Raw genomic sequence first — 72,089 nt, forward strand, 5'->3', positions numbered from 1 at the left:
CCCCTAAGCCTCCTTTTCTCCAGGGTATGGGGTGAGTAGAGAAACCCTGCCTGGGTGCATTTTAGAGCACAGGTGCTGGCAGTCCTTACCCAGAAGCTGGCATGCTTATATGTCCCACAGGATTAAGGAGACCCTGACATGAAACCATCCTGATAGTACCATCCACCAAAGAAAATCCATCAAAACAAATAAATTCCATAGGGGAATTGCAGAACACTTGTTGATGATTTTCCTACTCAGCTGACATAGAGACATTAGTTTGCCACTTACATTCTTAATGTATCACACATCTACCCTGTTATCAGAACTAAATTCCACATCCACCTCTGCACAGTCTGTTTTATGAGCATGAGTGCAAACAGCGTCTTGCATGATATAAGTCAGTTTATGTGGGAACACATGGGTTACTATTGGTTACCATGCATTAAAAATGAAGTTAAATCAGAAGCATTGTTTAAAAAAGAAACAACAAAAACCAGTTTAATTTTCACTATTTCCTTACTCTTATTTTGTGAATGAGTTAGCTACATCATGATGTAATTACAGACATGTGTATTGAGCAGCTATTTTCTGTTCATTCAGCTCTTTATTCAGATGCCTTTCTATCTAAAAACATTCCAGTAATGGTACTTCCATGATCTGAGAGAAGAAAGAATTATTAATACACTCAGAATAAACCTATACTAGTTTCACTTTTTTTTTGACTGGCTCCCTAAACGTTGAGGACTTACCTGGCCCACTTGCTTTACCAACAACATGGGCTTTAATGTGCTGGTAAGCACAATGCAAAGTCATTCCCTAAGGAATGGTTAGGGATTGTTTCCTCCTCCATCGTGAGATGGTTCAGCATCATATGCAGTCTCCATCAAACACACATAATAAGGGATATTTATGTGTTTATGAATGTTGAAAAAATGGTTTACACTCACATGCAGTGAAGATATCACTTGGCTTAGCACAGCAAGTAGGACACTGGTCCTTTAGCTGGGGTAAGCATTCCATGTTCCTGGCTCCCAGCCCAACACCAGGAACACTTCATTATAGAGCTCTTCTGAGTACTGAGATGGAGAAGATGAGAATGAAAACACTCCCTGATAGACTGAATTCTAATAAGGATTTATACTCAGCTTAACATGAATCTACGTTCAGCCTAAATTGAATTATAGCTCATGATAGTAGACCAATTTAAAAAAAAAGTATTTTAAATTTGAAAAAAATGTTCAGGACTGCTACTCAATAAGAAAAACTGTTGACATTTCTAGCACCTCACATGTTTGTTTTTAAACACTGACAGATAGTGATAATAAGATGACTACATCATGAGTGATTGATTCCAGAAGTGACTTCCTTCTGGGTGAAATTACCATGCAGACAAAATACAGAAAAAAATCATGCAAGAATTTTGAAAAAACACAGCTATGAGTGCCTCATAGGGTACTACAGAACAAGAACCTATTTTTTGATTTCTCAAGTCTAATTGAGCAATAGGATTGGGGGTTTTCAGTTAATGTTTTTTAAATAAATGGCTGGAGGGCCTTCATGTTTTCCTAATCTTACTCACTGAGAATTGAGCTTTTTAATTTATAGTGAGATTTTAGAGCAATCATTTATAAAAGCAACATACACCATTGGGGAAGAGATATCACAGGGAATACTAACAGATGACAATTATATACAATAAAACAGAGCCAGAAAAAATGAAGTGAACTCAAGCTAAAACCAACCTAGTCAAATCACATTTCAGTAGCGGTTGTTTACTCCTTCTCTTGAGATTTGTTAGGTATAGTGGCAATCTACAGGAGCTGAGTAACAGCAACAGGCAAAAATCATGCTCCAAGTTCCTTAGATTTCACATTGGGAGATGCATAGAATGGTTAAAATTTTGAAAAAGGAAGAAGGGGATGGGATGGGAGACAAGTGGCAAAAAATGAAAGTAAAACAAAAAAGAAACCTTCTGAGGTTCACATAAATCCAAGATTAAACCCTTTACACTTAGATATAGCTAGATACTTTCAAATAAAGCAGATCAACTCAAGTTAACCCTACAATTTATGCAGAAGAATAGCTGCAGCTATTTCTCCCTTTTCTGTTTGTTTCTAATGTTTTGCTCACTGCTAACACAAATATCCATTACCACAGTGAAAACAGATACAGAAGTAGATTATATAACCTCCAGTAAATAAAATATAAAGAAACATAGTCATATAAAATTCCAGCTCAAAAAAAAAAAAATTGAAATGATCATCTTAAGTTATGGAGGCTTATCTGAATCATCTGATCACATCTGAGACTCCTCCAGAGCTCTAGTAGCTATAAATGCTGCACTTCAAGCTCAGGCTGTTCAAAATGAATGATGTATGCTTGTTTCTATAATTATCTTTCTATTTCTTACTGGCCTAAAGTTTCCTTCATCTCTTTACACTTTGCTATCCTCCCTCGGGGTACAATACAATTCCTCTCTGTACCCACGAGTTTTATATTGTGGTGTAATTCAGCTTTGGTTAATAACACCAATCTGTTCTGATAGACCTGGTGATGTATAACCACTATCAATTTATTTAACAATATACCTCAATGGTCTGCTGCAGAAACAGATTCTAGACTGGGTGCTACACCAGCTTTTGGTTCTTTGCCAGAGCTGCTAACACTGCTCTCTGTTTCTGGTAATTTTTGTGACAACTGGCTGTGAGCCCATATTGTTGCAACTAGAAATATTTTAAAAGGGACAATAACCCTCATGGTCACTCACGACTTGAATCCAATCAGAATTGCACTACAATTTTTCAGCACAGTGAACTAGAAAACACTGTAAATACTGCAAACCAGAAGGTTTATTGTTAGCACTCTCAATAAATGCACTCCAAAGGGCTTTTTTAAAAAGTGTTTTCATGAATGGACAGGAATGAAACAAAACACAAACCAAGTTAATTTTTTCATTTTAAACCTGTCTTTATAAACACTTGCTGTAGCCAAATTCAGCTGAATGTGAAAATATGGAAAATAGATGTTTTAACAATAGTTACAAATAGCTAAAACTTATTACATCTTAAGTGCAGTAGTTAATGTGAGTGCATGTCTTGGGCAAGAGATTAAAGGACTGGAAGCTAAACCAGTCTGCTATGATTGACAGTTTTATAGACACTGATACAAAACCACCACTGCCATATAATATTTTAGAAGCCTGCGAAGAGGTTTCAGAACTGCACTGCTTTGCTCAAAATGACTGACAAGCAGCACTGAGGCTGCTGGGAGTTGCTGAATGACTACAGGAAAGCTTGTGAAATCCACAGCATGATCCATAGGTGCTGTGCTGCCAGGTGTCTTCTCTTCAGGGGAACAGAGTGTAAATGCTCACAGGAATCCAGACAGCCTTACATCTCAGGGCAGGCAAAGTTTTCATGAATGACTGATTGCTGGCAGTTTGGGGCCTTCTTGTTCAGTAAAGATGACTGAGAAGCCATTGTTGGGAGCATTAATTTGTGCTCTTCTAATAATTTCTAGCCCTTAAAAAAAAACATTTTGAGACTTGTGTGCTCAGTCCCATATTCTAAGCTTTTCAGCTGTACCTATTTCTTTATGAGAACGGTAATATTCTTTTAATAATTATTTTCATATGTGCTTCAGTCCCTCTGTGACTTAGGGATGACAGAAAAATGTACCTTTGCTTTGTTTTAAATAATCATTTCAGGCCAAGATTTTAACTACATTACATAATGTGAGTAGTACACGGAATGATAGCTGCAGCAGAAGCAGTGCCTAGGAAATAAACTGTCTTCTACAGGTGACCTATCTAAAATCCACCCCACCCAAACCACTGAATAGAGGTCAAAATGATTTTCTTTCCCCCTGTGAGCTTCCTCAGCCTCCCTTACTACATGACTACAACAAATGGCCGAAATACAGCTCATACACCCTTGTAGCCTTTGCTGAAAACTGAATCCAGGATTTCAGGGTCTTCTGGAACACTATAGCTTCATCCAGAATTAGAGTTGCAGAAGCACCACAAATCAAAATACAGCTCATACACCCTTGTATCCTTTGCTGAAAACTGTGAATCCAGGATTTCAGGCTCTTCTGGAACACTATAGCTTCATCCAGAATTGGAGTTGCAGAAGCACCACAAATCTAGGTGAAGGGAGTACAAGACAGTTTCTCAGCGGTTTCTTAGCCCAAATTTTTCAACTTCATTTTCTGTTATGTAACTTCTGATAACTGACTGGATCTTCTCCTCTCCAAGAAAAGCATCTGAGTTTCCATCTTTGATGTGGGAAATTATTTGGGAAGAGATTAATCTTTGCATTACATGATTTGCAGTCTTAATAACATTGCAGGTTGGGTATTTGGGAGGAGCATTTAATAGTAAAAGAGAAAATAGGTGCCACTTTTATGATAAGAACAGAAACTCATTCCTACACTTAGCCTTGGGATTTAAACAACACAAATGGACAGAACAGAAACACAAACAGGACAAGAGAATCCATGGCACAGCTTTGTGAAAACATTTTCTGCTTCAATCAAAAAATGAGAGTCAGCAAGGGAGAATTTAGACACGGTTAGATTTTCAGAGACACTGTATTCTCTTCCACATCTGCCATTTCCACATGCTAATGTCACATCTGCACACAGCACCTCTGTACCCACACGGGGAACCTGGAATAGATCTTTCCTTCCCACTGACCCTGTTACCACCATGAATAATGTATGACCTATATATTAAGGTAATTTTTTATGCACATCAGAGAATGAATTGAATTTGACTCTTCATTAAATTAAACAGTGCTAGTTAAACAGTTAGGTGAACTGGCAAGCCTTGTTTCAGTTCTTCCCTGAGATGCAGAAAACATTGGTGGTTTCAAAAGAAAACTCAGTTTATGTTGAAATAGTTTATTAAACCTTTGAAGCTTACTCTATAGCTTACTCTGTAGCTTACTTTGTATAAAGATGAAGTTGCCCAGATTTTTTGATAAATTTAAATTTTTAATTAGGTTTAAATTATTTAGGCATTAGCTATTCAATAGTGCTACAGGTCTTTTCCTTTAAGCACCTAGTAGCTACTCTGATTCTGCTTGTTAACAATGCAATATTAGCAATTAATTAGATGAAGTTTCACAATAAAATTCTCGGTTATAGTTAAAATTAATTTTGTTTACTCAGAAAAATTAGATTACAGAGCCACAGCAGGTACAAGCCAGCATAACTCATTTAAAGTCACTGGAACTACGGAGATTTTGAGGAGTTAATATATGACCTCATATCTGAAGGCTGACAGACTGACCAGTTGTGAAAGGTTTTTTTGCCAGAGAAGACTTCCTTTCTCTTCTACTCCTTGTAACAAGTTGTGAAAATCACATTTTTGTGGATTAGGAAATAATACCTTATTTCAAAGTGATACTGTTTGAGAGTTACTGCTCACTGCTTAAATAAGATGTGCTCAATCTATCCTCCAACTCAGATTATAAAATTATTGCTGCTGTGTTATTCTATAATGCATGGCCTATCTCTACCTCTGTAGATACCTAGTGTCTTTCCAAGAAGCATTACGTATGATTCTCCTGGAACTCACATTAGATTGTCTCTGACATAGAGATGACAGCAGAGATCATCCAAAATTATAGTGTTGACTTTATATTAGGAACTAACTAAAACACAGTAGTTTTGAAATGGGTAACCTACATTAATTTTTGAACTAAAGAATTTAAGCCAATAGGCTTGAAAATATAATAATGTAGGACAGTTATATACCATTAATATAATTATTTATTAAGTTTTACTAAAGTGAAGATTATGTTTACATAGGCATCAAACTAACTTCAAGGGAAATGAAAGCACAAAAGAAAAGAAATCATGCTGAATCTAATAAAAAATATATATATATATATATTCCCAAACTATAATGTGGACTTCTGTGGCTTTGGTCTGCTAAGAGAATGGTGAATCAGCACATTAATGAAACATTTAAGTAATGGGTTTGACCATGTCTTCTGAAGAAGGATCAATAAGGAAGATGGGAAAAAATTGTTTTCCTAATGTATCAGTGATTTCCCAGCAGAGACACCCTTTTCTACAATTTTAATGCATTTCCAGTATAGAAATAATGCCTTTAGTGCTAAGCGGCCCACAAAGAAAGCTCTAACAATGGAAGTGAGCATCATTTCATTAATTCTTTTTCCCTTGGTTGGTGACCCCAGCTCCACCTGCAGTGGGTACCTCTGCCCACAGGGATTACACTTGCACCAAAAATGATTAAATGTTGCCCAGAGAGTATTGCAAAGAAATGTACGGATCAAATGCACTGGCAAAGCTCTAAAGAATAAGTTCCTGAATACTTAGTTTGCATCAACCTCAGTTTGTGCTAAAGTTACTCCTCACCAATGAGCACTCAAAAGAGCTTTATAAATGTTACAAATTGAGCAACAACTTCAATGCAGGATTAGGATTACTATGTGTTTGTTTTAGGAAGGAAGTTAAAAAGCATTAGTTTAGCCCCTGACATGGTAAAAAACTCATTGGCAGAATGAGATTTTTTATATAATTCTAGAGTGAGATAGAATTTCATAGATCTTTGCATATATTATTTAGAAAATCAGATATAATTTAATAAATGCTTATTAGCAACAGTAATTTCTGCCCTCTTCCTGCTTTGTGAAGATATATTTCAAATAAATTAAGACATACAAATATCCCCCTGCATATTAAACACTTGTGGTTACACCCATATAGATATATATCTATATTTGTCAGTGATTACCATCAGAGCCACCACACACAGACTCAGATGGCAAACTGAGAAGGGATTGGACCAGATGACCTCCAAAAGTGCCTTCAACTTTAATTACTGTATGGCTTGAAGTTTCAAGCTTGGGTTCTGACCCTCTTAAATAATCTCTTTTCTAGCAAGGAAATGTATGGATTTATGTAAAGCAGTGTTGCAGACATCTTGCAGTGGCATTAATATCACAGCAGGACTATCTCAAATGGTGAGATTTTGTATCAGTATCAGAAAGATGAACCTTCAAAAAATTAAAGTTTAATTTTCAAATAGGTAAATATGTGTTTCTCTTCTTATCTATATTACTAGATTTGAAAATTTCTAGCAGTCAGAAAAACAAAAATAGTTTTCAATATGCATTTGGGTATAATCTAGGCTTTAACAAATTTGGGTTGGACATTAAAAGCACTAGAAAAATTTCAGCCATATAATCAGAAGGACTGATCTGAAAATCTTAAGGAGATGAAAAGGGCTTTGTCATTATAATTTTCATTGTATTAATGGCATTGCATTGCTAAAGTTCTGCTCATTTGGATAGAGAAGCACCTCTGATTTTTCTGGCTGGAATGCAGGTTTACACAGACAGACAATTGCATACCCATTCTCACTTATGATCCTTGTGGAATTCTCATAAAAGCTGGAATTCAGTAGCATTTTTCCCCAGGTACATTGGCTGTGTTTTCCCTCCATCTCCCACTGATTTCATACAGTATTTGCTGGTTTTGGAGATGTGGACTGCCAAAACGGCTTGAGGTGAGAGATGAGCAAACAAACAGTTGTTTCTGTCATGCAAGTAAGTTCCAAGAATGAATGGAAGTTTCAGTTACTGTGGACTGCTGTTCAGTTATGTTGTTCTAGATCTGAGAGAACTTCTAGACAAACACACTTCTAATCTTTCACTGTCTAGTGGACCAGACTCTACTACTCAGCTGGTTTGAGCTTTGAAGTTTTTTCATTGCACTGATATTCAGTAACATATTGCCTTTGTGAAAGAATGCATTTGATTTATTTTTCTTTTCTATTCAGAAAAACATATTCTTTTGAGAGAATGGTTGTTTAATTGGTTATAAAACAGGAATAAGGTTTCTTGTAAATAAAGTTATTTTTCTTCATTCACTTTGCTTAGTTTGAAAACATATCATCTAGTGCCTTCTGTTTGCAAAGACTTTATTTAGAAGTATTTCCTTTCCTCCAGGAGGGAGAATTTGGCTTCAATTATGTTTCTCTGAATTACAATTAGATCTTTGAACTCCAGACAACTGAATAAAAAAAAAAATTCTCCCAATGTAATTAAATTGGCCTGTTTGTGAGTACCAGCAGAATACTATGGACCATATTGCCAATTAAAACTTTGCTTTTGATTCCTAATAAAGCACTACAAGTCCAGGCTTGTGCAGCCAGAATGAAGAGGCTGCATTGCCAGTTCTTGACCTGGGAAGCTCCAGACCCCACGGCTGCTGCAGCGAGGGCGAGGCGGTGCCTGGAGGCTGCAGTCGGTGCCTGGTACCCAGCACACGTAACAAAGGTGTACATCAGATTCATCAGCAGCTTCCCAGCTCAACTCACAGCGAGACCAGCTCTCTCTCCGTGCTGCACATTGCTAGTTGCTACAGCCCTGTGCAATCTCAGGCTGCTTGAAAGGTCCCTGTGCCTTCAGCACCTCCTGGGAGGCAGCGTCCTACACTGGGGCAGAAAGGGCTACAGCCCCTCCCTGTCAGGCTGTGCCCAGGGGAAGAGAGAAACCAAAACCTCTTTCCTAGTGAGACTGTATTTGTGCAGTTGGCTTACAGCTCCCAAACATCAGTACTGGAAGGCCTTTGGGCCATGCACTGTGGGTGGTACAAGCTGGATGCAGCAGGAGAGCACTGCAGGGAAGGGAGGGCATGGCCTCAGCTGAGCGAAGATCGCTGTTAACAAAATGGTGCTCTCAGGCTCTGGGAGGAAAGGTCCCTTCCCTACTGCACCCATGGCCATGGCCAGCTGGGCCTCTTTCAGTCTTGTGTGGCACGCAGAAGATCCAACTCCCATGAAAATCTGCTACTCTGTGCTCTTTCCCACTCCAGATTCTAGTTGCAGCTGGAAAATAATTTATTTTTCTGCTTTTCACCCTATCACTCTATATGCTGGCTTAAGATATTTGCAGTATCATTAAGATATTCCATATCTAGCCAGCAGTGTTTAAACTTTGTCACAAAGAAGGGCACTGGCATATTATGCAAAAAAACCTACAGTTGCCTAGCACTGTTCAGCTGATTATCACCAACATTCTGAAATGAAAATATCTGATTATATCATATTCTAAAGCAGGTTTCAATGTTCTCCTCTAGAACTGGAAGCACTGTTTTTGGGAAAACAAAACATCCATTAAGACTAGTCTACACATACTGACTCTGAACTTGCTTTTTTTACTGTACTGAGCAGGTTAAAGTAGATCTGCTGTCATAGTTCTGAGGAGCAGAAAAACCCCAGCAGCCAGACTTTTTATCCTCTGTGGGTTGTGCTTAGCAAAAGGGAAAAGGAAAACCCTTGGCAAAAATTTGTGCTCAACTTTCTAAATGCACAATAAGCTCAAGTTCATCAGAGTGGAGAAAAGCTGCATGAGAAGTTTGTCTGAATAAATATAATTATTGCTCTTGTCAGTAATGTGTTTCATCAAATCATTCTCTGCAACAGAAGTAAAGCAATAACAATGTGTACATAATAAGTGATATTTTGGTGGAGAGCTGCATAAGCCAAGTGACAGATTTGTTTCATAACAGGTCCCACCTGAGTCAATGAGAGAAAAAATAGCCATGACAAAGGTGACAAGCACTGCTGTTCCTCTGAACAGACAGAATGTATCTCAACCATACTGAAAGGAAATGCTGATAAAGTGAACTGTAACCTCAACTGTTACTTGGCATCTTTACTGGGAGTCTAATTTTGAAAGTGGGAAATTCTAAAAATGTTTTTATAGTATTATTAAAATATAAAACGTGTGTGTGTTTTCTTCTGAAGAAGTTACCTTCAAATTTGTATTTTTCAAGGCTTTTCTTTTCTTCACTTTTGTTTCTTTAATAGCTCCACACAAAAGGGAGATGATGATTATGAAGATTACACTTCAAATAAGACTTGGGTTTTGACTCCCAAAGTCCATGAGAGTGATGTGACTCTTATTTTAAATGGTTTGCTGGAAGGATATGACAACAAATTGAGACCTGACATAGGAGGTACGTTTGTTTTAGTTTTAGATCACTATTGATTAAGCAGTGAAGAGAAGGAATTTTCATGTCATATTATGCTACTCAGGAAGCAGAATCCATTCAAAGTAGTTACAAGACTAAAATGCAATGCAGAAAAACATCAGAGGCATGTAAATTAGTAATGATTTTGGAAGCTGGCATAAATTAAGATGGCTGAATCTATCCTAAGACGTCTAATAAGAGTGTTATAATTTGCTGAATCAGGCAGCTTGTGCTGATTTACCTGCATAGGATGTTCAGAATTTAACTTCTGGGGAAAGAAAAAGCAAGTTTTTATCTTTTTTTTTTTTTTTGGTACCTAAGAGATTCTGTCAGAGAATCACAAATAATACAATTGAAAGAAAGGCCAAAGAGAGGCTAAAACAGCCTAATCCTTGTATGATATGATGGACACAGAGCCTCCAACAGCAGCAGGCTTGCACACACTGATGCAGCCTGGGCAGGAGGTGACAGAGTGGGGCACAGAGGAGGAGATTCACAAAAGATAACTGCAGTCAAGCAAAGCCAATCTGCCCAGATGATTCCCACAGCCAGTGTAGGTAAACAGAGCCAAGCCTGCACTCAGATGGAAGTCTTATTTGACCCAATCACCTTTTGGAGGGATCGTCCTCTGATTAATTTGAGTTACCTCAGTAATCAGTGATTACTGAGGTAACTCAAAAGAAAAAATCTCAGTCAGTTTGAGAAGCCCCGTGAGAGCACAGAGCAGGCAGACTATACCTCTGCTGAGGAGGATACAGCAGTAATAAGATTATAGAAAAAGGCACAGATTTCATGGATGAGGTAGACAGAGGAAAGCAGAGAGCAGCAAGGTTAATGAAGGAAGCTAACAAGTTTATAGTGGCTTATAAACTAAGGATTTTTTCACAGGGAAGGATAACATGAGTCTTTAACCTTCAGTGTATGTATACAGTGTAATTTAGCAGAGGAATTTGTCTTCACTTAAACCAAGACTTTAGAAACAGAAAAGAAGTAAAGCATTCCTAAAATCATCTGGGATAAAAGCAAACATGCTGTAGCCAAGGTATATAAGAAGAATAAAGCTGAAATGGAGTGATTTCAAAATAATTTAACATAACAACTATTCTTCATTTCTGCCTTAGAGCCTTAAGTATTTTGGCTTTGGGCTCACAAAACTGTTACTTATCTACAGCCACCTATGCAGGCCACAGCAATCACGTGGCATTGCATTTGGCATTACAATGTAAAAAAAGTGATGCAAGGCATCATAAGAGAAATAAGTTTGCTTTTGTTGATAGTGTTTTGTTTTGATGCTCTACTGTGACCTGAGACAAAATGCAGATCCTCTCAGTCAGACGAGCCTCTCTAGGCTATGAACACTTGTTTCAGTATTTGTTCTCACAGCATAAGGGAATTTGTTTTGATAGAATAAATGATACAATAATTTGTGCAGTGTCTCGAACTAATTTTGAACTGAAGACATTGCTGAAAATTTGTATTTATTTTATATGCACATTTAAATGTGACACAACCACAGAGGAGAGATGCCATAGTAACGTGCTCATGCTTGACTTTCACATAGTTGATTTTGACCTTCATTGGTTACTGATTCTTGTTGTTTCTCTTGCAGTTAAACCGACAATAATTCACACTGACATGTACGTAAATAGCATTGGCCCTGTGAATGCTATCAATATGGTAGGTAAAGGATTGCCCATTTGCCTTGTTACAAAGTCTCCATCATTTTGACATTAGAAAGCTTCCATTAGTTCTTAATATTGTGCCATACCTATATTACTTTTTAAATCTCATTTTAATTATGGATGGGAGGACTCTATGAGCTATAAATCTGTACGAGTTAGAAAGCAGCTATATGCTGAAAATGCAAAAATAATATTTTTAACATATCCTCACATTTTTGTGTGCTCTGCTCTCAAATGATTTACAACAGTTTAACTCAAATAAAACCAATCTTCCAGATTGCTACAAAACTGGGAAAACCATTCATGATGATATTACCACTTTTCCCACCATGAGATAATAAGTAAAAGGCCTAGAACTTCTCCAGAGACTTCGCCATTTCTGAGATCAACCAGGGGGCACAGGCAACTAGTCAGCTCAAGCTTTTCCTGTCCTAGATCCAAGGAAATAATAATTGCTCTCTGACCTGAGCAGGTGTGGGCTGAGATGTGGGGACACAGAATTAGAAAGGTGCATATAAGACTCACGTGCACCTTAGTTTTACCCTCAATGGTAAAATAATAAATTGTTTTAAAACAGTAATCTTTGGTAAAACATGCTACAAAACTTCACCAAAAGAGATCAGTTTTATCAGTTCTAGTATCACCTTCTGTAGCTCCCAGTTTTTTCATGTGCAATTAAGGAAAGCATATCAGGAGTTTTGTGGAATGCTGAGTGCTGTGTTTTCATCAGTATTTCTGGTTAACACAACAGGAATATACAATTGATATATTTTTCGCCCAAACGTGGTATGACAGACGTCTGAAGTTCAACAGCACCATAAAAGTGCTCAGATTAAACAGCAACATGGTTGGGAAGATCTGGATACCAGACACATTTTTCCGAAATTCCAAGAAGGCTGATGCTCACTGGATAACAACTCCTAATAGGATGCTCAGGATCTGGAATGATGGCAGAGTCCTGTACACTTTGAGGTATTTATGCCTAACTTTAATTTCATTTTTTCCAAGGAAAGCCAAAGAGAAAAATCTTGTGAATTTACGTAATTTGACATTCTTCCCTTAACCTGAAGGGAAAAAATATTGAGTTTTCCTATGTATTTACACAAACAACCCTGATAAAGGAAAGAATTTAGAAGATATGAACTGTATGGAATTTATTTTATATTGGCACAATAAGAAGTTTTATTTCTTCTTACATATTGTACTGTCTTGCTCCACAATAGTCACCTTCCTATATTAACATTAACATAGGCATTTTTATAGCAATTAGTCTTCATTTTCAGGTATCTTTTATTGTTTACCTTTGGTTTTGTCAATTCCACTTTTTAACTGTCTTAAACTGATAAATGTGAAATATCCTTGAATTAAGTAGATGGTATAAAAGGAGCTACTACATATATGAAAGGCCACTTATTCTGAATTGATTAATCTAATTAGATGAAACTCCCTCCTGAAAAAGCAATCTATTCCTCAGATATCTTAGGCAAATAAGATTATGCCATCCCAGCATTGAATATTTAACTCAAACCTATGGATATGCCCCATTCCACCAAAATTTTCATGGATCTGAACTTGATGTGCTCAACCTGACCAGGTTCCCCAGTCATGTATATAGTTTTTCTTTTAAGACAAATTACCTCTGCAATAATTATGTGTATGCCATAGGTAACAACTCAAATATCATATTCCAAATGATCATAGTATATGTCCTAAATGTGAAAATCCTGTGAGATTTTTTTATATACTTTTTCTTGCATGTGATATAATATTTGGGTTAATGTAAAATACAGATAAACATAGCACTTTTTCAAGAGAATTTAAAATTTAAAATGAGATTATAGAATCAAAGATGATAGACATAAGATTATCTGAGCTTTAGACTACATTTTGTCTAAGTTTTATTTTGCTTTTACTCTATTGGTTGCCAAAAAAAATGTTTTGAATAAAAGTACGCTCATAATTTTAATGAATAGATGTGAAGCTTTGGTTAAGACAACCTTTTAATGTTTTATAAGGTCTGAATTATAAAAAGGAGTTTTATTTTGTAGTTATTTTACATTTATTGCATATTGCATTTCCAGAAGACATAATAGAATAATAAGAATTGAAATCCAATGCAAATCAAAGTTAGACTGATAAAGATAAGCCCAGATCAACTTCTGTCCTCAAGAGGGATCCAGAAGGGCTGGTTGAGTTTTCTCAGTCATCTCCCCAGGATTAAGAACCATCCTGCCCAGCAGGAAATCAAGTATCTCTGGTACTGAAGATGATGAAAATTAGAAGAGGAAGGGAAACAGGGAAATTAGATTTCTTCCTAAATCCCCAGTACAGAAAAGTTGCCTTTGGACTCCCCGTTAACTTGGTGATCCCAGTACTCCTCTGCATCCCACAGGGTGAGACTCATTTGCCCATAACACTTTCATTCAGGAACCTGGAGACAAATCAGGGCTCATCATTTAGACACCCCAGAATCAGCAAAGAACAGAAACCTACAGCTTTCCCAGATACACCTCGTGAAACAAACATTTTACCCCACCCTTTCCTTTTTCCATCTCTCACCCCACCTCTTCCCTCTCTTCCCAAGTCCAAGCATCCTGGAGCTCATGGCTGGGCTAGGAGTGAATAAAAATGGTAGAGATTTTAGGAGGCACACCAGAGGGTACATTTCACCGTACTTGGGATTTCTGAAAGTCATTGTCTTTACCTGAGCTTAGCGTCAACACTACCTGAGTTAGCATGGAGACTCTCCTAATATTCAGTGGAGACAAACACCTTTTGGTACATTTTTCTTCTGATTAAATTTGAATGTCTTATTTTGGAGTGAGAGGAAGTGTATCCTCAGAGTGCCTCTGCACTAGCTCTGAAGGGAGTCTAGATAGCTGGCTTGGATGCAGATGTCTAAATTTGGACTCCTATCCATCATTTCTGAAATAGAATCTTTGTCACATAAAATACATTTTCCTAATGCTTTATGGCATGTTGTGACACAAAGATTTGTCACTGCTCATGAGATGACCTGTATATCTACCTACCTATGGATTTGTCAGTCATGAGTAATGCTGCCATTTCAGATGCACAGGAACAGAACTTTAATACCTTCTTGTATTACACAGTCCAGAAAGTAGAAGATCAGGGTCTATGGAACCAAAAAAGAAATATTGCTTATCAGTAACCATGATGTATTGCTATGCTTGGAATATTCCAGTAATTACATAGATAGCAATACTTTACTTTATACATATATATATATATCCTGATCTCTTTCTTCTCAGGCTGACAATTGATGCTGAGTGTCAGCTACAGTTACACAACTTCCCAATGGATGTCCATTCCTGCCCACTGGAATTTTCAAGCTGTAAGTAACATGCTTAAAAATATTCCTTTTTCTGACCCACACTAAACTTCTTATTTTACATTTATTTTTACACACTTAGAGTCAGTGAAGGTTATGTTCTTAATTTGACATACCCCACTGATTTTTACTTTTATTTTGATTTTTTTTTCAGTGCATGTATCGTATATGGTTACAAATATCATTAAGGACTGCTATTAAAAATTATAAAATTTCTGGACTCTATGTGACTAATCTATCGTTATATCTGACCATAAAACAAGAAATTTTTACTTTCAGCATCAAGGTGTCCTGGCCTTCCACTTTCTCTCTGTGCATGGGTGTTTTACTATCGCACTAGTTGGAGTCAACTGTTTGACATTTTGTGGTTAGATCAAGGTGTGAATTCCTGGTCCAGCTGCAGATGCATCTGGAGGATGGGCAAAGTTGCATCCTATTAGGTCCAAAAAAGTGGAAAACCTATTTTTGAAAAATTTATCTCAAGTGCTATTATAATTTATAATTAATAAAATGTGACATTAAGTAAAAGGCACTAGTAAGTAACTTGAGAAAAACGTATCTATAATTTACTTGCAATATTCTTCCCCAGTTTTTCCCAGAAATAGCCTAGTAGTATTTTTATTCCCTAAAGCACCCTACAGCCTAGCAGTGACTATGAACCAAAGCATTGTGTATTTTCCATTGCAATAAGATGGTTACCCCAGAGAAGAGATCATTTACCAGTGGAAGCGCAGCTCGGTGGAGGTGGGGGACACCCGCTCCTGGAGGCTTTACCAGTTCGCCTTCACAGGACTAAGAAACACAACTGAGGTGGTGAAGACTACTTCAGGTAAGACAACTGAAGGATTTGCCTCCAGGTTCAGTTAGGATATTATTAACAGAATTAAACCAAGAAAGATATTTCTGGTTAGAACTTAGCATTTACACTGCACTGAACAATTACAGGCTTTGGCATTTCTGAACTCCTTACAGGAAGAAAAACCAGTTGTTGTCTACTGTCCATTCTTGTTCTCCATAAAAAACCTCTGACTGTCAGGAGAAAGCCACTGCTACAAAGGGTGGATGGGTTGGGGAACTTGCACTGCTTCAGTGCAGAAAACAGCAGAACTGAGCCACTAAAGGATGATCTGACACTGCACTGAACAATTTACAATCCCCTTCCCACTGCCAGAAACTGAAAGTAAGCCTGCACAGAAGCGTAACTCAAAGTACCAACTTCTTTACTACACAGGCTCCAAGTTTATTTTTTTCCCTAAAATAAGGCACATTCAACTTTCATTAAAGAGAACAGCCTTACAAATCAGAGTCTCAGATGGCCTTCCTTCATATTTCTATCTCCTTGGAAACAAGTACCGGAATTTAGAATGATAAATGAGGAAGTACTCAGTGTTTAATAAAAATACAATTTTAACCCTACTAACTAAACAGAAAAATATTTTTCTAGATATATGTATTGTTTTATTTCTCGGTGGAAAGAAAACCAGTGACTATGAGGAGAGATGTAAAGAGGAACTGCATATTAATATTCTTGTATATGTATGATAACTCTTGTCTTTAATTTCTTACTTTCAAAAAGAACAATGAAATGTAAGCAGGTTGGGGATTTTTTCTGACTGCTTCCAATTTTTACCTTACTTTATAGTTCTGGCAAGTATCTTAATTTAAATTCAGACATTTGTGTTTATTCTGACTTCAGAAATGCCCCCACCCATTTTATTTCTAAAAGGCCAGCATTACTGTTTTATTCAAAAAAGAAAGTGAGATAGAGCCTGCTGTACATCACACAGAACAAGCAAAGAGATGGAGAATTAATTCAAGTTCCAGCTCCTTAATCTCTGGACATTGAGCACCAATGATGTGTTCAGTCTCATGAGCAGGGAAAAACCAGAATGCAGCGATGGATGCCTCATGGAGTCTGCTGCCACTGTAGCCAAGAAGGTATTTAGTCAAGCACTGAAGAAAGCATTTAACTTTTCTCATTTTCTCAGGAAAACAAACATAAAGGTGCAAAAGAGGACAGGAGAGCAGCGTGTTTGTGAGCCACAGCTGTTAATAACCACCATTACACCAGGCTCTCAAAGCAAAAACATAAACAGCAATAAAAACATTTCCCCTCAGACAGCACAAATGGCAGCATTGCACCCAAGTGTGCTTCCAGTCTCATCCTGCCCACATTGAAAACTATCTATATTTCAGCCTTAATTTGAGTTTCTTCTATTTGCTATTTTCTTTAATTTTCTGCTTGAGCCATTCTCTAATCAACTCTTTATATTTTTGACCAGAGACAGAAAATAATAAAATCTTGACATGAAACAAGCTTCCTATACCCTGATTGAGTGCACTGGTGACTCAAAAACATGCTCTAATATTCTGTTAATGTCAACGAGGTGCATACTGGGAAATAAACAGTAAAATACAAAAGAGCAAAAAATTCCTTTCTCATGCAAAGCAAACCTTTCCTTTTTCAGTGTATAGTCATTCAAGCTGTTAGTACTCACCTGGAGTACTCCCATAATTTGGCATCCATGGTTTTTAATATGACGACGCACACCAGTCCATTTTGTTTGAATTAAAATAAAGTAATTAGCAGCTAGCATGCACTTTAAAGCAGCAAAAAGTCGTCACTCAATTCCTAAGTTAAAAAGCACATGAAAGCTACTCAGCCTGCTGCTGCTGCATTCACAAGCCTGCTGTGTATAAAAATTTGGAAAAATATCCTGTGTATGTATTTCTTCTGCTGCAGTTACCCTGTGTTTTATTTTCATTGCTCCTCTTGGTTTATAACCACAGATATGCAAAATTAGATTTTATTTTGACCTAGCTATGGTATCTAAATAATAGGAGGCTGTCACCCTGATTTTGTAAGACTTTGTTAAGCCTTCTGATGTTTACATTCTTTCAACAAATTTTCTCACACACAGTTCTGTAAATAACCTATGTTTTGCATTCTTTCATGGAAGTGGAGAGAATTGATAGACCCTTGGTCTGTCCAGTGGCATTGGAGAGGGGGCACTGTCACCCTCCAATCCACTGTCACCTTTGGAAAACTATAAATGTTGGAGTCAGAAAATAAAGTTTTTCTTCTTCTTCTTTTTTGTTCCCCTCGAGAGCAGCAGTGTCTGTGTCACCATTTCGTGCATTATCACAACAGGAGGCAGGAAAAAACCCCAAACCCATAGCAGGTGATGTGGATCTGGTCTATTTCCTACAAATAATTTTTTAAAGCCAGCAGAGCCTAACAGGTCTTCATGACTTCCTTAAATGACTTATTAGCATGCTGGAAACTACACTAAGTCCAGTATTCCTCAGTCAGACCAACACTCTACCTATAATTACACCCTTAGCTTGAGTATATTTTCAAAAGTTTTATGAAAAGTAAGGACAAAAAAAAGATTCCAAGTTTAATAGCAACCTAGGTGCAGCCAGAGTACCCTAGTTAAATGTTTGAGTACCCATAGAGCTAAAATAATCTTGACACTTTATGCAATTACTTTCAGTGCAGAATTTCAGTACAAACTAATGCCAATGCTTTGGTGGAGATAGAATCTGAGGTACAGTGGAGGAGGCAGTGGAAAAATTAATGAGATGTTGGAAAGAGGGCTACACAATACTCCCACAATCTCTTCCCCAAAATTAAATTTAGGTGAAAAAAACCCAGAGAAACCAGAATGAAAGAAGGGATGTTAGAGAATACAAAATTGAACAGTTAGAGAACAAAAGGACCTTGGGACTAGCATTAAGGCATTTGAAACTGGAGTAAACCTTCAGTGTCTCTATTTACACAATTTCAAAACAAATTCTTGTTTCCAGCTTTGTACCTCCCAGCAACCAACACCTTCTCGTCCTTGAAGGCAATGCTTGCTTTGTGTCTGGAGAGAGAGTCAGGATGGCTGAGATCTGGCCATTACAAACTCCACTACTCTCTTTCTGTCATGTCCAAACTGAACACTTGAGCTGTGGGCTGGGTTATGGGCAGAGAAGGACAAGGTTTGTTTGAGTGTAAGCTTCCTAAGACCTGATGACTCTTGCTGAAATTAATACATTTATCTGCTGCTCTTCCTTTGCACGCACTGCAGAAATACAAGATTAACTCAAAGGGCCAGATGTCAGAATTCTGTCCCTTAGTTAGCAAATCCCAGCAAATCCCAGCAACAGCTGAAAAAAACCAACTGGAATATTACAAACCATCCCTCTGTTTCTCTTATCTGAAGTAAGTAATCCTGAATTATCAGCTTGTTTCTCTCCAAACTGAACATTTACATGCAACTTTTATTTTCTTCGAAAGTCACTGACCAAGCAGCAAGAAATAACTTAGCAAATGGAATCCAATTTAAGAGTCCAGTAATAGTGGGGACTCTTAAAAAAAATTAACTATAAACCTTCTGCTTATGGACATTTCATTAAAATAACTGACTAGTCCGTAAACATTATCTGCATTTTTTTTGCTTTTTCACTAAAATCTACTACGTGTAAACAGCATTGGTTTAGTTGAGATTATTTCCAATAGAGCACATGTTGAGACTTAATATCATTTGAGTTATATAAATTACTACAGCTGACTTCACACACTTAAAAACTTAGATGGGTCTAAAGCATTTTGTACTATTGATGCATGTCAATAATCACTACTCAAAGAGTGCATATCTTGTGTGTCACCTTTTTGCTCACAGTACAAGGCCCCATCCAGTGAATGGCAATGAGATTCTCCAATAAAAAAGGATGAACTGATGGAAAAGTCTTGAGAAAAAAAATTCACCGACTTGCAAAATTGGGATGCACAAGACAAAAACAAACTAGTAAACAAACTAATGAGTAGTCCTTACAAAGAAAGCAGCAGGTGATACAGTAGTTAGATTTGTTAAATATGATGCACACGTGGATTATATCGAGAAGGACATGTTGCACTTTGGGAACAGGAAATAGGACGTTTCAAAATTTGTAATTAATTACTCTAAGAGTGAAAGATTGTAGAAAGGAAATAATCAACTGCACAAATATAAAAACATCAGTAGTTTTCAAAAAAAAAAATTAAATGTGGGGGGCTGTAGTAGTCCACAAAGGACAGAGAATGTGATATTATTTCAAAAACCTGCCCCTGGGATGTGTTACTCAGCATGGTGCGTAAACTTGGGAGAAATATTCACTGCACTGTGAAAAATTTACGCCAAATGGTTGCTGCATTCTGCTTGATCAATAAAAAAATCACTTTTAAATGCAATCTTTTGAGAAAGACAGGGTAGTGCAGGGGAATAAACAAGTAAGGAGCTTAGAAAACATGACCTATAGAAATACTTGGAAGTATGGAACTAGTCTGGAATAAAAGATTATTGATGATCAAAGGAGTAAAACAACAATACTGCTTTTAAATCATAACAATGATCAATGCTGGTAGAGAGGAAAATAGTGGAAACCCTAAAATCAGAGAGTTTATTAAATCATACCACAGACCAAGAGGAAAGAAGCAGCTTAATTCTTGAAATTCTATCAATAGGTTTCCATAAATTTCAGACAAGTCCTACATAAATTGCACTTCTACTCACTATCCCAGTTGTTTTGAACATATAAAATATTGTACTTTGCAAAACTGTTTGTAAATGTGTAATTATTCAGGACAGATGGAGTTTCTGGTATTCCCAGTTCATTTCTACAACTGGGTAGTTCCTTTTTTTAGATCAGATATTGTCTACTGCTTATTTACAGAGCCTGTCCTGAATTTTTAATTAGATACAAAGGCATTAGAAGACTAATAAACAGCAATTCAACAAGCTGCAGAGGAGCCACAAGACTGGTCAGGCAATATTTGTAAATATCTTTATTTTCTTCCTTTTATATGTTTTAGAGAGCTAATGGGAGCTATGCAATAGAGACAGTGCATTGCTCAGAACTGATAAATGGGTAATTAAATATTCCTCTTGCTACGCATCTGTTAAACCACATAAGTAAATCTGGGTCTGGTTTCTGTTTTATCTGGAAAATATAGTCACAGCTATTATTTTGTGGAAGAGGATGTATTTTCAAGCTTTTATACTTTATTTCAATATTGTATCCTAATGAATTGAACTGTTGGCAGATATGCAGTCCCCAGAGGTTTCATAATGCTGAAAAAACCCCAGGAGTTGTCTCCTGTTTCTTTATTAAGGCAAAATATGACAGCTGCAATCAGATTTGTAGATCTGCATTGGGAAATAGTCCTGACATTAAAAATGAGCATAAGTGGAGCTCCACTGCACCTAGAAATCCCTGCCAGCCCCACACACAGCCTCGGGCTCCAGCATGGGTTGACTGCAGCATATGCCATTGCCAGGGAGATCTGTCTGAGAACTCAAAACATTTCCTGTCTGAAGATGCTGATCTACTGAATGGGTACAAGGTACTACTGCCTGCACCTTGCTTTTGGCAGAAGTTAAACATGTTTGTATCCACTTTACAGAGGAGCAAATAATGACAAAAGCTGTAAGTCAGAAAACCCAGATGGCTATTAAGGTGTTCTGCGTGTTGTTATTGTTCTCTTTATGGTATTGGGAGGTATTTATTTCAATATCCTTATTTTTGGAAAAGCTATATTAAATTATTACCTTAAACATGCTTGCTAAAAGAATACTGTCTCTGTAGGACAGTGAAACATTTAAAGCAGAAGGCAGACACAATAAACTGAAAATCCTGGTTTTATGTTTGCTGCATCAATGGAAATCCCCAATTCTAATCCAATGACCTTACGGTAACCCTAAAACACCTTAAGATTTTACTCCCATTACGATCTGGCCATGGCAAGAGCCATGACTGGCTGCAGGGACATCACCCTTGGAGGTGGTGCAGAAAGCACCCAGAGCCAAAACTCCTTCACGTTGCCATCTCTTTCACAGTGACAGGTTAGATCTTTTTGGTTTAATAGGCAGGAAAAAACCAAACACTACTCCTAGGGAATCAGTTTAATAGGCAGGAAAAAACCAAACACTACTCCTAGGGAATCAATAGGTTTAAAAATCTCAGAGACTGAGAGAATCTGACTTTTCTGTTCAGGTTTGTATCTATAGAGATTCAGGCATTGAAATCCACCTGCTTCTACCTAATCATATAAAGAGCTGAAAGGCTATTTGATGATTACTTTTCGTTTTTTTGAGAGAGGTTAAAGACTTTCTTCCAATTCCAGTGACATTAATTCAGCCTTTTTTTTCCTCTCAGATTTTCCTAGACTCAATGGCAACTGATACCTCAGCAAAACAAAATCATGACTGTCCCTGAGGAAAAGGGTTTTTGGGGCCTGAAATCCTCCTCATAATAACTCCCCAAATGAATAAAGATTCTTGAGGGTCAAGGTTTTATTCTATCTGTCCTTCATAAGGTTCTCTATATCCAAAACCATGGCCTGCTAGAGCTTAAACTGAGATTCAGCGAGGTCAGATAAGGATAAAAAGAATTAATATACAAGTAACCAGAGAATAAGGGATAATGTAGGATCTTACAAGCATTTTCACTGAACTTATTGCTGGGTAATTACAAAAACACAGATGTTACAAGCAAGATTGGTTTTGCATTAAATACACTTCTGTAGAGATGATAGAACACTGCCTTTAAATCATATTTGTTCATTTAACAACAAGAAAATAATTAGATCTTTTAGGATATTTGAATTATTAAAAAGTAAGAAAAAACAGAGTTTTGAATGTTTCTAATTTTATGATAAAATCAGCAAGTTAAGAGGGTGAGTCTATATCTTAAAACACTTCCTGGACATAAGCATCAAAATTCTTGTGATGCCTCTTATGCCCCTATGAATATATTTTCATAAGTACTGGTGACTCCTTGATGCAAAGCATATTATCCCAACTCCCTCCTATAATTCCTGTTTGGCAATGAAATCAACCTCCTCCAATCACTGAGTGATCTTTCAGAAACACCACAAGGGAAAATCATTGCCATGTCACTCTTGGAGTTACAGCTAAATCTAATTATAATGAATTGCAGGGAGAAATCTTTGTGTTCAGAAGGTTAGACCAGGTGAGATAGCAGTAAAAGACCAATGTATAGTCACAATTGTTTCAGAATTAAAATAAGTCTGAGTAATAAGCAATTTTGCAATAGGTAATGAGCAGGTTTAAATCACGGATATAAATAAATATTTTTAGTACACTGTTCAAATAACTAAAGTTCAAGCAATCCTCTGATAAATCACAAGGTTCCTGAGCACTTCATCCTTTCATCTGCAGAGTACTAGATAACCTCTACAGCCTGCAAACTTATCAGTGTAGTACTGATGGTCAATTTCTGTACTGATGTTTCACTTCCAGACTTTTTTATGTCAAAGAAACATGTTTGTAGTACAATGATTACGAGATAATGTCTCGGACATTTTCTTCCCTTGGCCTGATTTAGTTATTCACCATCTTTCTTGTTTCTCAGTGGAGAAAAATTAATTCATTAGGATGTGTGAAGAAGAGGACAGCTTAGTGTTCACAATGTGTATAGAGCAGGGAGAGTTCATTTGAAATAGGTTTCATTTTGCCTGGGGCACATATATGTCCTAAATAATAAACATATTCCTCTAAGGCTGTTCTTACACAGTTAAATCCCTTCACTTTGCAAGTGCAATTTCTAGTTTCTCAAACCCCTGTCATTACACTGCATTTTTAGTAACCTACTTAGCTAAGATGCTGTTTTGTTGTCACTGTATTTGAATAGATATAATTGAAAGGCTGGTTGGAAATAAGACATACAAGTCTGTGTCACATGTAGCAAGAGCCACGCAGCATCCATGGGAGCTAATAATACTCAAATTAATCCAAATGTTAAAAAAAAATACAAGGAAAAAGGAAATAAAACTAAATTAACATCACTAACTTTGAAGAGATCTTCACAGTGAGCGTTATTTGTTAATTATTTTTATCAAATAAAATGGGAGAAACAAAAAGAGAATACACTAGGATGTTAAAAGAAAATGTTTACATGATGTACAAAGTACTGAAACTCTCTGCTGTACTTTGTGACTACGAAAAAATCTACTTACATTTTTAGATGTGTGTTACCTACAATTCCATGTCCCATCCTACAAGGCTGACAACACATTCTCACAGAGGAATATAGTAGCCTAACACTAAGCATGGTCTAATGTTCAAATAGCTGTCATCATCATTGTATATTCTCAAACATTAACTCCCTCATTTTGTATTGTTAAAACAAATTCTGAGTTGTAAATAATGTGTGTTTTAACGTTGCCTTTTGAAACAAGCCATAATTGCCCTCATTTCAATGTACATTACAGAAGCTAAAAATATGCCACTTATCTCACAAAGTGATACAGTCTATTAAGTGAGTTCTTTGCTACTCTCAGGAAGATTGCATAATTAAGGCTAAAGAGCTGCAGGATAAAATTTATGTAATAATACTTTCTTGTATCATGCCCTACATAGGAGAATTTGAAAATATTTTTCAAGATTTAATGCGTAAAGTGCCACAACACCCTTTATGCGTCTTAGTGCTAGAGACTAAAAATGTTTATGAAACTGGTCAGTAATTGTTGTTTTTTCTTTCTTGTCTGTTGTTCCAAAAATCGAGAAAATTATGAAAAAATTGAATAATGCAAATAATGTGTTCTTCTTGATTGGAGCTCAATTTCTTCTATTTTAATCTGAGAGCAGCTATTATTTTGTGGAAGAGGATGTATTTTCAAGCTTTTATACTTTATTTCAATATTGTATCCTAATGAATTGAACTGTTGGCAGATATGCAGTCCCCAGAGGTTTCATAATGCTGAAAAAACCCCAGGAGTTGTCTCCTGTTTCTTTATTAAGGCAAAATATGACAGCTGCAATCAGATTTGTAGATCTGCATTGGGAAATAGTCCTGACATTAAAAATGAGCATAAGTGGAGCTCCACTGCACCTAGAAATCCCTGCCAGCCCCACACACAGCCTCGGGCTCCAGCATGGGTTGACTGCAGCATATGCCATTGCCAGGGAGATCTGTCTGAGAACTCAAAACATTTCCTGTCTGAAGATGCTGATCTACTGAATGGGTACAAGGTACTACTGCCTGCACCTTGCTTTTGGCAGAAGTTAAACATGTTTGTATCCACTTTACAGAGGAGCAAATAATGACAAAAGCTGTAAGTCAGAAAACCCAGATGGCTATTAAGGTGTTCTGCGTGTTGTTATTGTTCTCTTTATGGTATTGGGAGGTATTTATTTCAATATCCTTATTTTTGGAAAAGCTATATTAAATTATTACCTTAAACATGCTTGCTAAAAGAATACTGTCTCTGTAGGACAGTGAAACATTTAAAGCAGAAGGCAGACACAATAAACTGAAAATCCTGGTTTTATGTTTGCTGCATCAATGGAAATCCCCAATTCTAATCCAATGACCTTACGGTAACCCTAAAACACCTTAAGATTTTACTCCCATTATGATCTGGCCATGGCAAGAGCCATGACTGACTGCAGGGACATCACCCTTGGAGGTGGTGCAGAAAGCACCCAGAGCCAAAACTCCTTCACGTTGCCATCTCTTTCACAGTGACAGGTTAGATCTTTTTGGTTTAATAGGCAGAAAAAAAACCAAACACTACTCCTAGGGAATCAGTTTAATAGGCAGGAAAAAACCAAACACTACTCCTAGGAAATCAATAGGTTTAAAAATCTCAGAGACTGAGAGATTCTGACTTTTCTGTTCAGGTTTGTATCTATAGAGATTCAGGCATTGAAATCCACCTGCTTCTACCTAATCATATAAAGAGCTGAAAGGCTATTTGATGATTACTTTTCGTTTTTTTGAGAGAGGTTAAAGACTTTCTTCCAATTCCAGTGACATTAATTCAGCCTTTTTTTTCCTCTCAGATTTTCCTAGACTCAATGGCAACTGATACCTCAGCAAAACAAAATCATGACTGTCCCTGAGGAAAAGGGTTTTTGGGGCCTGAAATCCTCCTCATAATAACTCCCCAAATGAATAAAGATTCTTGAGGGTCAAGGTTTTATTCTATCTGTCCTTCATAAGGTTCTCTATATCCAAAACCATGGCCTGCTAGAGCTTAAACTGAGATTCAGCGAGGTCAGATAAGGATAAAAAGAATTAATATACAAGTAACCAGAGAATAAGGGATAATGTAGGATCTTACAAGCATTTTCACTGAACTTATTGCTGGGTAATTACAAAAACACAGATGTTACAAGCAAGATTGGTTTTGCATTAAATACACTTCTGTAGAGATGATAGAACACTGCCTTTAAATCATATTTGTTCATTTAACAACAAGAAAATAATTAGATCTTTTAGGATATTTGAATTATTAAAAAGTAAGAAAAAACAGAGTTTTGAATGTTTCTAATTTTATGATAAAATCAGCAAGTTAAGAGGGTGAGTCTATATCTTAAAACACTTCCTGGACATAAGCATCAAAATTCTTGTGATGCCTCTTATGCCCCTATGAATATATTTTCATAAGTACTGGTGACTCCTTGATGCAAAGCATATTATCCCAACTCCCTCCTATAATTCCTGTTTGGCAATGAAATCAACCTCCTCCAATCACTGAGTGATCTTTCAGAAACACCACAAGGGAAAATCATTGCCATGTCACTCTTGGAGTTACAGCTAAATCTAATTATAATGAATTGCAGGGAGAAATCTTTGTGTTCAGAAGGTTAGACCAGGTGAGATAGCAGTAAAAGACCAATGTATAGTCACAATTGTTTCAGAATTAAAATAAGTCTGAGTAATAAGCAATTTTGCAATAGGTAATGAGCAGGTTTAAATCACGGATATAAATAAATATTTTTAGTACACTGTTCAAATAACTAAAGTTCAAGCAATCCTCTGATAAATCACAAGGTTCCTGAGCACTTCATCCTTTCATCTGCAGAGTACTAGATAACCTCTACAGCCTGCAAACTTATCAGTGTAGTACTGATGGTCAATTTCTGTACTGATGTTTCACTTCCAGACTTTTTTATGTCAAAGAAACATGTTTGTAGTACAATGATTACGAGATAATGTCTCGGACATTTTCTTCCCTTGGCCTGATTTAGTTATTCACCATCTTTCTTGTTTCTCAGTGGAGAAAAATTAATTCATTAGGATGTGTGAAGAAGAGGACAGCTTAGTGTTCACAATGTGTATAGAGCAGGGAGAGTTCATTTGAAATAGGTTTCATTTTGCCTGGGGCACATATATGTCCTAAATAATAAACATATTCCTCTAAGGCTGTTCTTACACAGTTAAATCCCTTCACTTTGCAAGTGCAATTTCTAGTTTCTCAAACCCCTGTCATTACACTGCATTTTTAGTAACCTACTTAGCTAAGATGCTGTTTTGTTGTCACTGTATTTGAATAGATATAATTGAAAGGCTGGTTGGAAATAAGACATACAAGTCCGTGTCACATGTAGCAAGAGCCAGGCAGCATCCATGGGAGCTAATAATACTCAAATTAAGCCAAATGTTAAAAAAAAATACATGGAAAAATAAAATAAAACTAAATTAACATCACTAACTTTGAAGAGATCTTCACAGTGAGCTTTAATTGTTAATTTTTTTTATCAAATAAAATGGGAGAAACAAAAAGAGAATACACTAGGATGTTAAAAGAAAATGTTTACATGATGTACAAAGTACTGAAACTCTCTGCTGTACTTTGTGACTACAAAATAATTTACTTACATTTTTAGATGTGTGTTACCTACAATTCCATATCCCATCCTACAAGGATGACAACACATTCTCACAGAGGAATATAGTAGCCTAACACTAAGCATGGTCTAATGTTCAAATAGCTGTCATCATCATTGTATATTCTCAAACATTAACTCCCTCATTTTGTATTGTTAAAACAAATTCTGAGTTGTAAATAATGTGTGTTTTAACGTTGCCTTTTGAAACAAGCCATAATTGCCCTCATTTCAATGTACATTACAGAAGCTAAAAATATGCCACTTATCTCACAAAGTGATACAGTCTATTAAGTGAGTTCTTTGCTACTCTCAGGAAGATTGCATAATTAAGGCTAAAGAGCTGCAGGATAAAATTTATGTAATAATACTTTCTTGTATCATGCCCTACATAGGAGAATTTGAAAATATTTTTCAAGATTTAATGCGTAAAGTGCCACAACACCCTTTATGTGTCTTAGTGCTAGAGACTAAAAATGTTTATGAAACTGGTCAGTAATTGTTGTTTTTTCTTTCTTGTCTGTTGTTCCAAAAATCGAGAAAATTATGAAAAAATTGAATAATGCAAATAATGTGTTCTTCTTGATTGGAGCTCAATTTCTTCTATTTTAATCTGAGAGCATGACTTTGAAGAGGAAGTAGAGTCATACTGTGTAGGTAACAGCCCATCACACAAACTTGCTTCCATTCTCAGTGCACAGGTTAAAAATACCCCCAACGCCTCACTTCTTTTGCCTCCCTCCAAAAGTCCTAGAGTGAGTTCACACCCTACCAATTCAAATCACAAAGAGCAATAATTATTTGACCTTTCTTAACACTCCTTCTCTACTTATGCAGAATGCAAAAACAATGGTCAACAAAGAATAAGCATTGATCTGATTATCTTCTGCTGCTACCCAGTAATATTTATGCAAAACAGAAGAAAACAAGTTGGAATGCTTTCAACCATCCTTCTAGTTCATTAAAACTTCCTTTCCTGTCTTACTGTAGCAAATGTCTGTTCTGAAACAGAGCTGGTGGATTGTCCCCCTTAGGATTATAAAATCCTAATGTGAAACAGCAGAATGTTGGAACTGCATTTGTTGACTTTGGTTATACAAATGCAGGAGCAATAACCAGGGCACTCATGACAGCATACTGCCACTCCAGTTTACTCTAGTGCTAAGGATTAGATCTAAGAAAAAGCGTTCTTGAGTAATTCTATTATTTGGTTTCATCCTAGAAAAAGAAAAAAATATTATTGAAAATGAAGAAAATTAATTTTTCCCATTATTATTTTGAAAAACAAGGATTGTCAACAACTCCATGACAATATTTAGAGAACAACTAGCATACTATCAAGTACAGGTGTAGGAAAACCTTTGGATATCTTTCCATTCTGAGAGAAAAAATGTACCTCTGGTGACAAGAAAAGTAAAAAATTTCATCAAAAGAATGTATTATTAGAGAACAGCAGATACTACCTATGAAAAAATATCTTACAATACAATATAAAAAAAATTAAAGGAAAAAGTAGCTTTTCAGAAAAGGGCAATGAGGAGTATTAATTGTATGACATTTAATTCATTTACTTTGGAAATGTAAGCTTGGGAGATACAAACTCTTTTTCCTTTGAGATAAAATTCCTATGATAGTGGAATTGTATTCTAAAATCAAGATTGTTAGCTCAAGGTAATACAAATGGAGAACAGATAAATTCTTTCATGTTGAGAGAGCTGCTTGAAGAACTTTGTTTATACCTGTATTCATGTTTTCCAACATTTATTTGTCTTAGAAATGTGTTCACATAGAGACATTAGGATCGAAAAACAAAGAGCAAACAACATCAGTAAAATATGTATTTTTCAAAAACTACAATCAGTCATCATCTTTTGAACTTCTAGAAATAATAAAATGTTTAAAATTTATCTGGTTGGGAGCTGCTGGGATGCAATTTGAAAACACCACTATCATTGATACATTAAAAACTGAAAGTCATGTTACAAATTAAGCCTCTGAGTTCAGTAGAACCAAAGAGAGTAAGGCAGCGTTTTCAATGCTTTTTGGTGACCCCTTCTTCCCCACCTGCAGCACGTGCACGTGAGCAGCAAAGTGGCACTAGGGAAGGTGGCCAGCAGAGCTGGGCCAGGAGCAGCCCGTGCTGCTGGCCGTGGCACCATGGAGGAGCAGTGCAGCATTTGCTGGTGGGGATCCTGTTTCCTGAAGAACAGTGGATGGCATTTCCATTCCTACATCACTTCCAGGAAACTCATGAACCCCTTCAGAGCAAATATTTTGTTGGGTGTGAGAAGTTAATGTTTGCAATTTTGTTGCTTTGTCTCTTGGGCTTGGAGTATCCTTCTCGCTTTATGGCATCTGAGGTCACATCACACGGTCCCAGAGTGAATGACCCCTGCATCATTTCTGCATCCAACCTCTCACCCCACTCTGAAGTCTGGCAACCTCTGTAGAAAGATAAATGCAAAACACTTTGCAAGACTCTTTTGAGAATATCAGCCTTTTCTGATGCCTGTCACTTGTTGCAGCCTTACCTCTCTTTTACAAACCCAGCACCTGAACTTCTAAAAAAATAACAGGAGACCCCCCCAGAGATGTGGCTTCCAGGGCCATCACATCACATTGCCATGTGTAGGCTGCAGCCCAGCCTACAGGGCACAGCTCAATCCACAGCTCCTTCCCCTGTCCTGTGGGTCTCCAAATGCATCCTTCTCACTTTGTCTCACAGTGCTTTGGATCCACAATTGCCAGTTCATTTTTAAAAGCTTTCCAGAACATAACATTTTCAAATGTTAAAAGAAAAAAAGTCTTAAAAAGACATTACCCATGGAGTTCACATTGATGTAACCTCACTTTTAAGATATTAAGAGGTTACACTTTTGGGGCTGAAAACATACAATGTGATGGCAATACACACTGTGACATGGAATGGGGACTCCCAGGGGAACCAGTTTTATAGTAGCTGTGAACTTTTATCCTGAATATGTCTGTCTGAGAAACAAATAGTTCTTCAAAGTCTCCTCTTGAAAAGAGTGAGCCATTTAAATACCCTGTAGGATTTGGACTAGGGTGATTACATCCACCTAGAAGATCTACCTCTATCTGTGAAGCTGCTAACTGAAGCTTCAAGATGGTTATCTGTAGTCTTCAAAGATTTTTTTCACGTCCTAAGCTTGATCTATTTGACTTCAAATGGCAATACTGGGTATAAATTATTCATGATTCATAGCTGTCTCTTTTGAGACATGATCTTCAAACCAAGCATCCCCTTTATCTCTGTTCCTCCCTTCAGGCCTGTGGCCTTACTCTTGGTATTAAGTACAGTTTTAGAACATCATCTCATTGTTTGCCATTTTTCATAGTTTCTCGCTCTTAGTTTCTTGAACACCTTCCACGGTTTTTTAAACTCTACATTTATTTAGTATTTTAATAATAACCTAGTTCCTTCTACTTCAGTGTTTTTATTTCTCTCATTTAAAAAAATACTTTCTTTCCACCCTCTAATAGCTAAAGAGATAATGGTATTAAAAGCTTTTTCTTTCCTTCAACACTTTTACTTTGTACCTGATGTCAATAATATCCTCCTAGAAAGCTAAAGAGGTTAAAAACACACTCAAACACATGTGCCATCTTCTTTCTCATCATATAAATAACTGTTCTATTAGAGCTAGGGTTTTTTTCCATTTCATTTCCTCACCAATCACACCTTAGACAATTTTGCAACACCTACTTTTGCCAACGGATGTTTCTGCTGCTGCCCCTGATTGTGAACAAGATTAATTTGCACATTGCTGAAGGTTTGCACCTGGCTTCTGCAAGACAAAATACTTAATAAACGAGAAACAATTTGGAATCTGCACACAGAGCAGACCTTGTCCTCAGGCAAACTGATAGCAGGAGAAGGAAAATCATGTTTGCCTCTCAAATACTCGTCCGCAACAGTCTCTTCTAGAAGAGTGTCTCAAATAGAAAAGAAATATATTTATCATATTTTTATCAAAAATTGCTCTAAACACCAACAATAAGAGCGTCATATTTTTAATAGTCAGAGATGTGAAATCTGGAACACTTTCTTCTAGGGAATTTGGTAATCTCTTTATATGTTATGGTTTTAAACCATGGTTTTAACAGATTTTAGATGCTTTCAAAATGTTGACAATAAATGAGTTACTCTCAAACAAGTCAACCTAAACACAGACACAGATGTGTCTAGTGAAAATATTTTTCCTTTCATTCTGAGCTTTTGTATGTAGGATTTGCGATATTTTAAAAGCACAAGTCATGTGTGTATGGCTGTATGCAATATAGTAATATATGCAACCCATCACTTATTTCTGTCATACACATGACTTCATACAATTTATATATTCTTTTTATTGAGCTCAGTTCAAGCATAAATGTAACTACAGCTCTAAATCCTACGAGGCAGGCACCCTTCTTGAAACATGCCTACTAATGGGAGCAGCCTGTTCTTGTATAGTCTTTCCCATGTCCAGCAGGAGAAAAGCACAGCTCACGTGGGAGTGAGTGCACAGTGTTTTCCAGCAGGACTATTTACATTTTACCATGTTGAGTTCTTGTGCTCAAAGGCATTTTCTTTTCTTACTCAGCTCTCTGAAGCACAGGACATTTGGTAGGTGACCACCCTGCTTTGGGTCTGATCTGTATAACTTTTGCTCTTTGATGTTTTGCCTTCTAGAGTCTCATACTCAAGTAAAATTTAGTCTTTTCTTGGTTAGTTGAATTGGTTTTCTGAGGGTTTAAAACTAAATATCCACTGATGAAGTATCCTAAAATATTTAATGGAAGCTAAAAGTAAACAGAATTGAAACACTTAAAAGAAAAAAAAAAAGAAAAAAAAAGTCTGTCTAATGCTGGAAGCTGAGCAATAAAGGCAGATGCATCCCTCCCTCCCAGCACCCCTTGGGCTCTTTGTTTATGGTACTGTCTTCCCAGTCATCTCCCTGTGCACCCACTGGAAGTGAGATGCTGCTGTTTGAGTGGTATTTCCTTGTATAAATATTTCTTCTGCTGGGGCGTTCAGACAGAATGAATCTGTGAAATCTGTAGCTCCCCTGCAGAACGTTGCCTCCACACAGTCATGCCTTCTCTCCTCTGGAGAGGAAGTAGGAGGAAACATCAAGTTTTATTGCAGCCCCAGGTTATGTACTACTGTCTCCTGGCCCTGAAAATAACTGGAAACATGAAAACCCAAGATTAAATGTACTGTATCCTCAAATTCCTCTTCTCCCCAAATGAAAGGCATTCAGAGGAATTCAAGAATGACCTCTGCTGTGCAAGACAATTCACAAAGATATAAAATCAAATCTGAGAAGGGATGTTTATGAACTATATTTGTCACTTGCAGTTATTTCAGCAACTAGGACTTGCACAAAGCTCATGAAAGTAATTTCAAGGGAGTTCTTCAACATGTCTGTAGGACTGCTGTTATTGAGATCAACATTATTAAATACTTGATTTTTTTTTCATCTCATTGCAGTCATCAAATAGGCCTGTATCTAGTTTTTATTAGCAGTTTTTAACCTAGACCTCAAAGTGTCACATTTATTTAATTCCCATTTTTACATCTTCTATTTCTCTTATTACACCTGGACTTGCCCAGACTCTCTTTTCAGACAAATCCTTTGCAGAGTCACCTAGAAAGTCCAAATACCATGGTATGGTATCAATCTTGTGCTTTGCCACCCCATAAAACAAAAACAGTCACCATTTTGTGCTTTCTTTCTCTGACATGAACTGCTGAAAATTTCAACATGATAAAATTTACATAGTTTTGACAATTCTTATTCCATGCCATTTCATAATTCTGATAGTGTGTTTGATCTAAAGTACCAGGGATGTGTTGTACTTCATGCTTTGAAGCACAGAAACAGAAGTTATTTCCAGTTCCCCCTGCAGCAGACAGGTTTAGATGCTGTCAGAAAGTGGTTATGCCATCTGGATACCTTAAAATGAATGAAATATGTAATATAAAATATACATAATATAATATATATAATATAAAGTTTTATTATAATAAAACATATTTATTAGTTGCTTATATTGATAACTGCATTATATCAAAACCTGTATTGTTATGGCAATAGGTTAAATAATCAAAATTCAGCATGTCATTATTTTAAACATGCACAGAGCGCTGCTATAGGTGCATAATTTTCTTGAAGCAGACAGCTTTTCTTGAGGTATTCAGATAGCAACCAGACATCCAAAAAAGCCAAGGACATAGGATGTGTCAGGCACAGCAAAATTCCTGACTGAACAGCACCCCAGCTGGTGCTGCTGCTTGCAAATGGTGACTCTCTACTTTCTCTCCTTACTTGATATTTCCTGTAATCCTCACATTTTTTAACCTCTGAACTGGATGCACTTTTTGTCACAGTGAGTCAAAGAGGTTCTTGAGAACCTGAACAATTCCTAAGCATTCAGAGATGAGACAGTGAACTCTCATCCTTGGTTGATGCTTCCTAGGCAAGGAGGAATGGAAAGAGCAGAAGGCACTATAAGTTGAAGATTATTTGCACATTGGAACATAATGGTTCACTCACAGGAGCAGCAACCTATTGCTGCTGTCACATCTGAATACTAATCCTGCACAGTAAAAACCCTCCTGTGTTTGCTAATGCCAATGTAATAGCTTATTCACCTTCACAGACAAGCAAAAAAAAATTGGTTTTAATTATGTCCAAACTAGAAAAAAAAAATCATATCATGGGCAAACACATGCAGTCAGTAATGTTCATTTTCCTTTCAGACTTCTGGCACTCACAGATAAAACCTTAGAGACAAACACACCTAAGTTTCCATTCAGTACATTTCCACACACTGACATTTCTCAGCAACAAAAAATTCTCAGGCTAAATCTTGTCTTTGTGATTCCAAAGAGAAGGTGCAGACAAGAGTAATAGATTTTAATTACTGCCTAGTGTCATTACATTATTTCCTCCTATAATTAGAAACTAATGAGAAACGGAACACATTCTGTCAAATGAACTGAGAAAACAGCATTTCAAGTGGAATGAGTGGCCAAGGACCAAACAAAATCCAGAACTGTTGGGCAGAAAGTCATGTCATACATAAAGAAATTTCATTTGCTTGGATGAGTGTAATGATTCATCTCATTTTGCAGAAGTTTCATCAGCTGAGATTGTCATTTCATAAACATAAACTAATTGCATCTCTCTTCTGCCTGCTCCCACAGGAAATCAAGGTGTTTAATGTCAGACATATTAACACATAGACATACACCTTAGTGCCTTACTTTTTAAAAACTGCACCAAAAAAAAAAAAAAAAGCAGATCTCTTCCCATCTCCTGCCCTCCATCCAGCTGTGCAATGCAGTTAGGATTCATCCCTTAGAATGTAAATTGAAAACCGGGCTTGCAGCTATCTGAATCCCAGAGATAATCTTATATAAATGGACTACTGTGCAAGCTTTGTCAAAATCTTAGTATTGTTTTACCTCATTGCATAATCACAGCTTAGAAATGGATATTAAGAATTTCTATTATTAGATTTTTTGGGGAAATCTCTCGGTACAGTAGCTGTGCTGTACCAGCAATGACCATGGCTCACCTCATTTTTATGTAATGCCAGCAGTCAGGTAGGGAATGGCATGGCTTCCATGTGCAAGCCTGTTAAAATCAAGCACCTGCAATGCCATGGCATATTTTCTTTCTTTGTCCTAAATATTTATACCATTTTATTTAATTTAACATTGTGACTTCTCTATGAAACAATTAGTGGTATTTTGCAGCTAAACCTCAGAGGGGAAGAGATTATTAAGCATTTTTGGAAAGGAAGAGACTCAATTTTTTTTTTAACTCTCTGACTCTTCAGCAGTCTAAAAATCTGTCAATTAAAGAACAAAAAGCTGTGGAGGACAGAACCAATGAAAAGGGCATTTGGCAAAGAATGAGATAAGGAGAAGGTCTCGAGGTCAGATCCCTGGGGAACAGTTCCCTCTGGTTTTGCCTTTTCCCCAGACTTCTCATTTCTGTCTGTGGGAACAAATATATCTCATACATATCAGCATATGATTAGTACTGTGGTCAAATTTCTGTCCTGTCTTTAAGAAAATTAATTCAATCCTGTGCCCAGTGATCAAATACTTCAGCCAAAATTATTTTTGTGCCATATATGTAAAAACATTGCACAGTGACAAAAGATCAGTTTTAGAAGGACATTGGTACTGAACTTGACAGACTTATGAACTTTCTGATCTGTTGGAAAATGAAAAGAAAAATAGGTCACTTTAGGTTTCACACAAGATAATTATTGGAATAGGTTAAATCTGAATCCTCATAGAAAATTGTCTTTAGAACACATATCATATTTTCTTTATGCCACTGTAACAGTGTAAGATATCTCACTCAGTGGTAAGAACCACTGAGGCTGCAGGGTGACTCAGTGCCCCCACCAAGACAGTAAAAGCCAGCAAAACTCCAAATATAGACCCTGACAGGGAAGAAAAGAGATGGACACAAAAGCCAAATGAAGATTTATCAGGACAAATACAAATACCAATCTAAAGCTATTTAGGTGATTTTTCATCCTAGATTAGAGCCGCACTGTACAATGTAATCCACAGTCTGATATTTGCTTGATCTGGTAGAGAGGTCTGATTCCTGACACCCATTCTTCCCTTTTCCTGCCTTTTCTAGAGATGGGGATCTGCCTCAGCCACCGCTGAGCAGAACAAACACCAGAGTTCTGGTACCAACACCTGAGTTGACATTTGTCTGCATTCTTTTCTTTTTCTTTCATTTTCTCTCCACTTGGGTAACCTCCGGCATGCCAGGAGGGCACACAGTGGGAAGGAAATCAGCTGCTTTACAGGCCATGCCCCACAAGTTTACCAATTAGTTATTTTCTATTATTGCTGAATATCTGTCTAAAAATGGCACCAAGCCTAACTCTTTTATGAAGGATGCATTTTGAATCCTTTTGCTCCCAGTTGCTATTATTTTTATAGTCTGTACTAATCTAGCCACTTTTTAAGATCTAGAGAGATTTAGAAGCTCCTACAGCAGATGTTCATAGACATCATGCACTGCTGTTCTAATAGTATTTCCAGGTACCATGACTAAACGCAAGAAAACACATCTATTCCATCAAACTACCATTTACCATTCCTTCTTTTAAAATAAACCAAGAGCACTAGCTGTGTTCTCTTCCTAACAGAAAAAGAGACTGCTGGCCATGCTGACAGCAAAAGAGAGAGAGAACAAGGATGTATCTATTAGCTATTTATGAGGAAAAGAAAATAAATTCTGCTGCCACCGTTGTTCTTCATTAACAATTGATTCAGTTTATATTCATTACTTGTAGCACAAAGGTGAGGCTACTTTGGGGATATTTCTATCACACAAGACTTGGCTTGGTCTTTAAAAGTGCTCCTCTAATACCAGACCCACACAAGTGAGTTGTGCCATTTTAACTTTTGTACAAACACTCAATGGCAAGAATAATTAGAAATTTTTAAGATTCAGTTTTCCACTGGCAGACTTGCAAGCTTTTCTCATTTCTATTCTGTGGTGACAGTGCCCTCCTGTGGCATGAGGTTTTGTTTTTTTCTTTTTCCCCATGTATACTCCATCCAGAAAGATGAACTGGATAGGGTTTCCCATCTAGAAGCATGTAATTTATTTATATATTGTTTATATGAAGTAATTTTGACAAAATGTTCCATTTATATCTGTATTTTCATATGTCCCTTTAAACAAATATTTTAAAAAGTGCTCGCTCCTCTCTGTATGGTTTCTGTGTAAATTTGGGGGATAAAAGCCCATTGGGTATCTGGACAGTGGGTACATCTCTGTAGGAGCCAGGTTGTTGGTATTTGTTGCACAAACAAAACTGTGCTTATTACATACCATATAACCTACATCAATCCTAGTTTTTGGTAATTTGATCTGTTCTTAAGGAGCAAATGAAGGCTAGAAATTCTGGGAGAGCTTGGATAATGCATTACTCTTCTCCTATCTGACTTTTTTTTGGTAGTTTAACAAATTCATGTAGGGGAGAAAAACTTCAGATTTTAAAAGGATATAATAAAGGCACTTGGTAGCTTTTTCTGGTAATTATTGACTCATTACCAATGTTCTCCTACATAATTTGTTTTCTCCACAGATTTTAAAATTTTAAACACAAAAGGCACTGCAGTATAAACATTATCAGAATAACTAAAACAGACATTGATTTTTTTGTACTACTAAACATTGAGAAAATTATTCAAGGTAACTAAACACCCAAACAAAATCATGTTCAGATCCTGGGATAGAAGACTTGTCATTACTCAGGGAGAAGGTCTCCACAATGAAACTCCTGACACCCTGGAGTCAGCATGAGGTGATGAGCTCATGTGCTGTAAACTCTCAGCAGCACAGAGAAATGCTGGACATTTTAGGTAGTGGAATATATAAAGGAACAAACACAGATTGAGAAGAGAGCCACTTCTACTATCCCTCTGTTTCTGCCATTCAGAATGGTGTGTAGCTTTGTAAGAAACAGAAATAAATAGTCTTCTTATAAACTCTCAAAAACCTTATTCATATGGACATGTCTATGCATACATTCACTGTTTTCCAAAGCTTTTAAGTTAGGCTTGAATGACTAATAATGTGAACGCACAACAAGGCCAGCCCTTCACCTAACTGAATTTCCCTGTTCACAACTCCATATCCTTAACAGAAATGAAACACTGAATTTTCGCCAGTCAAAAACCATCTGAGAATGAAGTAACTTGACTGTGGGACCAATATATGATTTTTGAAGCTCTTCTGCAGTTCTTTCAATAATTTAAATCCAGCAATATTTTAAACAACAGAAAGAATCTCATAATACTAAGTGTGAGATAATCTTAGCTCTAAGTGCTGCTACCTGAACTATAATTAAGACACCAATTTCTTGTGTTGTTATAAAGGTGTTCTTTTCTCTTGCATTTGCACTAGCTTCCAAATCACTTCTGAGTACAAATTAGAGGCTTTTTTCCCCAGTACCTTACACTTTGCACAGTCACTTAAACATGCATAAAGAGAGCGCTAATGGGTGTAATTCCCCATTCGCTTTGCACAGGTATAAACGACTCTTCAACCAGGGAGCAATGAAGGATCACACCCACTGAGCTGATTAAATCACTTAAGTACAGTGTACATTCCCTCTGGCTGTGCTTCCTGGCACGACTAATTCCTTCTATTGAACCTTTGGGACCTAGGCCAGCACATATGCACAGATGGTTCCTCAAATCAGGAATTCACTTCCACTGCTGTAGAACAGAATTCTGGTATTCAAATCACTATGTCACACAATTGTAGGCTAGGAGGAAGACCACAATTTCCAAAGTTCATCCAGACTTCTATGAGCCTTTGTAAATCAGGATGGAACAGGACTGTTAGAAATAAAACCTTTTGCAAGGGTTTACTACGGTCACAAGCACTGAACACTGATGCATTAATCTAATTTTCAAATTATCTCCTACTCTGGAAATGACTTATGCTGACACATGAAGATCCTGTGTCTGAAGTCAGAACACTGCTCTGCATCTCTTGATCTTCCAAACATAATTGGGAGGAATATGCACTTAGTAGAAAACATGATATGAGCATTTATACATGAGGATAAATATGACCTGGATACCATTTCCCAGAGGGAGTAGAGTGCATTCTGGTTTAAATATATTGTCCTTTTCATGACAAAACTGGTTAATTTGCTATTGTGTCTTCAGATGAAGTCTGTCTATATGCAGATACAAACACAGATTACTACAAAGGAATAGGAGAAATGTGTACATTCAGAGAAAGAGAGGAATGATCTAAATATATGGAGGATCAGTTATTATGCTCCTCAGTGTAATAAGATAATTTTTTTCCAGGGAAATTTTGTATTTCTTTAAAAATTGAAAATGATGGACGTGTTATTTTCTAGACATGTGTAATAGAAATATACCTCAGAGTGGACAATAGGAATGTAAAGTCTCTGGTGAATGGCTAAGCAATCCAAAATCTTCTAATTATGATGCCAGTCATTGAGTGCTTAAGTATGTTGTCTTACAAAGATACTGTCAGGTTGCACTATCATTCATTTCTGGAAAACTCCAAAAGTGTATTAGTGCTCCAAACAGCAATCTGGAAGTTTGAGAGGCTTTCTTGCTGCAGCAAACAATATTGGACAAACAAGAGACAGAGCTCAGGGAAACAGGATGAAGTAATAATGAAACTATTATAAATTTGCCAAGTGAAGACTAATAAATGACATTGTGCTGAGGATCAAGTCTAGCCATTTTTTACTAAACTAATGTCTTAGTTTGACAGCTTCATGCAGGCATCACACCAGGAGTGAAAAATCACCTGAGGCACAGGGATAATCTGAAAATAACAGAGTATTTAAGCTGGTCTCAGCTAAAGAGCTGAGAAAAGCATGAATAGAGCCAGAAAATAAACCAAATCTGGATAAAAACAGGGTTGGGGCAAGATTCCATCAAGAAAGGTATGATTAAAGCAAAGCACTGTCAAGTCCATGTTCCACAGGGGACTTAATGCACTTGACATTTTGGATGTATGTGTTGTGACAACTGAGACTGAGTCCTAAACTTCACATCTCCAGTCTTGCATTATTTTGTATGTTCAGAGAACTTTTTTATTCAAAATCTCAGAAGACCTGCTGTTATATCGTTCCAACATCACTTAAGTAAACTTGGCAATCCCAGCAAGATACTTCTCTGGAGCATTCCACCACTTACTCCTCTTTTCCTTATCTCATTATTGTCACAGTTTTCCCTGGCTGGCAGTTGAGTACACGTGGCTTTTCACTCACTCCCCACCCACCAGCCCTCCCCAGCAGGGAGGAGAATCAGAAAGAAAAGGTAAACCTCATGGGCTGACACAGGAACAACTTAATAATTTAAACAAAATATTACTATAATTAGAAATATGCAAATAACACTAGTTAGAACTGCAATGATAAGGGGAGAAGGTGACAGAAGCCAAGAGAAGCAGGTGATGCACAATGCAGTTGGTCAGTACCAAGGACTGATATGCCCAGCCTGTCCCCAAGCAGTGACTGGCAGCTCCCAGCCCACTCGCCCAGTTCAGGCACTGGCAAGACATCCCAGGATGTGCAATATCCCTCTGGCCAGTTTGGGTCAGATGTTCTGGCTGTGCTCCTTCCCAGCTTTTTCTGCAGCTACTCACCTGCAGAGCATGGGACAGAAAACTCCTGAACTTGGGGTAAGAACTGCTTAGCACCAACAAAGATCAGTGCAGCATCAGCACCATTCTCATGCTAAATGCAAACACAGCCCTGTGCCAGTGACTCAGAAGGAAATGCACCTTGTCCCAGACAAAAACAGAACATATTACTTCAAGGCTAGAAGACATATTAAGTACATTACCGAATTATTAACTTGCTTTGTCTTGGCAATTCCTAAATTCCATTTGTTTTTCTTACTTTCACCTCAAAAAAAAAAAAAAAAAAAAAAAAAAAAAAAAGTCATCTGTACATCCCACTTCCCAAAACCCCAAGAAAGCAAGGTAAAATATTAACATTATTCCTTTCTTTTGTAAGGATCTGAAGCATTCCACAACAAAGCAGTGCCTGCAGCATCAGCAGGCTTTCAGATGAGAAAGTAAGATGGAATTTAAAAGAATTTATGCATCCTTGAGTGACTCATCATATTGGTCAATTCCACACTGCCTGGCAAGTTATAGTTGACACTGAAGTTTTTACATCCCCTGATTTAACTTCTCCATTAGTAGAAACCTTAAAACTCATATAAATATATATGGTCTCTTATTTCCCTGAGCTTTCAGTCAAACCTTTCCAATTCTACAATGCATGAGAAATAAGGTCTGTCAGAACAATGCTATGGACTTTTAAATTACAGAAACTGATAGAGTTTACTACAAATATAATTCTGTAGTAGTTTGGATTTTTTAAATGCAAGTATCAGTGAGGGAAGAAAGCCTTTGCATAAAGGGATATGCAATAATATTTGTGAGGGCTGAAAAGTCCTACAACAATTATATCTCTTTTAAACTTTTGGAACCTGTTAGCAGAGAGATGTTCTTTCTAAACATATTTGCTTATGAAGTTGTGTATTTAAAAAAAATTATAGAAGTAACAAAAAAAAAAGAAAAGCAGAGAGAATTTTGTTTGATTAGATACGAAACACTCTCACCTAGAGTGTCTCCAGTTTGTGTAGCACATGTCCTGTGGACACTGTTAATGCTCTATGGGAATGAACTGCCCTCTGAAGTGCACCTTTGAGATGACAGAGAATTCAAAGCTCTGTTTCACTGCCAGTGGCTGGACTAAGACCTTTACAAGTTTGGTTTATGTTTTACATGGTCTTATGGATTACGTTATGAATGGCAACAAAAAATTAAAATAATGCATACAATATTGTAAAAATATTACTGTAATAGTTTACTGTATAAAGAGCATTCCTTGGGTTAAGGGAAAAATCCAGACAAGTCTCCACAGACACCAGGGGATCACCACTAAAACCAGACAAAAAAAAAGTATTTGGAAATGGTCTATAAAATAGAAGGACTGAGGTTGCTCTCTCACTACACACACAGATGTATATTCACACATTATACACAGCACCCCTGGGCCAGTTTGCACACACAGCTGTTGAACAAGGACAGTGTGTGAGGGAGGGCTTGCACTATGCCTTGGTCCAGATCATCTCTATTTAGCTCTTCTCAGCACAGGTGCTGAGTTTTGGATTTAACTCTAATACCTGTAGAAAAGTTCTACTCGTATACTTCTTATAATTTTCTGTTCCTTTGAGTACAAGGCAGGAGGGTTACAGCTGCCAAACAGTTGGGCAAAAAGACCTGTGCAAGTATAGGACAAAAAATAAGGAGCAAGTAGTTACCTGGGCTCTGGTACTTCACTCATTTACTCTAAAAGAGCCCATAGCAGTTGGAACTTCAGTAGAAAGAAACAAGAACAGCAATAAAACATCTAACTTTTAAACTTCAGTTCTGGGCCTTCTGTACCTTTTTGTGCTCTAATCTATATTTCCGTTTATATTTCTTCTCTTACTTCTGGAAATTCTTTGTCCCATTAAATTGATATAATAACAGTGAGCACAAAATCCTTCTCTTTTAAAAATATTTGCATGGAAGTAAACCAGCTACTGCTTCAAGTGATCTCAGCCATATCGTAGCAGAATCAAATGGAAATGGCAATGCTATTAATAGCATATATGAAGGTAAATGAATAAAGGGATAATTCCAAAAACTGAAAAAATAATCACTCCTTAGGAAGTTAATATATGATCCAGAGAGATGAAGAATGAGTCACACTGTAATTTTATGGCTTCAGCTTTGCAGTGCTTCTGATGAGTGCTGTATTTTTGATAGGTTGGTTGGACTTTTTTGGTATAAGAAGGATATGTACACACAAGGCAAAGTTGTCTGTGACCTAAGGAAATAACCAGACTGTAATAAATACACTTGTTTGCTCATATTCAGATGTATCACCTTAAAAACTGCATATCTAAAATTTGGGAGCTTTATGTTTTTAGTTTAATTATAACATAATATAATTAAACTAAAGGCAGTCAATCCCAGGGATATAGACATTCAAATTCAAAAAAATAACAAAGCACCACTTGAAAAATATCTCTGAAGTTTCTTCTGTGGTCAGGTTCAAAGGGATTATTTTGGGAGAAATTTAAATTTTTTATGCCAGAAAAGAAGGAACTCAATATTAACTAAAGGTACAGATCTAAGCAGAACTTGCATTAGCCACAGAGACTCTTTGATAATGCTGGAAAACTAGCTCACTCTATATTTGCAAATCATATCCTGTTTCCATTAGAGACTTCTCTGGGCTGCATTTCACTGAATTGCAATGAAGTTTTTGTACCCTGGTGTTCCATAGCTCCTTTGCAATCAAGATTTTCCCAGGAGTGCTGTAATCTGAAGTAATGATAAGAAATAGGGTTTTTTCTAGTTTAGGAAAAAAACCCACAACCAACAACAACAACACCCCCCCCCCCAAAAAAAAAAAAAAAAAAACCCACCAAAAAAACCCCCCACAAAAACTACCAATGAACCAAAAAAACAAAACCAAACTAACAAACAAACCAAATGCAAAACAAAACAAAAAAAACCCAAAAACTAAAAAACAAACCACATCAAAAACTGAAGCTTGGCTGTGTTCCTGAACCCAGATAGGATTTACTTAATTTGAGAGGGGAAGAGAACCTGGAAAGACAATCACAAGCTACTGAATAAGAATGATGTGGTATGTACACCTGAGGAACTTCCAGCCCAGCTTTTGGGGTCACTTAGGAAATATGAGTTCAAATTATTTTAAAGGAGAAAATACAACAGGAAGACCAGCAGGAAAATAAAATAAATAATTACTGACACAGCATAGCCCTGAAGAATAGTTAAGAACATGAATGTAGGAAGTACATCTGAAAGCATGCAACACTTGAGAGTGGAGCTGGGAGCACACTGATGGGGACACAGACTAGAGGAAGGCTGGACCCCCAGCACACCCTGGGCTGCTGTAAGGGGATCATACCAGGCAGGTGTGGTTGTGAGGAATTACTTGGGTAGAAGTCCTGCTATACAAGGCAGGTTACCCTTGAAATCATACAGCAAAGTCCCCTGAGTTAATCTGCACGACTGCTAATTTTCCTAGTGTGGAAAATCCACTGGTCCTTGAGCTAGAGCTGTGTTAAAGATGTGTGTATTTGCCATCAGTACATCTGGTGAATCAGTTTAATATTTATGCACACACACCCCAGATGTGGAATAGGAAAGCCCTAACTCTTACACAGAAATTTTATGTTGGTTTTCTAACATATTATTCTATTTCCTCTGCTTTTGTTTTACAGGAGACTATGTAGTCATGTCTGTGTTCTTTAACCTGAGCAGGAGAATGGGTTATTTCACTATTCAGACCTATATTCCCTGCACACTTATTGTTGTCTTGTCCTGGGTCTCTTTCTGGATTAATAAGGACGCAGTTCCAGCCAGAACATCACTGGGTGAGTTTATATTTCCTGTTTCCTTCAAGAATTATCATGTTTAATTGACACCTCTGCAGATCACCTTTTTGCAAATACGAGAACAGAAAACTTCACACAAAATCTCCTCATTTAGAGGAATGCAGTAATTTCCAAGGAATAACACAGACTGAGCTATATTTGCATGTCTTCCTTTTTACCATGTTCTGACTATTGTAGATTGTCAACAATAAAAGCTTTCACATTTTTTCCGATTACAGCAGAATTTTTATAAACATCAAGAGGATGGGGACCCACAGCTGCATTAGAGGCAGGGTGCATTGGTTTCACTTGTTCTACTTCCATATTACAGTGACTGGCAACACAAATGAAATAATTACCTAGAAGGAATCCACTTTCTGGCTGTGTGTCCAAGTGGTAATAAGGGGAGAATGTACCACCATGACCACTTCAGAAACCAACAATGAAGTATATACTTCAGGCAAAAAAATCAGCTGAATTTGGTGGTATCCAAAACCTTATACATGAAAATGTGACATGCAATTAATCAGAATTAGAAATTTCTACACATTTAGCAACTGCTCCACAAATAAACTAGGAGACCAAATTAATCTTGCTTGTGCAAAGAAGCTGTAAGAAATAACAGAGCAGAATCATCCAGCTACAGAAAGTTTAACACATTTTCTACTTCTACATTAAATCCACACAAGTGAGAATTATTTCAGTTTTTCCTTCTGCATCTTCATTTCTTCACAGAACCACAGCACAGAGCACTGGAGTGTAAAATAGGGTACACAATTTTCATTCCAGACTCCCTAGAAGGAACATAACAGGGGACTAGTGGCTTCCATAAAAGAAAGCTTTAAGCATTTTATTGGTTTTTTCACATCCTCTTTAAAAAGAGGCTATAAAATCTGTTTTAAAGAAGTACAAAATTAATAAAGGCATTCAGCTATTATTTAAAATTTTACCTAGATACACAAAACAGACTTGTCCCTCTGTTGAGAGTTAATCTATTTGCATCAGTAAGAAAGTAAAACCAACAATGCAATAAAAAATGTGATAGATTTGAACTGTTCTGATGCATTTTTAAAATATTTTTCACATTGTAGTACATGCAATAATGTTCTGAAAGGGAAGGGATGGTGAGACATGTCACAGTACTTCTATTTTGTAGATCTTTCTCTTGCTCTCTTTAAGCATTGAAGTGCATAAACCCTAAACTTGAATTTTCAATTAAAAAAAAAACAAAACCTCCCCAGAAGTAAACTACAAAACCAATACCTTAAATTAAATGTCTTAGAATTCATCTAACCAAAGTACTCTACAGAGCAGCACTGGCAGTGACCATGCAAAAACGTTGCATTACCCCTGTTAATCCTCTAAGCTCCCATTGAACTGGCATTTCACTGCTAGAATGTGCTACTGAATACCTTTGCTGTGGGTTTGAAGTTGTTTCAAAAGCAATCACAGAGAGATGACTGGCAAAATCAGTTTTCTACTTGAAGTAATGTTATTTCTGGTTTTCTCTCTCTATTTACTAGGAATTACAACTGTCCTGACAATGACCACCCTAAGTACAATTGCTCGTAAATCTCTTCCCAAGGTCTCCTATGTGACAGCCATGGATCTTTTTGTGTCAGTCTGCTTTATTTTTGTGTTCTCTGCACTGGTGGAATATGGAACTTTGCATTACTTTGTCAGCAACAGAAAGCCAAGCAAGGATAAAGACAAAAAGAAGAAAAACCCAGTATGTATCTTTTTACCTTTAAAAACTAAGGCCTTTAGTAAGGCCTAAAATTTAATTAGTTTTTCTGAGAGAGCATTTAAATCCCTCTTTATAACTGTCCCTTTTTTCCATACTTTTCTCTTACCTATATCCCCATCCTTCATAACAATAGGAATGCAAACATTCACTTTGAGAATCAAAAACATATTACATCTTTCTGGAAGAATTAGAAGAACTAATTTCTTAGTATAAAGATCTTTTTAACCAAACTGTTCTGCAAACCACAACTACCAAAGCCATTATTTATGCTATATATAGATCTCTTCATAGAAAATATCTCAGTTTCTCTGTATTAGTATTAGCAATTTCTATGCCATTAACTTATGTCCACGTTATTGACATGACTACCTTGTTTACCAGGACTACATTTAAACTTTTATATTCAAACTTTGGTGTGTTTTTTTCCAACTTCCCCTTAGCATCAGTTTCCTTTCTATTGTTTCCTTAAATTCTTCTTTTGTATATTTCTTACCTTATTTACCTACTTTTCCTTAGAAAGTGATTTTTCATTAGTTTATAATGATACTTATGGATATGTGCTACCCAAAAGTAAAAATAATGTATATAATAACAGCAGTGAAAAAATCCTGGTAACACCCTCAGTAGCAATTTGGGCTTTTGCCCAGAGAAGGGAAGAATTTGATGCTTATTTTGTCCAGGACAGATTTCTCCTTGCCTTTGGCAACTGCGCTGACAAATGTGTTGTCTAGAACCTCTAAAACATTTAGCCTAATTATCTACAAAAAAAACAAACAAAACCAAAAACCGAACCCACCCCCGCCAAAAAAAAACAAAAGACCCCATAAAATAAAAAAGCCACAAAAAAAGCCACAAAAAAACAAAAAACAAAAAAAAACCCCACCCCAAACAAAAAACAAAAAAAAGTAAAAAATGTGAAGGACAAATGTTTTACATTAATAGAGAGTATTTTTTTCTCCATATCAGGCATTTAACAAGGAATAAAGTAATTTATATTTGCTCTGCTAACATATTCAAAGACTTTTGAAGATACTCTCTTTTAGTTTTAAAACACATGACAAAAATGGATAAAGAAAAAATAGCAGTAAAGGAACCTTTCACTACGTACTATTCCTATAATTTCAAGTTTAAAAGCTGCTGAGAGGTAGACTGTAAAAAAGGTAAAATGATCAAGTGATGTGTCCTGTGTTAGATGGACATAGAAGTATCTGTGTGTCTTATGCAATCAGGTAGAGGACCAAAACTAAATGTATCTCAGATTTAATTGCTCTTTACATTGCTTATCTGTGAGCATCTGGGAAGAAACAGAACTATAAATGCTTGCCAGAATCCTAATCAGAGAGTCTAACAACTGTAAAAGTAGTGTTCAGGGCACAGTTTGCAGGTAAAGAGTCTTCTTTCTAAAAGTGCTTCTATAAACTATGAATGGTCTCTTTCAAAACAGTTCAGCATAAAAGAGAGGCATTCCCTCAGGATATGAAAACCTAACAGGAGTTTGATAGCTTATGTCTCTGGCCCAGATGTAAACAAGAAAGTGACAAGTTGAAAATGTGGGGGATTTTATGTTCCAGATACTTGTTTCAATTGCTGTAATCCCAATCTTTCTATAAATTTAGTTCTTTTTGACTTACCATGTTTTAGAAACATATTTTTAATTTACATTATTTTTGTCTCTTTCTTTCCTTTCTTTAATTTAAAACAAAACCCTCTGATTCTCTTTTCTGTCTACAAAATGAAAGCTTCTTCGGATGTTTTCCTTCAAGGTATAATGTTTTTTGGAATGGAAATTCACTGCATGCGACTGCTGAATTTAACTAGTAGAGCTTAGATGAGAGTGGTGTTTTGTTTGGTCTTTTAATTAATGAGAAAACTCCTCAATCTACTTCCTAATTAAGTAGAATGGTTACAAATTTCTAAACAATTTGTAGAGTTGATTCAGCAGCCCAAATACCACTGTGGTTCTGAACTTACCTAAGTTCAGGAGTGACCAACATTGTTGGATCGCATGAATTAAGAGAGTTTAACATTAAAACATTTCTGCTGCTCTGTCTCAATTTGCCATGGGATCCAATAGCACCAGCTAGCCTAAAACCTGCAATACACCCTTTTAGAACTCAACTCTGACCCTGGGTTTTTTAACCTTTATGATTTCAATCCTAATTATAAAGTCAAATCTGTTCTGATGTTTACCTGAAAAAAACTCAATGGCACCATCAATTACTCAAATGTTATTCATTGTGCAAAAAAAAAAAAAAAAAAACAAAAAAAACCCAAAAAAACCCCCCCAAAAAAACCCAAAAAAAACCCCAAAAAAAAGAGTCAGAGTTTTGAAAGGGTTTAAGATGCCTATAGATTCTAATGTTGTCACTGGATGAACACACTGAGAAAATTACCTAATATATCTAGTTGCGTTCCACATTGAAACCTTATCTCCATTCAGAAATGCAGAGATTTTATTAAAAAAAATTTTTACGGGGGCGGGGGGTGGGGGAGGAGGGGGCGCGGAAGAAACCACATAAAATAAATGACATTGACTTTACATACTTCTGGAATGGAATTGTTATACTTCCTAATAACTATCAGCATGAAATTTCAATGCCTATCATCCCAGCATTCACCCAGTGAATGTGTTTTTTAAATGCTTAACTTGCTCAATTCATTCTAATTATATGTATGTAGATATACATGTACAGCTACTATATAAAATTCAGAACATGTTGAACCTCCTAGCTGGTGAGCATTAGTAGGTGGTGAGCTGCAAATATTCAAATAATTGAAGAGTCTTGTAGAGATGCTCCTAATCTTATTTAAAAAACCTGGTTTTGCCTTTTTCCTGTATATACATATTCTTTTTTCTCAACACGAACCACCCCTTTTAAAATCCTGCATTTCCAATTGATTCAGTTCCTTTCATGTGCAATACAGAAATTGCCTTCAGATATCAAGCAGCCACATAAACTATAAAACAAAAACTCCAAACACCATCAATTACATTCCTGGATGTTTCATTTAACCTCTCATGTTTACTCAGTTTAACTTTGAAGCTGATTTCCCATGGCTGTTAACTTTAGATTGGTTTGTGCTGCTTTCCTCTAATGGGTATGATGCTACTGCTTTTAATAAGCTCAAGGTAATTTTGTCATTAGAACATGTCAACAATTTCCCATGTACCCCCCAGAACCATCATGCCCATGCTGACATCATCCCCAGCCAGTCTGGTGATAATAACAGTTTCTCCCTCTGCCATCTTTTTCTTCTTTTGCTACTCCACCTTAGGCACCTACCATTGACATCCGCCCCCGATCAGCAACAATTCAAATGAACAATGCTACACACCTCCAAGAAAGGGATGAGGAGTATGGCTATGAGTGTCTCGATGGCAAGGACTGTGCCAGTTTTTTTTGCTGCTTTGAGGATTGTCGGACGGGGGCGTGGAGGCACGGCAGAATACACATCCGCATTGCCAAAATGGACTCCTACGCACGCATCTTCTTCCCAACTGCCTTCTGCTTGTTCAACCTGGTCTATTGGGTATCATATCTGTACCTTTAAAAGCAGTAGGAAATCAGTGATATGAGCCTTACTCACTGAATTTCTTAGAGAGATGGTTTCCTAAATCCACTTGAAGTATTTATGATGCGCTTTATAGTGATCTGAAATCTTTAGTGCCATAATCCCGTAAATATCAGTCATATCATTTGTCCAAAAATTGCCATCAGGTTATTGTGAATTACATGTCCATTCCACATGCCAAAATAATTTAAAAGTAAAATCATGTCAATAGGTAATATACACCTATACCTGCTGGAATAGAGAGAAACAGGGCAGACAGGACAACGGGAGCATAGCAACATCACTTAACAGTTGAAACTGTGATTCCACACAGGAGAGAGAGAGAATTCCCAGGTAAAGTGCTGTACAGTTTGTTAACATTGGCTATGATTATGCTATAGCTTTATTCTCTGTGGGCTTTTCTTTTTGGAAGAGTCATCTCTCACTTTGAATAGGTATTATTAAGCTAGGAAAATTAACTTCTACTCCCACCAAGATGAAAACAGACCTTTCCCTTTGCCATCCCTTTAAGAGCACATGTACAATGCTGTAAATATTTCAATACCTTATAGTACATAAAGCCTAGTGCATGCATCTTTTGGGGGCCAAAATAAATGAAAAAAGGTACTATAAAGTTTTGTCTTTTATTTTGTGTCTCTGGATGTGCTATTGTAATTGAAATGTGGACAAACCTTATTTTCTTTTTTCTTGAAAAATTGCCCCTCTCCCTCATGCATGGAAGATCCAAGCAGACAGCACTGTCATGCAAGATATTAGAGAAGCCTTAAGGATTCAAATAAATAACATATAGACAAATCTTTTTGGCCAATATAATAGCTCATAAAGTGTAATGTATGTGTCCTCTGCAGTTGTAGCCTTCATTTCCCATTGGTAATGTTGCTATATTTCAGCTGAATCTCCAGTAATTATACATTGCAAGATCAGCTTCCGAATTTAGCCCATGTGCTTCTATTGTTCTTTTCCCATGCTGAGCTCCACTTTTTTCCTTACTCAAGTGTTTGTGGGGGTCTTTTATTCTTCAATCCAGTACAGGAAATAGCTTTTATTCTACATATATAGATGTTATTTTTACATAAGATCTTCAAGTTAATTTTGAAACATTAGTCCTTCTATTGTATATACACACACAATTCTCTGCCCATTCATGTCCTTGACCAGCAATAGTTGTTGTCAGTGCTGCTTTCACTCAGTGAGTACCTTTACTAAAACCAACCTTTACCATGGCTAGCACAGAATTTATAGATAGCCTTGAAAACAAAAGGGAACAGAGGGTGTCTTGGCTACTAAATCACATGTATGCAGTTATGTATGTATTTAAAACCTTCAACCCACCTGGGTGAATCCTGAAAACCACTGGTTTTCAGAACCTGTATGATGCTCAATTATGCAACCTCAAGCACATGTAAATATGACTGATGGTTTGGGTTTGTTTTTTTTTTTTTTTTTTTTTAATTTGTCAAAGATGCAAAATTCCACCTCCAGAAAAGTGGGCTTGCAGCTTGAAAAGGACACCTATAGCTCATCACTACAGAACCATTATTAATTGAAATGGAGGAAAAGGAAAGTTTTCCAATGTCTGTATAGTTTTGGAAATAAAAATGTATAAAAAAGGAATATCTCTTGATCATCAACTGCTCCTAGTCCAATGTATTTGAAAACATTTTAATAAAGGAATTGCACACACCTGTGAACTTTTTCAATAAAACTACTGCACTCAATTCCAGTTCTTCTGTGATGAGTTTGTTAAAAGCATGCTTTGAGAATTAGACTGATTGACCAGTTGGATTCATCAGCTGCTTAAATATAAGTGATTATAATCCCTATAACACTCTGCATTGTCTCATTTTGTAGTCAAATGGCTCACACATAACTTTAAAGAAGGGAGACTAACTCTTTTGAAGCTAATCTTATTCCCCCCCAAAAAAAAAATTTAAAAACCACTGAATTGGAAGTACTCTAAAGAGAAATAACTTTCCTTTATCTACTTAGAGAGTCTCCACTATCTGAATGAGTGCCAGTCACCTTTCACATAGGAAGGTGTTTCAGCTGGTACCTGACTGATTTTCAGCCAGTACCTGACTGATCTCTAACTTTTTTTTTCCCCAGTAGTCAATGATTTAAGAACTTTTTTTTCTTGCAATTAATAAGAGTGACTAATTTTATACATTAAAAGTTTCAATTTTTCCCTGTTCCCATATAGATTTTATACATAATTGCCAAGAAACTCAGTCCAAAGCAGCCCTTTAATGCTCTCAAGTCCAAGTGCCTTTTGGTTAACATACGCAGAATTATTTTTTTGTCACGATCTGCAGAATTAATGGGAAACTAAGCACTTCACCCTAGTTCAGCCACCAGGTTACCTGTGTCTAAGAAAACCTGCAGTACTGATGAATCAGATTCAATAATGAGGAACAAATGATCCAATCCCTCACTTGTGCAAGTTTGGCTTCTCCTTCCAGCAAGGGACGAGTTAAGAATTGATATATCCCCACCTCAATAATGAAAACCACACAAACTGGAAAACTGTGCCACATCTGCCCTAAGGAGGTGAATGAACTTTTCTCACTTGTATCACAGCACAAAGTAAAGGAAATGAGACCCTAATCAGTGATTACCCAAAACCTCTCTCCTGCCACACTTAGTGAGGGGATTTGTCATTTCCTTCTGGGGAAAATGGAGGAAATTCGAAAGGATTGTTCATGAAGAAACACATAATTCCCAGCAAGAAACTGATATCAAAGTGCAATCTAAGTGTTCCTCTAATAGGGCTTATTTACCTATCCAGTACAGAAAAAACCTTTGTGTTGTAAATCCAGATTGCCACCACAGTACACAAAACACTGGGTGTGATAAGTGGTATTATTCAGAAGAAAACTGCCCAGAAACCTATCTATAGAGATATGTTCACATATATATATCAGAGAAAACATTATGCTAATATATACATTCTACATACTAACTCTCCCAGTTGTATTCCAGGGAACACACTCACTCTTGATGCACCAGGCTTGCTGAGATGTTTTTCAAGCTCATCACACTGCAAAGAAATATTACTGCTCTGGGATGTGTCTGAGGATGTTCAGACTGGCATTGGAAGTTTTATCAAGTATACTCTAGTGGCACAATTATTTACTTGCTATTTACATTCCAAGAGGATGTAATATCCTGAATGAGAAAAGACACTGTTATCCCAGGGATTATACCAAAACAAGACACCTTCAAAGCATTTATAAATCTTTATACATTTATAACATTTACAATCCTAGATTGTAAATAAAGAGCTGGTATTCAGGGAGATCACATGACTCAACAATAGTTCTCCTATTTTTTATGTTAGCCAGCCCCAAAAAACACCCCATTTTGTCAAGCAAGTATGGAATAATTTTAGCTTCTGTACAATAAAAAAAATGCTAAAGACATACACACTCACTAAAAAGAGGGAAAATAATCAAGGAGTCTTTTTAAAAATCTACTCTACCTCATTTGCATCTCATTTTCCCACAATTACATAAATCTATACCATGGTTGTACTGGCCCAATAACAATGTGTCAGTTTCAGTGACACAGCTATTGCAACAACTATTGGAGATACAAACATTTAGACCTCCTGCCACCTGTGCCCCCAAGGCCCTTCAGTATTAAAACATGTAGAAAAAGAAAAAAAAGAATACTTATAAAATAATTAGGCAAGTGAATAACGTCAGAAAAGGAAGAAGAAAGCTCTGTTAACTGCAGAAATTTTAGTGAATAGCATTGTTTTACACAGAACAAAAAAGGGCTTGGATTATGTGCCTTACCACCAAATCTGGGTTTTGTAGGACCATGGCAGAGATGAGCTGTAAAAAAGGACTGGAAGACAATAAGCAAGGACTTTGCCAGGTTTGCTGAAGTTTCTCATGCTTCAGAGAAAAGGGAGGAGAGTGTGAAAAAAGTAATTTGTAGGAGAATTTGGTAGTTAAAGAGAGAAACTGAGGCTTGGCTATGACACAGAGGCTGAAGTCAATATTTAAGCTGACCTGCTCTATCCAGGCTGCAGCTGAGAACTGAATTAGACAAGCAAGAAAAAGAATTTGCAAATGAATTAATGGGCTAAAGTGGCAGCCCAGAACAACAAGCTAAGACAGCAAATTAGAGGCAAAATGATCTATCGAAAATAATTTTCAAGGCTAAAATAATGAAGGTTGCAGTTCTCTGAACTTTTAATAGAGTACCTTTGGGATTCAGGCTTCATCTGCATGCATGAAGGACCACATTTAGTGAAGCCATAGTAGAAAGGTAATGTTATTTGGAAATTAACAGCTACAAGATGAGGTCTTCATGAAAAATACAGTCTGTGGGCTTGAGTTGAGGGACTGAAGCTTGTTCTTTTAAACTAAGGGATCATCCAGGGCAGAACCCAGTAGTAAGAGTGAAGAAAAGAACAAAAGTAAAATATGAAGAATCCATCTAAATGCAACCTAATTACAGCCCAGGGGACAAAATAACATTTTAAAAAGCAAGTGTTGTCTTTCAAACAAAATTTCAGTCATTTTGCTAAGAATTTAATTAAATCTTATGAAAAGCTTCACAGATAAATCGGTTTATTATACCCATGAGAGATCTATTGTTCCATTTATAAAAATTAAGAGCCAGTGCACTTTCCCCTCCTTATTTAGAAGGATTCTGTAGATGAAAAGATTTAGACTTCCTACTTACACATTACTGTGGGGCTTTTTTTTAAAGACAAGACTTACAATGAAAAACATACCTATTCAATATGTAAAAGAAAGCTCATGACCTTTAAAAGATCTTGAATAACAGACATGAACTAAAAGCTTGCTTACAAGTCAGCAAACACATTTGAATAACTCATTACAGAACGTCAATTTATTTCACAAAAAAATACTTTAAAAGGTTGTCTTTCTTGTGGGAAAAATACCCAGACCACAGGATATTAGACTGGATAAAACATTCTCATTTGGATTCACATAAAATTCATATTGATTATCAAAATGAGAAAAGGGAAAACAAGAAATAAGGAAATATTAATGCAGCTTTAATTCAGCCAGTATGAAAAACATTAGAAATATTGATCTTTCCACCAGAAACATGTTTTTTAATACTGGTATATTGAAAACTATATCTGATAAGTTTTAATCTGCCATCACTCTCTAGAATTTTCAAGTATATGTTATAAGCCTAAGTATATATTCAGTTATTTTCCTGTGTGAATCCAAATCCTAATTTACCCATAGGGAAAAAAAGGAACAAAACCCAAACCCCCACAAAAGCACCACCAACCTTCCCAAAAAAGGCTCCAAATCAGGACTTCTCATTTCATTCCTAAAATGAAACATAAGCACAGAGACATCCACACAACTAATATATTTACAAGATGTCTATAAAAATAGCAAATCAGGCTACGAATGCTTGAAAGTCAGACAGACCTGCTAGAGAGGATTTAGCATAGCTGGGTACTTTGCTGCATTAAAGAACAAAAACTTCCATGTTAATTTACCATGCTTTTACTGAGATTAAAAAAAAGTCTCCATGTTTGTATTGATGAAACAATGCATATCCATCAACTCTCAGAGTGCTTCTTAGTGCTTCCCTTAGGACTAGAAGGGAAAGACTAGACAGATAGTTTTAGCACTTCTACAATCTCACAAACCTATTCCCATTTCAAAAGTTTCTGTACTTCTCACTCTTGTTCTACTTCTATCACAACTCCTTAAACCACTGCCACAGTGAGATTTCTTATAGAAGAGAGCACTTTTCTTGTGCTCTTTCCAATTCCTTTGCCCTCAGTTCCATTCACCTGAATTTGATGGCTTCCTGCTGATTTAGCAGTGCTGCATCTTTCTTGCACAAATGCTTCTGTCCCAAAAATCACCACCCCACAGTTTCACCTAAATCGGTGATCCCATTTCAACCCTGAAAAATTCTTGCAATTGGAAAACTATTACTTCTAAAGAAGCTACAAGTGAAGTAATAAAGTTAATGGACTTGACATCAGGAAACAAATAAGTGGTAAAACAGACCAATTGCTAACTTCAAGCTCACCTTTATTTTACTTGCTTTCAGGAGAGCTGATGTCAGCTCATGTTAAGGCCCATCCCTCTGTGCTGAACTGCTCAGAGGTGCCCAGACTAGCATGATCTGCAGACCCTGACAACATCCAGGAGTGGCATAAATCTCACCCTCCATACCCTCCCCCATGTAGGAGCTGTCCTGCTACCCTCAAGCACCTGAGGATAGTCTACAGCTGCTGAAGATGGAGTATTTCTGGAAAGCCAAGACAACAGTCATGCCAAAACAGATGTCATTAATACTTTCAAACCACAGGTGACTCATCCTTACATTTTTTGGCTGGTTCCAGTAGCTTTGCCAGTTTCTTAGGGTGTTCAGTAACTCTGTTGGATAATTGCACACTGGCCAATCTACCCTGGATGGCCCTTGGGAGATTCTCAGCATCAAAGAATCACAGGTAGAGACTATATGGGCAAGACAGAAGGTAGTTTACTACATGTTATGTTTGAATGAAGATAAAACATTTGTTCTTCAGCTCAAATACTTGGCATAGAGAAGAAATAAGTCTAAAAAATGAAAGAACTCCACAAAATTAAACTGCAGCAAAACCCACTTAAGAAACAGTCATGTGGTTCCCCCATTTATATCTACAGATTGTTTTTTTTGCAAACAAACCACAGCAAAAAGAAAAAATCACAACCAAAATGTATGAAAACAAACTACAAATAATTTTAAGCACACTTCTAATTGTGATTTGTTAAAATAACTTGTTTACTTCTAAATTTACTGTAGAAACATCCAAAATCAGGCTTTGCTACAAAAGGGAATGACCACCAGAGAGTGTGACTTTGTTCTGCTCCCCTCCAGGTCCTACAGAGTATTTCCACAGACAGGTCCAAAACAACTCACGGGTGGTTACCTGGAGAGAATGTCACATGGGAAACACATTAGCTCAAGCTTCAAATCTATCTAAAATCTGTAAAATGGAAAGCAAAATTATGCTAAAAAAAAAAAATCACCTTGCAAACTCAGTACACTTGAAGGCATCTGTTTCAAACTTCTCTGAATGGTCTGCCATAACTGATGAGAACGTCCTATATTTGAAGAGTCATCTCATTGTAGTACATTTGCCTGTGCTTTAATAAAATACCATTTTTTAGGCACTGGAAACCTTTTCTGTCCTTTCAAGAAGAGATAGGGCAGTTCCTCCTTCCAGCTGTTGTCAACCTCATAGCCAGTACTCGCGTGCAAAGAAACAAATCTGAGTGTCAAGTACATCTGAAAGTAGGACTGAACAGAACCCCAAAAAAAAGGAGATTTTTCTAACTATGGATTTCTTCCAAAACCCTCTAAAGAGCTTTCTCACCTGCCCATGAAGGAATTGGGTGTGCTACAGCCCGTGCAAGTGGGCAGGTCCCCCCCACTGGCTGGGTTGTTACTCCAGTGCTACTGGCACCTCCTTCCTCTTCTGGTCCTAAACCACTGCACTAACACAAGTCCTGAGCAGAATGAGAAAGGGCAATGTGGAAAAGGAAATTATTTGAAATGTTCAGCATCAATGATAAACAGGAAAATTTCTTCCCTATTCAGTGTTATTATTTTGTAAAAGTTAACCATAAAGTGATGTTTCCACATATAAATTTTAAGAACCATAAGTTTTTGTTGTTCTCTCTACATCATTTCTGATAGTTTCTTTTAGCATTGGTATCAGCATTTTGGACCAAATATTGCCCAACTGTAAATAACACATCTCTTCTATAATTGCATAGTTGAGAGCTATTGAGAAGTGAACAAAACTACAGGATGCCTGTCTGGTAAAGCAGTGAAGTGCTTAGCTCTGTTCAAAATCTCTGAAACTTGAAAATCTGATTCACCTTTTTTTTCTCCATTGGCAATTTCATCCTTTACAGGAATTTAAAGATAAAACAGGTAATTTAAGAATAAAATCCATCCCAAATCTGAAATATGATTTGCAATGGTAATATCTCCTACGGGATAAGCTGAATACAATCTCATTGCATGAACATGCATTTTAGTCTCCAGAGGATGTTTTTCCTACCTGTACAAAGGGGAAGAGACAACAATCTGAGTTAATGCAGACACATGAGTTTTCATTATGTAAACAGACTGAAGTTAACATCCCATGTACATCTGAGATAATTGTCAAAATTCTTCAGGGGATTTTGCCAAATAAATGCTAAGTACCCTGTTATTGCTTCTTCCACCTTCCCTCCCACTCTCCTGGCATCCAGGCACAGAGGAAATGAGATCTCAGTTCTTGAATTCATACATGGTGGAAAGGAAAACTACAAGGGGAAAAGATGCTCTTTTCAAAAATGCCCTTATTTTACCCTGTCATCCAAAAAAAAGGCCATAGAACTGAAAAGTAATATCTGGGAGGAAGTTTTTAAAAATAAAGACTCTAAATTAGCTTTGCAATAAACTTTTCTAGGTAAAGAAAGAGACAAGTATTGGCAGTTTATTTTCTGTTCTCTATTTGTCTTCCTAAACAGCTTAGAAAAATTCAGGCCATAGTAATTTACTAAATCAATGTTGGTAGACTAAGAACATCATGACCATTCCTGTAAGAAATACTACCAGATCCCTACATCATTCTGATTACTAGCACAATTAAATAATTTTATCCTGTCTGAATCATTTATCAGAGTTCCAATAAATGGATTGACATTCTGATGTTGCCTAGAAAATGTATTCAATGAATATTTTGAAACAGAAAAGGAAAGCATCACTTTCTCAGGTTTAGTAAAAAAAAAAAATCTTACTAACTTGAAAAGTTCTATTTAATTCATAGGTAGCAGGCAAAATATTAATCAGAATGCTAATCAAAGTCATTCATGCCACAGTAGAACAGAAAGTATTTTATTTTAAACAGTATCATTTTCTCAAGATGTTCTGCTATTATTACAAGTTATGAGGAGCATGCTTTTTAGAGTTAAAATATAAAAAGCATACTTTACTTATTAAGAAAAAATTAAAATAATTACATAGGAAATGAAAGTGAAAAGAAAGCAGCCAAAAGAACTATCTCTGAAAATATGGTAAAATAATGGAAACCATAAATTAAAAATTCGTTAGATACATTTTAAGAACTAACATTTATAAAGTTGGCACTTTTCCATTAATTTGGAATACATTATTATTTAAAAATCAGAACCACTGCAGAGTTATGTCACAACTAACAATGAATACATCCCCACCTGAAAGTGAAGTTACCATCTGTAATTAGTTCTGTAGATCTGCATTTTTACTTCATTTCCTCCTGTACAGCCTGATACCAATTTTCTTTCAAAAGCCTTCTTTGCAGGTTTTTTTTTCAAATTTAAATCTCACGTCACCTGTCCTTAGTATAATTAGACAATCAGAACATAAGGGGAGAAGTAAGATCACCAAAAATAAGTAACTTTACAAGTTACTTAGTCATCTATGGGAACTTCAGAATTCACATCTTCACTTATTCTCCAGATATTATACAGAGAAAAAGCTGGCATTTCATTGCTGTATGTTGTAAAACTCAGGGAAAATGGACAGAGCTGCTTCCTGTGAGATGTCCATGCTCATAAGGAGCCTTCAATCCCACACACTCACCTTGTAAGGTGGAGGAACCAAAGAGGCACCAAAGAAATCCCTGCTGGGGTCTCCCACACAAACTCCCAACTGCGGAACAATGTTCTACCCTGTGTCAGCAAAAACGCCCTCAAAACTGCAGAACCATCTCTTGGGTGTAACTTGTCACATTTTGTCAGGGATTTTGCTGACTCCACCCAAGTTCACAAATGTCTAGATGGCAACCAAGACTCACAGATTAGCATAAAAAAGATAAATGTAGGAGGCAGGCACAAATTAGAAATATTTTTTCCTTGGATTGTTGGACAGATACATACAGAACTTTAAAAAGTCATCACTTCAGTGATACATCATCTCTGTATAATACTTTTTTATATAAAGCTAAATATTAAGGTGCATAAAGAGTCAATTACATTCACTACTCTATATCTCCCTCATACCTTTAACATGCTTGCTCTACTACTAAATGGTTAAATTACCAGCTAGGGATATCATCTTCATAGTAATCTTCAGTTTAACCATACTACATATTTTACAGTAAATATTGAAAACAAGTAAGTGAACTATTTCATGATATTCATAAACATAACCCAAGTATTCTTTGTGAAATCTCATTCTGCCTGGAGAGAGGTGAAGCATTGCTTTGCATTTTCAATATGTCGAACAGACTGCCCAAGCCCATTGAGGAGGGAAGCACTATGAATGCCACCTCTGGACAGAAGCAGACCCCTTTGTCTCAAGGGATTTTTGGTCTGGGTGTTTCTGCAGGCTGGGGGAGAACTTATAAAGATGTACTGCATTACTCCTATTTTGAATCTAAAATGTCCCTTTACCTCAAGTTAGCAAAATCTACAGCAACCTATAGCAAACATTCAGGCTCTTTCAGCTTATTTATTAACCTTATGAAATTAATCACCTCAGTCCCTTACCAGCAGCAGGCAAATATGATCTCACATGTCAGAACAGAACACTCACGGGCAGTGAAAATCCCAGGATTTAGTCTCTCTGTCCCCATACTGATTCCCTAATCATTGACTAATAAAGTTACATAAAATTAAGGTTTTTCCAGTTTCAAGAAACGAGAATCCTCCTCTAGGTGATCAGCCTTCAATTGTACCTCATATTAACTCATGCAGGCAATCTTGGAAGAAATTCCATTTGCTACCATAAAAACCAAGGATGTGGACTCTACATCCATCCCTTGAGTTTAATCCATTTAAGACTGAAATACATATTTGGAGGCAATGAGGAACAGAAAATGTATTTCTGAAAGTGGTCCTTGAAGAAGAATAAAATGAGGAAATGAATGTAAATCCACTGGATATTTTCTTCATTGTCTAGGACAAAATGACAAAAGTTCCAGGGAGACAGAGACTGCAGCAATCCTGGACACCTGCACAGAAGTTTCCACCTAGAGTGCTCTATAATCTCCATGATCTGCAAGCAAAACCAGGATAAATTGGCTCACACTGCCAAGCAATTATTCCTACCAAGAACTTTCTTATGATACTGCTACTGGGAGAAGTGGTAAATGCAAGGGCCATTTGTTCAAGCCTCTTCTCCATTCGATTTTCTATTTTTCCATTCTTTCAGCTGATTCTTTTCTTCCTTGACCTATTTTACAGACTTTGGAAAAAGTGAGAAAACGCCTAGAGACACAATTCACCTGTCTTGTGAATATTAAAACTGTAAGTAAAGGATATTAGATAGCTCAAGAAGCCACTTAAGGTTTCTAAATCTGCAATTAAAAAACAACTTCCTAGTTTCACTGATTGGAAAAAAAATGTTTTGCTTGCCAAAACATCACAAGTTCATTTATTTTACTGGTGTATAAATCTTTGCTTAATTAATACTGTAAGCCTGAAAGATTGAATATGAAATGAGGGGTCACACAGCTGTGCACAAAACTTAGTTCAAGATAAACCAAGACATGTTGGTTTAGGTGAAAAGGAGCTTGATTTCATGACTGGTGGACAGCATAAAAGATGAGATAAATACACAACTAAATGTGAACATCAAAATGTATTTCTTTATGTCAGACAACATGAGTAAAAAGTAATATCTTCCAATAAGTTTTTTAAAATGTTGATATGCATTTCAAACTCTATTGAAGTTGCCCTTGAAATATCCACTGCTGTCTGTGCAGCACCAAAAAGATGAATATTCATTTCTGCTTGTAGTGCAGAGTTAGAAATACACTGAAATATAAACATACCCCCAATAGAAATTTGCTGAACATTTGTACTATGCAAATTTCATATTGCTAATAGATGCATTGTTTGGTACATTGAATTTCTCTGATATTTGTTCCTTCTTCAGCATCAGATGGGTGTATGGAGACACACTGAACAGACTGTTAGTCTGACTTCCCACAGCTGCATCCCTGAACTGGAGGCCTAAATTTCAAGTTACAGCAAAGTTTAGAGTTTCACTGCAAAAGACAACATTTTTGATACTATGACACCTAAATAGACAGAGAACTGCTATCCTTACAGAGAAAAGGAAAAAAAAAATACACAGGCAATGTGAATTCCAAACTGACACCCGTACAAAGTTTATATCAAAAGATGTAAACAGAACTAGAATCCTTTGAGACCCAATCTATGCCTTAATCACAAATCTGTCCTTTCTATGCCATAGAATGGAAAATCTCCCCACCTGCCTGTCAGCCAGTGACAGCATTATAAGAGGATTAAAGATGAAAGGTTTACAGAGTTTTTTTAACTGCAGATCTTAGAGATTCTTTGCTTTCTCTCTCATGAAGATTTTATATTTGTTCTCACTTTGTATTTCGGTTTTTCTTAATCTAAAATGAAAGTAATTGAGACTGAAATGTATGTTTTGCTCTTTATGCACTGAAAACACAGCAAAGCAAGCTGTCAGTGAAAATATAACTGTGAACAACAACAAACTGCTCAGAGCAGAGAGAAGGTGAAAAGGATTCTTGCATAACAAATAATTAAAAAGAGCAAAACCAGTATGCAACCAAGCAAGCAAAGCAGCCTATTATGCAAACATAGAAGTTTTCAGTTTAATTAAAAACGTGAAAAATCTCACTATCCCTCACAGTGGATCAGTAAATATTTTCTGCAAATGCTCCTGAATAAATGAGTTGTTTATAACAAATTCTAAAGCCCTTGTCATTTTCCCTGGGACTACACATAGAATAAAGCATGACACAGTGCAAGTCCTAAAGTTATTCACAATTATGTCAGCTGGGCAAAGTTCATTTGCCTTTTCTTAAAGACACACAACTCTAACAAATTTTGCAGGAGGGGAGAAGTGGGGTTCTGTTGTGGATAAAAGTGAATTAGGACTTCAGTCTCTGAATGTGCAAATCTGGAGAGAAGTATCTTAATGGCAATGTGATACAGAGCCTTGCACCCCAACTGATGCACCCCCAAACTGTGAGCATCTTCCCCATCTCTTAGACCCCACCAGAGCTCTGTCACACTGCATGGAAACCCAAGAGTCCGGGCTGACAGCAGTACCTGCATCTTCCTCAGGTCAGAACAGAACCAGAACAGCGTCTCACTAACAGTGGAAAACACATCAGATTATATCATAGGTGCACCAGCCAAAATCCCTGACCTGTTTTCTTCTCAGAATCACTTTGAAGCTTGGAAGATGCAGCAGAACATTGGCACTTGTGTGCTGTGGCCACACAATACAAAAAGGTGACCTTTTGCAATCCAAACTTTTCTGTCTACAGTGAATTTCATTGATTGGTTCCCAAGCTGTGGGTTGTGTAGGTTGTTTCTTCACTTCAAAACAAACTCCAGGGGTGATTCTACTGCATCCCATGGCCATATTTTCTTAATAAACCATAGATTGCTTGGAACACTCATGTTTCTTCCACAGGAATTTGGAAAACATGTTTGGTGTCCACCTGCTTGGGGTGACAAACTCCTGTAGCCAGGACAAAAACTTGTTAGCCATCACTGTCTCAAATACTGCTTCCTTTTTTAGGAATACACAGGATCATTTTGAAAGTGACATTTCTAAAGTCCCCACGAGGACTCTGGTTTTGTTTTACATCATTCTCTCTTATTGTACTTTCGCAGTTCTCTGAAGCTTTCACATCAGTTTCTAGGATGTCATTATCAATCCCCAAACTGTAATTCTTCCCTAGTCCTCCTGCCATAACAGCTGTTTGGAAATTTAAGAAGAAAAGGTGTAAAGCTGTGGGGACCCTAAAAAGTTGTGAAAGAAAATATTGCTCACTTTTAACATGTAATTTTTAAAGACCAACAAATAAACCCATTTTCTAAAAGCCAAGAGGTAATATTTTCCAACTTTTGTAATGAATAATTTGTCCAAATTCCAAAGATGGATTGTTTTCCTTATGATTCAGGCTAAAATTGTGCAACTTATATTGACAGCCGCATATAAGATATCAATCAGTATCGTCTATGCCTCTGAACTATTTAGACTAGGATCTTTTATGCAATGTGTAACTTCAGACCTCCAGTAAGTGTGACTATTAAACATTGTGTATACATATTTTATCTGTTCTAAAGCACTAAACACTAATAAAAAATCCCTAAATCTAAAAGTACATTTCAATTTTTTCTCTGAAGAAAAATTTGTAATGTTTCATTCTGTAACTGCTGATGTTTTTCTGTTTTCTCTTTATGTTTAGTTTCCTTACGACAGAAAAATAGGACATAATTTTTTTTCAAAAGATAGAAAAAGATCTTAAATTTATTCATGAACTAATTTAGGAAAACCATCTGATCTCATTTGTGGGCTTTCTGTAATCCATTCTGCTCCTAAAGTCTCCTGATTATTAATTAATTGGGAAAAAATGGAATATCAGACTGATTTAGAGTGGAGAAGTTCAAGACATGGATCTACTGAGAATTCATAATTCATAGATTGATAGCAGCAGCATTGACTTACACTAAGATCATAAGATTATTCAAGGATTACACTCATCAGTGGGGAAAAGTTTATCCTGGGGAAATCTGTCTTCTGTCTCTCTCTGCAAATTGCTTGTTCTCGCTGCAGAGACTTTGCAGGTGTTTATGAAACAAACTGGAAATAGCCAGTTTGGTCTTCCGTCTCCAAAACAGTGTCATAATATGAAGTTAAATACAACTGAATACAAACCTATTATTATTTTTCTTCTCCATTTTCAAGCAGAAAATTATATTTAAAAGGGTTTTAACCATGTTCTCTCCTTGAGTCGTACTACACACAGTGGTTTTGCTGACGCAAGATGACTTTATAGTATTACCTCTGTCTGAAAAAAGTTGCTTCACACAGTGGGAATATTTCAAACTCAAAGGCTACTTGTCACTGGAAAACTGAAAACAATAGGTCAAGCTGAATTGCAGAGTCTGACTCCTGAATGTCTGAAAGATAATGCAGGGAGATACTTGGTAAGTGCTGCTGCAGGCAGCAGCTTTATTGGAATTTGCAGTGAGACTAAATCAGCACCATCATTAGAAAAGTAGGACTCCAAAGCATACAATATTTAATTAACATCTCACTCCAAATGACTGATCTTCCACACCAGCGTTCATGTAAGCTGCTCCTATAGAAATTGGCATTGCCACCATCTGCTCAGTGGATGAACAGCAAACTTCACAGTTCTCACCTTTGGGGAGCAAGAAGTTCAAACATTGCAGAAAAGTAGTTTTCAGAAAGCTTCACTCTGGCTGCAATCCAGGAAAATGGCCCTTTGTAATTAACTGTGTATGAATCCATTAGAGAGGAACTGAAAATCACAAGTTCCAGGCTGCCAATGACCTGGAAAAGGCAGGAGAGCATTGACAGCTCGTCTGGCCCTGCCTGGACCTCACACTGCAAAACAGACCACAGCCAGAGAGACCAGTCACTGCAGCATTCCTCAGAGGCAAAACTGAAATTCTTCTTGCAAATAAAAGACCAAAACAACAATGTTCCAGTTACATAGTTTTGTCTTTTTTTTTTTCCATAGCTTCTGAGCACCACAGCTTCTATTGCCTTCAGATTTAAAATTCAGGTCACTCCAAGTGATCAAAACCAGTTTTGGGCCAAGTGCCCAGTACCAGTCAGGTATTAAATATTACTGAAACAGGACAGAAGAAAGGGACCTGCTGGAGAAATTTTGACTAATAAGTGCTACCAAGCAAACCCAAAAGGTCGCTGGAAAGTTGCCTAAAATACTTCTAAAATGTAATGGATATGGCTGAAAAACAATTGTGCTAAAAGAATAGGATGTGATTTTGTGGGGAAAAGAAGCAATAGAAAAGAGTTTTTAAATGTCATAAGTTTGGGTTCAAATTGTATTGCCTAAACTAAGTAAAATGCCCTTAAACATCACCACAAACAAAACACTACACACTGCTGACAAAAAAGGGCTTGTAGATTTAAATGGAAGCTGAAAAAAGATATACTGGACTAGCAAAGAGAGTTTTCCTGTTTGCTTCTCCACAGTCAGAACAACTGCAAAAAACATAGCAAGTCAATTTTCTTACTTGTTTTTCAAATTCTCCAGAGCTAGCACAAGCAAATGAAACAGATTTAAAACCAGGTCATGCGGAGTATGCAATTCCAAAAGCTTGACTTTGAGGAGGGAAGAATCTTTAGATGTCTTTCTCATTGCACTGCTATAGTTGGAGCATTTCAAATTCAAGCATTGCTTCTTATTTCTGCTTTCACAGACAAAAATGCTTGACATTACTCAAAAAATTACACTAAATTCAACTCAACCAAACCTCTGATTATTTTACTAGAGCAACCTTCTCAAAAAGTACAGTTTGCTGCTTCAGACCTCTTCCTACTTTCCTTGCCCACTTATATCTGCTCTGATTTTTAAGTTTCCTAAGAAAACAAATAAGAAAAAATATGCCACTCTTCCAAATCCAACCCTTCATCCTTTATTACTTTTCCTGACTCATGAAAAGATTTTATTCTCTTGAAGGTGACAAACAGCACAACCCAATCTAATTCTCAAAAGGTATTTTTTAGAGAGTCATTCAAAGCAGAAAAAATGAAGTGGCAGCTGTGTAGGAGGAATGGTTGATGGAAAACATCTGAATGGTTGACTGAAACCCCTCTAAGTGAAGCATTCAGTAAAGTGATACCAGAATTCTAGGAAGAGGTGCCCATTCTCAAGCACTTTGTTCGACATTATCCTATGGTACAGTCATAAGAGACTTTCATTCCCTTCTATGTTTGCCAGGTTCTTTTTCCTCTGTATGCCCAGACCTATTTTTCAAACCCCTTGTCAGGGATTTAGGTCCTTTGATGTGCCTGGCTTGTTTTCAGTCCAGACAACTCCTCAGAAAGGCATTTTCCCAAGCTGTTACACTTCATTACTGTAAGAGAAAGCTCTCTGCCAGCGGTCTCACACGTCTCCCACATCCAGCCAAGGTGACTGCAGCTGGTTCAGGGCATGGGCAGACAGAGTCAGCTGCCAGCTGCAGAGCAGCTGTGTTTGCACTGAGTGCACCCACTGGCAACACACAGAGCAGTAAGATAGTCTAAGCGTCTTTTTTTCCATTTTCTCATAAACATCGCTATGTGTTTCACAGAAAGAGGGTGTTGAGGAATGCTATTTGTCTCTTTTCAAACCATCTACATTTTCATACAATATAGAAGCTGATCAATGGCAGGCATTTGAAAACTTTATTGTTTGAATAAACACATTTTCATCACCCTTTTTGTAAAGTTATAGCTTGATATTGGTACTTCTACTGACAGATACCGGCCTCTGTTAAACTTCAATAGAAATATGCCTCTTTTCACAAACACAAAAAGTATTTCATTGTTTAGATTAAGCACAAAGCTGAGCAGAGTAGAAAATGTTCCAGTGTCTCTCCTCAAATTCAGGCTGACCAAAACAAAGACGACAATGAATAAATCAATATTAAAGTAATAAAAAATAAAAGAAGGTATTAATTTAAGTAAAATGGTCTACTCTCCTGCCTCAAAGCCGGTTCAGATATGCCTAGCTACATATTCCCACAAATTTTTTATCTAATTTTTTTCCTAAAGAATGGCAGTGGTGCAGAATCTGCATCCATTGATGCAGAGCTGTTTTAAAGTATATAGTCAGTTACTTTCTCCTCTTTTCCTTCTCAGGCTGCCTGTGGCTCCCTTTATCAATTGAAATGTTCAATCCTATCCCTTAGCAGACAATTCAGAATCCAAGAATATAATTCGGAGTAGTTATCACAAGTGTTTCATGTTCAAAATATGTATGAGGTGTTAATAAACTAAGTAAAGCAATGTAATTTTTTTAAAATTTCTGATTAGGTGATTCATATAAATAACCAATACTGCTTCAAGTGAGAGCATTCTTTTTGCTGCAAATTACATTTCAATTGCAAATGTATTTCTATGGACTTTTGGCTTAGTCTTTTAATCTAACAAGAACACAGTAAGGAAGCTTCTTACCTTGAATATTAGAGAAAAGTTAACAGAAAAAAAAGAAACAGCAAGTAATAATTTAAAAGATGAGAAAATATTTCTGGATTTGTTTCTCTTTCAGGTAAGTTTTCAATTGCTCTTATTCAAGAATACAAAATGGTAATTATCCAACAGTTTGTTGCTTAATATTTATTTAGCTTAGTGTCAGGGCTAGGATGACTTACTCAGTTATTCCTTCCCATCCCTGCTCAGCTGCCTTCAGCTTATTGAAAAAAATCCAAGTTTGCCATTCATTTTTCATCTCTAAATATTGCACTACAGAGGAGGTTCCTAACCTGGGTATTTGAAGAATTTGAGGAAATTACTTCATGAGGGCCTATATAAAAATATATGTCTTTTCTATAAAACAACCTAATGAATGAAATAAAACAAAATTAAGCATTTATAACATACAACACTGTCACTGGAATAAACCCAAGTAGAGAAAAAAAGGAAGAAACATTAAAAATAGAAGCTTCCTGGAAAGTTGCTAGCTTTTCAACTAGTGTAACTATTCAAGTTAAGAACTTTTTTTTCCTAACTGAGATAATAACAGAAGTATAACTCCTAATTCCAGATAGAGCTGTATTATTATAACATGTAATATGATTTATTCCCCTTCTTCCTGTTATTCATAGCTGCTGGGTTTTGTGCTTTTGCTGCATTGGAAAAGCTTCTCACCAAAACAACTGCCTTGTGTGTGTTTTCTTGCCCATGGATGCTCACAGGTCTGATTTCTAGCTTAGCTTGCAGAACCAGCATGGTGTTATTCCTAAATAATAACATTTCTTATTTCTCCTATCTATATATGTCAGTATAGAAATTCCAATCCCTCTCAGAACCCTCTTTAGGTTGCAGTTTGTGGTTTTGGTTTTTTTGGTTGTTTTCTGAGAAAGCTATTTCCACTTGAGCTCCAGCTGCACAGCTGCCCCACACTCTTACTGCACTTCATTGTGCCCTATTTATTCTCTTCACTTGACTGCTTTCCTTATGCTCTGTAGTTTATGACTCAGCTCAAGTTTTGAAAACGAGGAAGAAATGAGTCTGTGTATGCTTGGGAATAATCTTCAGTGCTGTGATATGAAAACTCTTGGGCTTGGCCACTGTTACTGACACCCATTATGAAAATAAAGCGGGCAACTTCTTCACTCAGCAAATATTTACTCTGATGTGAAGTTGCTACGTTTCTATTCCCTTTGTACACAGGAAAGTCCTGGTAGAGCAGCATTAGCATAAACCTTACAAGATGATAAAATTATCAAATAATGTTTTATAACAACAATAAAGTATCTGGCATGCCTAGATATTATCTTCATAAAATGCATGTTCTCTGGATTTTTTTACAGTTAAATTTTATAACAACAATAAAGTATCTGACATGCCTAGATATTATTATCTTCATAAAATGCATGTTCTCTGGATTTTTTTACAGTTAAATAGATTCGTGCTGGTATTAAGGACTTACAGGAAAAACTGCCCAAAATAATGTCTGCAGGACCCAAAACACAATAAACCTTTAGTTACAAGATATGGAAAGCAAAAATTTAAGATACGAAAATATTATAGAATAACTTTTTCTGACATTTTGATCAGATCACTGCATAATACTCTGGTGTTTTGATGTACTGTCCCCTATTTAATAAAAATTAGGATAGAAAACTTATAATGGATTAGTGCTTCTTATATATAAGTAGATTTCGTCCAAATCTACTTAATATTATGCATTCATTTCACATGAAGACTCCTGGGATGTTCTTTGTATGTGTTTTTACTGCTGAGCTGCCTTGCAATGATCTAGCTCATGTAACTCAAGCTCCATTACTCAAAATCCTATTTTTTTTTTAGCGTCATTTGGGAATATTAGAAAAGTATTTATTTCATTATGTTTTTATTATTGTAGTCTATGAAGCTTTATCCTTCCTCTCCTTCACTTCTAGTTCACCATTTCTATCTGCATTTCATCCTCTCTGCTTTATTGAAGAGTGGAAAAAGTTATTGATGAATACTGGGAAAAAGCACACTTCGTTCAAAAATAGAAATGTATAATTATTCCTGCTTTAACAGCTAGTAGAGATGGAACTCTAGTTGTTCAGATATTCTTCTGCTTTTTTCCTTTCTTTTCCTCAACTTCATTACTGAGCTGCAGCTTTTATCACATGACAAATCAAGGTTCCCAATCCATAATCAGAACAGCAGACTGCAATTGTGAATATAAGCAGATTTTTCATAGTGCTAACTAGGAACAGACAAACAAATGTTCTGTCACAGAAAGAAATATTGTCCTTGGAAAACAGATCAGTAAAATTCAAATTACAATTGTCCTGCAGTTTATGGATCACAAGTCTTAAATATTGCATTTTGTTGAACCTACGTGGTACCAATCTTTCATAAAATAAGAAAATAAACAAGAAAAAATCGTGTCAGTTAAGAGATATCTACCCTATATTGCGTAGGATCCAATGTTTATTTTTTTTGAAAACATTGTTAAAATGTTAAAATTGTTAAACTGGCACGTAGCTCCAGCCATTCCAATTTTCATTATTCTCTGAAAATTTCCATGCAGTTTGCACATCAGCCAGATAAAGAAATCTGCTTTCTTGTGAATAAAAATGTAAGACTAAACACCAAAATCCCCTCAACCTTTGAGATAACAGCCAGCCTCCTTCTGAAAGACACTTTTCACAAACAAGTATTGTTCTACTGCTTAGCCCTTGAAGCTGTCTCTGGCCATTTTAGGAGGATAGTCAGAAAATGAGCCAGACATGAGCTAAGTCTCACGAGGCACCAGCACCCTGCTGGTTCCAGCTGATGGCTTGGTTCTTACTTTGCTCTAGTAGTGTAAGGGTGTTTCTGAACTGCTGTGCAATGGCATCCTTTGTGAAGATATAGAACCTTGTTTAGTTTTATGCTGCTTATTCAACATGATTTATTTAATAAAATATTGATCTGTATAACTAGCTGAAGATCTGAAGTCTTTTTCTAAATAAAAGGAAACTATTTCCATTGTTTAAAAAGGCAACATCAAATCCAAGTACAGAAGTCCTTGTTTGTTTTTCTTCAGATTATGCATAATAGGAAACAGTTCTGTTGTCATCCCAGCACCAAAACTGAGGCACAATTAGACACTGAACGATTACTAGGTCTAGCAGAATAACACACAATGTGGTACTTTAATATTTCCCTTACTTCTGTTCTGTTTGTAAAAAAATATTGGAGAAATTAGAGAAGGACCATCACTTTTTCTGTATGACCGCTATTAAAATTCATTATCTTTCACAATCATAAAAAAATTCTGTCTTTAAATTTATCCTCTTCTATGTTCCAAATAGCAAAAGAAGGTCACTGTGTTCTATGCTTACCAGACTGCTAGGTTACACCTGAGAAGCTTGGATTCTGTTTTCAGGTGTCTAATTTAAGTACAGTGGGACTCCCTGGAAGTCCAAGCAGATTTGGCTGCCAAAAGCTGCAGCATGACGTGCCTGTTGCCAGACTGAATGTCATCATAGCTCCTCTGGTCACTGCCAGCAGAAGGACGCAGAAAAGCACTCAGGATTCCAAGGAAAATCTGCACAGTGCAGCTCCCTGCATAATTGTTACAGCTTAACCCCAGCCAGCAGCCGAGGACCACACAGCCCCTACTTCATCCTCTCCCAATGGGACAGGGGAGACACTGGGAGGGTAAAAGTGAAAAACTCAGTGGGTGAAGTGGAGAAAAAGCCCCGATGCTGTGCAGGAACTGCACAGCAGGATCTAAAACATCCCTGTGCTAGCAACACTGTTTTCAGCACAAATCCAAAATGCAGTTAAAATTTACTCCATCCTAGCCAAAGCCACTGCAACAATCCACACTCCTTCTGATCCATAAGGGCCAGTGACGCGGAAAAACAGTTTCAGCAGACAAAGTAATTTGCCAAAAGAAGAAAATCAGAATATCCTACACTTCCTTAGATGCTTTCTGAGGGTGCAAAACAAAGCCACTGTGAAGATAAGTAGATAATATCTGGACATGCCAGATTAACTTTATGGGGTTGGAAAATCTCATGATCTAACAATATGC

The 72,089-nt window shown here is 36.7% G+C and overlaps 1 protein-coding gene across 4 annotated transcripts; it reads left to right on the top strand.

Moving 5' to 3' along the window:
* Positions 1-11,613: 11,613 nt before the first annotated feature.
* Positions 11,614-50,017, top strand: GABRG2 (gamma-aminobutyric acid type A receptor subunit gamma2). Of its 4 annotated transcripts, none has more exons than XM_041397517.1 (8): positions 11,614-11,670; positions 12,427-12,647; positions 14,948-15,030; positions 15,719-15,856; positions 44,566-44,718; positions 46,242-46,447; positions 48,205-48,228; positions 49,742-50,017. In XM_041397517.1, the coding sequence occupies exons 1-8, from the start codon at positions 11,629-11,631 to the stop codon at positions 50,015-50,017; spliced, it is 1,143 nt and encodes a 380-aa protein (XP_041253451.1). In that variant the 5' UTR covers positions 11,614-11,628. The 4 variants fall into 4 exon arrangements, with proteins under 4 accessions (XP_041253451.1, XP_041253453.1, XP_041253452.1 ...); XM_041397519.1 differs by having other exon boundaries at positions 44,569-44,718; XM_041397518.1 differs by lacking the exon at positions 48,205-48,228.
* Positions 50,018-72,089: the final 22,072 nt, after the last annotated feature.

The sequence above is a fragment of the Onychostruthus taczanowskii genome, unplaced genomic scaffold (assembly GCF_017590055.1).
Source record: "Onychostruthus taczanowskii isolate IOZ18803 unplaced genomic scaffold, ASM1759005v1 scaffold14, whole genome shotgun sequence".
In the NCBI taxonomy this organism is placed as follows: Eukaryota; Metazoa; Chordata; class Aves; order Passeriformes; family Passeridae; genus Onychostruthus; species Onychostruthus taczanowskii.

Bases quoted from the DNA above. Each gene is read 5' to 3' on its own strand.
- GABRG2 (XM_041397517.1), top strand. From the start codon at position 11,629: ATGTACGTAAATAGCATTGGCCCTGTGAATGCTATCAATATG. The intron at 15,857-44,565 runs GTAAGACAACTG...TTTGTTTTACAG, and splicing joins GGTGGTGAAGACTACTTCAG to GAGACTATGTAGTCATGTCT. The intron at 44,719-46,241 runs GTGAGTTTATAT...TCTATTTACTAG, and splicing joins TCCAGCCAGAACATCACTGG to GAATTACAACTGTCCTGACA.